General features: G+C 34.1%; 2 protein-coding genes and 4 pseudogenes across 2 annotated transcripts; 4 read left to right on the top strand and 2 right to left on the bottom strand.

Moving 5' to 3' along the window:
* Positions 1-22329: 22329 nt before the first annotated feature.
* LOC125829315 (uncharacterized) lies at positions 22330-23285 on the bottom strand. The gene is made up of 2 exons (XM_049508553.1): positions 23010-23285; positions 22330-22824 (listed from the first exon to the last, which is right to left on the bottom strand). The coding sequence occupies exons 1-2, from the start codon at positions 23283-23285 to the stop codon at positions 22330-22332; spliced, it is 771 nt and encodes a 256-aa protein (XP_049364510.1).
* Positions 23286-25002: 1717 nt separating this feature from the next.
* LOC125829314 (ninja-family protein AFP3-like) lies at positions 25003-25637 on the bottom strand. The gene is made up of 3 exons (XM_049508552.1): positions 25556-25637; positions 25411-25476; positions 25003-25322 (listed from the first exon to the last, which is right to left on the bottom strand). Exons 1-3 carry the CDS (start codon positions 25635-25637, stop codon positions 25003-25005), a joined length of 468 nt encoding a protein of 155 aa, XP_049364509.1.
* A 6987-nt stretch (positions 25638-32624) lies between these two features.
* LOC125829313 (putative F-box/LRR-repeat protein At3g28410) lies at positions 32625-34067 on the top strand (annotated as a pseudogene).
* Positions 34068-34413: 346 nt separating this feature from the next.
* On the top strand, positions 34414-34509 carry LOC125829370 (U6atac minor spliceosomal RNA; annotated as a pseudogene).
* Positions 34510-35830: 1321 nt separating this feature from the next.
* On the top strand, positions 35831-46371 carry LOC125829312 (putative F-box protein At1g49610; annotated as a pseudogene).
* Positions 46372-46617: 246 nt separating this feature from the next.
* LOC125829373 (U6atac minor spliceosomal RNA) lies at positions 46618-46763 on the top strand (annotated as a pseudogene).
* The last annotated feature ends 25326 nt before the right edge of the window (positions 46764-72089 follow it).

The raw sequence follows: 72089 nt of genomic DNA, 5'->3' as shown, positions 1-72089 counted from the left end.
ACCTAAATCATCCTGTGCTAGGAGTTTTGTCCGTTTGAAATTGACCAAAAACTCACTATTTCCTAACTTAAACAAATTTCCAGATTTTCATTATTTCCAAAAATGACTATTTCTAGTTCTTAGCTCCTTCCTAGCTATTTCAAATTGTGAGATGTTACAATGAAAAATGCTTGTTTACTTCAAAGTTTACCCAGGGGCGTGTGATTGTTAGACCTAGAAAGGTACTAAAGTGCTTCCTAGGGGTGAACGATGACATGAGGCATCTTTTGAGAGCATGGGGCTGGCTAATGCACTGGAATAAGAAGAATCAACTGCATGGCCTACCCTGATGATTAAGCATATGACAAAAAAAGATATGATTAATCGGTCGACCCTCGTTGAATGCTCTAGTCTCCTGATGACAATCCTGCTTCCGAACTTGCTCTCCGTGCTAATGGACCTGTTTCGCAGTTGCTTGCTGATCTCAATGTTGCAAGGAGTTAAAATGGGCTGCTTCATACTGAAATTGGGTATCTACATGCTACTTTGGTTTAGTCTTAAGGGGAAGTTGCCAAACTGAATGACCAGTTCCTCCATCAGCAGCAGGAAAGCAATGCTAATGTGGATACACTGGTGCAACTTCTCACTCCCTCAATGCCCCATCTGTTCCTCACCCTAGCACTGCCCTTAAATCCTTTTACCTTTAGCTCCTTTTGTTGCTTTTAGAGACAATGACTATATTTGTTGTGTTTTGTGTGCTCAAAATATTCTGTTGGTGCCCACTTTGGGCTTAATTGATCTGCTACTTGATTGATTGTGTATCTGTCTCATAAATGCTTGCTCTGTATGTATGATTGTTTGGATGACTAATATCATTGGATTGCAAGTTTCAGGTGTGTTGGGGGCATGTGTGTGTTTCCACTCTTGGCTCTGAGTTTGCTTTGATTCATTGCTTGTTATTCGTATTCTTACCTTCTTTTTGATATGTCAAAAGGGGGAAGTATTGCATTTCTTTGTTGTGGCTATGTTGACTCTATTACAGGAAATATGTATCTCATATGAAAGACATATTTTGTCATCATTAAAAAGGAGGAAATTGATGACCTGATAATACTCTGAGTAAAAGTTTTGGTAATGGCAAAGTGAACTAGGTTCACAATCTTGTACCAGAACTGAGATAAAAGAACGAGAAAGAAGTAAATACACACTAAAAGCAAAGACCTAAAAAATCAAAAGAAGTGCAGAAGACTCCTTATAAAAAAAAGGAAAAATGTTTAAAGTAAAGAACTACTTTCCTTGTAGGATTCAACTAGGATTTAATTCTCCCTTATAAGAGAATCATGATATGTCGTTATCACACATACCATTCTTAATTAAATAAATTCAATTGCTATGTGGCATCTTTTGATACGTCAAACAGTCAAATCTTTGTTTTGACCAACACAAAATAGTCCTCTCATTTTCTCAGTATTTGTTGAATTATGCCTGGAATGTGGGAAATCTATCTTTTTTGTAGGGAAAGGAGATGAAAGGTCTTCTCCCATTAATGAAGTAACATACACTTCCTTGTAATTTATGATCAAGGCATGTGGCGATCAGTGAGTGGGCCCTTTTTTACCTCCGGCTACCGAGGGAACGATTTACATTAACCTTTTGAAACCTATATATACTTTGCATCTTCGCCATTCATTACACTTCCATTTTCAGAAAAAAAATCAAGCTTTCCCTTTTCTAGTTTCTATCATTTTTTCTACGCTTTCTCAACATTTGTTTTACTTATATATGTGGAGAGTTTAAACCCTACGTCACCTAGTGAAAACTTATCTATCACCACCTGTGGCAATATTATTTTTACTATTATCATCTCCTCCCCTCTAATGGTCTTTATCATCAAAGAAAAGTGACTAGCATTTATTGACAGCGACTGATTTCATTTTGAGGACCTAGAACTCCATCCACAATCACACTCCTCATTTTTAGACTAAGAATCAAGATAAAGTCTGCATGTAAAATTAGGATTTTGGATTAATTCATACCCCAAAAGATATCTCAAAGGGAGGAGGATTGAACAAGCCTTCTAAGGAGGCAATACATCTCATTAATCATCAATGTGAGACTTTTTCATTCTCTAACACCCCACATCCCGCCTATGGATGGACAACTATTGCATGGATATATAATTTTAATTTGGAAGCCTGACATTAGTCTAAATTAGATGAACCCTGCTCTGATACAATGCAAAATTATAGGCTTTGGACCTAAGTCACACACCAAAAGCTAGCTTAAAGGGAGGAGGATTTTCCTAACCTTGTAAGGAGACCACTCATCTCATTAATGACCATGAAAATCTAATGAATGAGCATTTGGTTGTTATTTGTCCTGAACAAATACCAAAAGTACAGATTGATTACACTTTGGAGAAGAAGAGCATCCGAGTGGAGACCCTAGGTGACAACAATAGAACTTTTTATCAAACAGTTAAGAATACTTTGGTATCTCGTGCTAAATTAATAAAATTCCTTTCCATGAATGAAGCAGTGTGTGGAAGATTGATTTTGTGATCGCTTGAACAAAAAGGGCATCCAGTTCTTCCTCAAACGCCATTGATGGAACCACTAATAATCCTCAACCGAAGATGCGGAGGGTTAAGAAAGAAGAAAGAACAACCTAGGGATGGTGAGTGAAACAATTAATTTCCACAAGTGGCGGAGTCAGAATTTTCAATGAGTGTCAATGGTTGATAAATGAGTAAAGAGTGTCAATTATTGACATTAAGGAACTTTTGCAACACCTTAACCACCGCACTAAACCTTCATGGGCTTGTGTTAGGAGGTGTTATCACATGTTTATTAAATTATTAAATCAAAATTTGACCTATATATAAATTGTAATTTTCGGGCAAAGGGGTGGGCAAGGATAGCTCCGCCCCCTTGCTTCTAACATTCTCTCCTCAAGGAAGAAGCGGGAAGGAAAGGATTGCCATTTTTTAAAAAGTAGGTTTTTATCACGACCCAAAAATGAACGTGATGGGACCCGTCTAATCCCATTAAGACATATCAGCCTAAAATCCAACAATGCGAAAGAATTGCAAAAATAACTAATAATAATTTAAGTGTAACACCCCGAAAATTTCCAAGTTAAGACCCAAACTATTCTTTATTTACATGAAAAGTCTTATCGAGTGATTCTTAAATTTACCCATTTGTGTAAAGGTCAATTCTTTATTGTAAGAATGATGTTGGATATCTATGAAGGTCACTAGAATCTCCTAGCACAAAGTTGAGTTGAAAGTTTCCTTACCGATTAAGTTTTTATGTAAGATTCTACTTGGGTCAACTTCAAATGACCATATCTCTTAGAATATAAAGATTTACATGGCCTCGAACCTATCAAATTAAAGGTATTTAAATCTTCTTTCCAATGCCGCCAATTTCACAACAATCCGAGTTTTAAGTAAAAAATTATGACCATTATAGTAACATGATATGGTGCAGTGATAGATTAGCCGACCGAAAAACATTAAAAAGGTCATTTTTGTCTCTTTACCTCTAAGAAACCCCTAAACGAATTTCTTGACTAATTAAATGCCCAAAACAATCATATTTTCATCTCTTAATCCCTCATTCTCTTATCTCTCAAACCCTAAGGCAAAACCCTAAGGAAAAATCAAAGTAGAAGACTTTCCTTCCAGATTCTTTCAATCTTTTTCAAAATTCTTCTTCAAGGTAAGTCCTTCTCTAAGAATTTTATTCTTTCCAACTCAAATTCCTCCATACAATTACATATCACTAATGAAAATTATAATTCTTGTCCATTGAGATTTCAAGAAACCAATTCAAGAATATTAAGAAAGGTTTTCTTGATTGCTCTCCTTCAAGCTAGGGTTTCAAGACTTTTAATCAAGTTCTTCTTCAAGATTCTTCAAGAACCTTGTTCTTATAGGTATGTAAGGCTATCATAGTGTTGGAATAGTTCATCCTCACTCCCTACATCTACTTTCAAATTAGTAAAAGAGTAATCTAGGATTCTATCCCTGGATTTGAGTATCCTTGAGATGAGTTGATTTTGAGTTCTTGAGTTCCAAATTCTTTTGAAATTATATTCCTAATTATTGAATTGCTACATGTCATGCATTAAGATTCTTGATTTGATTTATTCATGTCTATATTTCAACATGAACCATATGAATTGAATAATTTGAGACGAGTAGTATCGTTGAGTTCTGAGTTCTTGAGTTCTTGCGTTCTGAGTACTGAGTATTGAGTACTGAGTTTCCATATTGCTATTAAGACCCATGGATTGAGTCGTTCATGTCCATAATTCTACATGAACCCTATGAATGGATTTATAAATTTTGAGAAACTTTTTAAAGCCAATATTTGAGTTCTAAACTGTGTTTTTGAGAAAGTAAAGATGAGTTTTGAGAAAGGGTTTTTAAAACTAGATTAGTATGACAGTCGAGTATGTCATCAATATTTAAGCAGTATGGTATCTATATATACCATCAATGTTTATGCAGTATGACTTCCTGAGTCATTAATGATCATATCACAATATGATTTTGATATATTTTTTAGAAAAAAATTTCAAGTATGAATTGAGTAAGAGTATAAGAGAACTAAGTATTCCCAAATGTATTAGTTTTTGCATTGATAAAAGAGAAACTTTAATTTCTAAATGAATTATGAGTTCATAGATATTTCAAGAGCAGCTACCTCTTTTAAGAGGATAGTTTGAGCAATCATCTCAAATTAGAGGAAGAGTATGTTTTTAAACATTGAGCAGGAGTATATATTATTGGGAGTAGTATTGAGCACCGATATGGGGATGAGTTCAGACAACTCACATTTCTCATGAACCATATATGCCAACATGGGTACAATATCATACTTTTTAGATGATCTTAAGTGCCTTCGGTCAGATCTTAGTGGAGCCACTTAGTTGAGGTGTTCTATACCCTGACAAGGTATAGAACAGTTCTGACAGCGTAGGCGAGACGCTGTATCATTACGTAACTCATAGTGATGGTTGTCGGTTAGAGAATTTTCCAAATAGAGTTAAAAAGTGTATTTTTAAGATATCACTTAATATGTTGAGTTTAGAGATAAGTAAGTACTTTTGTAAAGTTTTAATGATTTTACTTTTTTTATTTCTTTACATTCAGTTGAGTTTATATCTATATCTACTACAGTCCTTTGATTCAGTTATTTGTTATTAAGCTATATTACATACTCGTACATTCGACCTACATCTTTTAATGATGTAGATACAGGTTCTTAGGATCCTCAGCAAGAGTCCATTGAGATCATTTAGTCAGCTTTTGAGTAAGACCTCTTTGCTTCTGGAGGACTCCAGTTTTGTTACTAGTAGTTTGCTTGAGGATTCATGGGTCTTGTCCCGACACTCATCCTTGTATACAGTAGAGGCCTCATAGATAGACAATTCCGAAAAGTCTTTCAGTTTCAGATATTTTACTTGAAACTTATGTTCATACTCAGTATATCCAATTCATTTTTGAGATTTAGTAATCTGTTTTTAAATGTTTCTTTCAATTTAATGCATACATATGCTTGAGTTAGTCTTCCGTTTGTAGTTATCCAGGATGAGGGTTCACTTGGGGACCAACAAATATGGTTTTTGAGTGTCGGCCACGTCCAGGGTGTAGGCTCGGGTCATGACAATAAGCGCAGAAAAAACTTAGTCATTTTAAAAGATCCCCAAAACTTGGTTGTCACGTGTAAAAGCAACTAATGTAATAATACAAATTGAAACGAGGGAGTATATCTTTATTTACACTTCTTTCTCTTCTCATATATATATATATATATATATATATATAAGAGAACCCTAGGCTCGGCTACGTGGCACCACCACAAACCATGATTATCTTTTAATTTATTTATTTCCAATTACGTGGAGCCACCACAAATCAAGATTTCCCTTTAATTTATTTATTTCCAAAACTAGTCTTCCTCATTCATGAAAAGTTGTGACTTTTATGAAAAGTTGTGACTTTCATGAAAAATTGTGACTTTTATGAAGAGTTGTGACTTTTATAAAAAGTTGAGACTTTTATGAAAAGTTGTGATTTTTTATGAAAGGTTATGACCTTTCTGAAGGGTTGTAACTTTTCCAAAGAGTTGTGACTTTTCCGATAAGACACAATAAGCATTTGTTCACACTACCCTTTGTTGTCTATAAATAGAGGGATTTCCTCTCATTTTAAATTTTAAAACAACGAAAATTCTGAATTTTTTCGTCTTCTTCTTTTTTGCACAATTAAATATTCGTGTACTTTGCTCCTGTTGAGTGGATCACTGGCACCATTATTTTTTGTATTAATACACTGGTGAATAGAATCGCTCCATCCTGACAGGATCTATTCCTTTAAACCTCGGGTACTAGAGGGAAATAATTTCCTTAAAGGGACACTGTACATTTAGTGGGCTCGATTTTTTCCTTTATGTTTCATTCTATTGTTACTGATCTTGATATGTTTTTTACATTCATTAATTTATGCTTATGATATTTATTGTTGCTTTTGAGTACATGTTTTAAACTTTGTTGTTTATGTTTCTACAAAGTTATTGTCATAAGTATTTGTTAAACAGATTAAATAACACACAATAATTGAGTATTCATACAAGTTTTATCTACTGAAATTGTTAAAGGTACAATAAAATAATTCCTTAAAGATCTATATTACCATCTTTTGAAGTCAAATTTCAAATTTGGTATGTCATTGTAAGGACATAAAGACCTTAAAAACTTTATCGCACCCTGATGTGAGAAGTGAACCAGGAAAAGAAGACAAAAATTAATAAACTTTTGACATGGGTTCAGGGATGCGCCGGATGATCTATAAAGGGATATATGACTAGACTGGAGCCTCTTTTAATCCCAAAGACATAGATAACTACACAATGAATTAATTGCTCATATTCAATAAGAAATATGGATAGATTCTCAAATTTACTGCAAATTCTAAATACTTTTCTTGAATTAATAAATGTGTTTCTCGACACTGCGATTGGAATAGAACTGTATTCTAATTGAGCTCCATCACTCTGGTATGTTGATTTTTTTTTAAAAACACCCAAACAAGCTGAATAGATTTGTGTAATATTTTCTCTTTCAAGTATATAAAATAAATTGAATTGTTGTCCAATCTGATACATTCTCCCTTTAGTTTTCCATTTTAATAATTACATATGATACATTTAAATGGGGAACTTTAAAATGATATACCTAAATCAAAAGGTAGGGCTGAACTTTCTACACGTTAGAATTAGAATATTTGTTCACTTTTTTCAGCCCTTTAAAATTTATGAATCCTTTCACCAATGATTATTTATTTATTAGAAAATTTAATATCTCAGGTCAATGTACATTTGATTCCCCAAAAATATCAAATAGAAACACATCATCAAAGCAAAAGGATAAATTATAAAATCAAATTAAAGATGATTGATTGATTGAAAGATAAATGAAAAGATGTTGTAATTATCATTTTCCTTTACATTACTAATGTCCATTACTACGTAATCTTGTGTGCAAGATAATATAATGTTTTAGTTTTAATGACTAATAGGTTTTAAGTATTATTTAATAAAATTCCTTCATATTGACCTCCCGCATGAGGCGCGGATAATTTTACTAGTCAAAAAAAATTAAAGAAAATTAATCATAGTGGTAATTTAATGTGAGATCACACATTTGTGAAAGATCCTAGAATTAAGATATATTTGTTACGTTTATTTAATAGAGGAAATTAAATAAAAATAAATGTATAATATACTCTATTGACTTTATAAAAGAATAAAATGAAAACTTGATGAGTCGATTCACTTACACGTCTCTCATTTCTACTTTTTTAGGGCACAAGAATATAAAATTTAGATCACATTTTGAAAAATATTCAGAGCCAGTACATTCAGCTTTTAAATAAGTAATCAATAAATGAAATCTACGTCACAATAAAAATATTAATCTAGTACTCTCAGTCAGTTCATCTGTGCCCTAAATTGTCTACGTAAAATTCTATCCTTATACCATAAAATGTAAAATTCTATCCTTATAGCCTAAAATATAAATTTATTAGGACTCAAAACCCCATAAAAATCAGTCACATATGGGGAAAAAAGAGAGAGCGAGGGAGAGAGAGAGAGAGAGAGATAAAAACAACGCAACACAATATGCAATTAATGTATTAACACATAATTGTTAGATTTAACAAGAAATGAAAATTCTAATTTCTACGAATAAACTTAGAAAAATCTAAAATAGTTAACACCAAACCTAACACATAAATAAAACAACTAAATATAAGGTATTTTAACAAGTGTTTTCAAGATTTATCAACAAATGAAAATTCTAAGTAAAAAATAACTAAGAAACCCTTTAAAAAGTTATCCCCCAAATGTTAATTAACACATAAATATTGCAATTCTTACAAGAAGAACAAAAATACACATAATCAAAGAGGGATAACACTTATATTAACAAATAATTGTCAGATTTAGCAAGAAATAGAAATTCAAACTCGGGAAATAAACTTAGAAAACCTTAAAGTGTAACGACCGGTTCCCGTCGTTATATAAAAGCCAACGGGAAATTTTTTGGGCCGGAAAACTTTTTCGTAGTAACTTGGGATTTCCCAACCTAGTCCAGATTTGGACGAAATCGGAGTCAGTGAGGTCTAGGGAAATCTGGTAACAATTGGGTGATCTAATTATGATTCTGATCACATGAATAGATAGCTAAGACGTTAAAGAACCTGTACGACTTTACGGAATTGAATTCGGGCGAGTAGAACTCTCGATATTGATCTTAGCATGAATGGGTAGTTTCTAAGTGTCATCGGTTGAATGTGTGTTGTGAAATAAGGGTTTTGGAATTCTTAAAATTGCTCACTATTTCCGTGCAAGCCGCTGAGGCGAGATTTTCCTGCCAGGGCGGGGCTGCTGTAGGGGGGTGAGTGCAACTATAGCGGAACAGTCGCAACTTAAGTTGGAAATAAACTCCAAAAATATTTTATTCTGCACTTTTCGACTTTGAGAGCTAAGGAACGACCCCAGGTGTTTTCTTGACAGTTTTCCACCATTCTTGAGGCTAAAGGTACGATTTTCACTCCCCGAATCCATTTTTCGATCCATAGAACTTAGTTTCGTGGGTAATTATCGATGGGGGAGGGTTTTCATGTAGAAATTATGGTGGTAAAATCCCTAATCTGGGTATGGGGGATAAAGGGTTTTACATAAGATTGATATGATCGTTATAATCCGGGTAATTGGGTGTTGTTTGTTGATCCTCGAATTATTGTGATTGTTTGTAGACCAAGAGCAAGCGGAGAGAATTCAGAAAGGGAAGAATCAAGTTTCTTAGGGGATTCAACCTTGTTTCGAGGTAGGTGATGGTTGTGATTTCATGTTGTGTGATGTATGTTTGTTCTTGCTTCATTATAATACGTGTATGTATACGAATGTTGCATTATTGATCACACTAGTTGTAAATGAGGATAGTTGAATGATGAATGATGAATGATGAATGCCAATCATGACTTGATTGTATAATTTTGAGAATATACTTGTGATTGTGATTGTAGCTTTGTTAAATGGATCGAGTGTTGCGTTTCGATACACTAACTAGGATCGATTGCCACGTTCCGACATAAACATGGGATCAGTTGCCACGTTCCAACATAAACATTGGATCGGGTACCACGTACCGGTACGCTAACAGTTTGGGTTTGGGTTCGATGAAAGGACCATTGACTTGACATAACTGTGTATCTTGAGAAATGTGAAATTGTTCGTTGTTCGTAAATGATATTGATATTGTTTATGTTCTGTGTATGCATGTTATCATTATGTTGTAATGGCTTATTTACGTTGCACACAGTGGGATAGTCGCGTGATCCTACCAGTACACTGTGGTTGTGTACTGATATTGCACTTGCTCTTTCTTTGTTGAGTACAGGTCATCTTCAAGCGACTATTGACAGACCTCGTTTAGAAGATCAGTGATCGTTCAAATTAAAGGGTAAGCCAGTTCTTCCGGGCTGCCATGAGTTCTCTTCATTTATGTCCCCATTTCGGACTTAGACTAGTGCATTATGATTTCTTATGTTTAGTATGGGGTTGTACCCCTTTATGTTTAGACTTATGGTTCTTGTTAGAGTTTTGGTACATTGACTTTTAGGTTCTAGGTATTTATTTCGCATTTGTTTGGTTGTTAGACTTTTGTTTGGAGTTTATGGGAACTCCCTATTTCTTTCCTTAGCATTTAAACCTGCTTCCGTAACTTTAAATGCCTTAGTTTGATTAAGTTGTGTAGTTCTTTGTTTAGCTAATTAGTATTAATGGTTCTCCCTACGAATGGTTAGTGTGGGTACCACTCACGACGGTCTGGGTCGTAACCAAGTTGGTATCAGAGCCTAGGTTCGTTGATCTTGATGTACTAAAACGAGTTTAGTAGAGTCTTGCGGAATGGTACAGAGACGTCTGTACTTTTCTTGGAGAGGCTATAGGACTTTAGGAAATCTCTCTTTTTCTCTTGTCTCCTTTCGTGCTATAACTTGATTCCAATTGGTATCTACTGATTTGAATTGATATCTAACCTCCTTCCCTCTTTTGTCCACATATGATTAACACTAGGTTCAATGGCGTTAGGCTCGTAACTTTCGCCAATGCTCTAGCTGAGGAGTGTGCAGCAAGAGGTCAAGGTCGCGGTCGAGGTCGAGTCAGGGGTAGAAAAAGAGCTAGGGGTAGAGGTCGAAGAAAAGTGGGGCCTACTAGGGATGGAGCACCAGTTGAAAATGCTCCCAGAAATGAAGCCCCTCATGCGCATCATGAAGAGGTAGAAGAGAATATCGAGGTTGAGAATGAGGAGAATGTTGGACAAGAGGAAGAGGTGTAGGATGAGACTACATGTATTCCTCCCTTAGACCCAATTTTTTCTCAACAGATCATGTCGTTCTTGAAAGGATTGGTTAGTCTTGGAGTGCTTCCCTCTGTTCAAGAAACTCAAGCTCCCGTTAATCCCCGTATTGCTATCATTGTCCCCAAGGTGGGTGGAAATGTAGGTAACTATGCTTTCTTCCATCTTTTGTTGGGTCTTTTTATGACTGGTAACGAGCATGAGATATTGACTAAGTTCTTGAAGTTGAAACCGCCTGTGTTCAATGGTTCCGAGAGTGAGGATGCATATGAGTTCATTCTAGACTGCTATGAGAGGCTTCATAAGTTAGGAATTGTCCATCACCATGGGGTTGAGTTTGTGACTTTCCAGCTTCAAGGTGAGGCTAAGCAGTGGTGGAGAGCTTATGTGGAATGCATATCTTCGGTTTACTTTCCATCTTCAAGGTGAGGCTAAGCAGTGGTGGAGAGCTTATATGGAATGCATATCTTCGGTTTACCCCCACTCACTTGGACCCAATTTCATGCTCTTTTCTTGGAGAAGTATGTGCCCCAGACTTTGAGAAATCGTAAGAAGGATGAGTTCATGGCTTAGGTGCAAGGTGGTATGTCTGTGGCTGCTTATGAGGCTAAGTTCCATGCTTTGTCGAGATATGCTACGCAATTGGTGACTACTGAGGAAGAGAGGATTCACCTATTTGTCAAACGACTAAATTATGAATTGCAGGTATTGTCATTGTCTATTCATATGACCTCTGCAGGAAAAAGTGTCAATGAGGTAACAGATTTTGTGAAGAAAGTGGAGGGGGTGAGGCGAGACAGTCAGGCTAAGGCATTGGCTAAGAAAGCCAAAAATCCAAGCAACTTTCAGGGATCTTACTCCAGAGGTTCAGGAAGGTCAACACTTGCAGCCCGGCCAATTCAGTCCGCTATGCCCGCTTCTACAGGTAATTACTCCAGAATTACACCTTAGAATTTGATTCAGGATAGCCAGGAACCACACCTTTGATGGGCATCAGGCCATCTTTTGATCGTACTTGATATAACTGTAGAGAACCTGGGCATATGAAGAGAGATTGTCCCCACCAACGCGTGATAGATTCCACACAGCAGCAGACTAGAACAGTGGTACCCGTGGGAAATGGTAATAATGGTCGAGGGCGTCCCTAAGGTGGGCGATGAGGAAATCAACGAGGCCGCAGAGGTAAGGGGTAATGGTAATACAGGCAAAGGTATGGTGTAGCCAGGTAAAAAGGTTGCCCGTCATGATGATAGGGCTTAGTGTTACGCCTTTCTGGGCAAGAACGAGGCAGAGGCATCTGACGTAGTGATCACATGTACTATTCTTATCTGCGACCGAATAACTAATGTGTTATTTGATTCGGGTTCTACTTATCCTTATGTGTCCGAGCGCTTTGCCTTAGAATTTGCAATGATTTATGATATACCTGATATCCCTCATCCATGTTTCTACCCCAGTTGGAGAGTCTGTCATAGTCACCCATGTTTATCGTGCTTGTCCTATTTTGTTTATGGGTTTTCAGACTTTGGGCTGATTTAGTGATTTTGGACATGACTGATTTTGATATAATCTTAGGCATGACTTGGTTGTCCCTTATTATGATGTGCTTAATTGGAATACTAAGTCTGTGACACTAGAAATTACGGGAAGGGAAAAATTAAAGTAGGAAGGTGTGCACAAGCCTAAGCAAGCTAAGATCATATCCTCCATTCGGGCTAGAAAACTGGTAGGGCAGGGTTGTTTGGCTTACTTGGCTCACATTCGGGATGTTGAGGTTGAGTCTCCATCTATTGAGTCCATTCATGTGGTGTCAAAATTTAGAGAAGTGTTTCCTACTGATTTGCATGGTATGCCTCCGGATAGAGATTTAGATTTCTACATTGATTTGGAAGCTGGTACCCGCCCCATTTCTATCCCTCCATATCGCATGACTCCGACAGAATTAAGAGAGCTCAAGGCTCAAATCCAAGAAATTCTTGATAAATGATTCATTCATCCTAGTGTTTCCCCGTGTGGTGCTTCTGTATTGTTTGTTAAGAAAAAAGATGGTAGTATGAGGATGTGTATAGATTACCGGCAATTGAATAGGGTGACCATTCGAAACAAGTACCCATTGCCTCACATAGAAGATCTTTTTAACCAATTGCAAGGTGCATCAGTTTTCTCTAAGAGTGATCTAAGGTCTGGTTACCATCAGTTAAAGATTAGGCCTGAGGATGTGCCCAAGATGGCGTTTAGAACCCGCTATGAGCACTACGAGTTTCTAGTTATGTCATTTGGGTTGACTAATGCGCCTGCAACTTTTATGAGTTTGATGAATGGTGTGTTCAAACCATTTTTTTATTCTTTTGTTATAGTCTTTATTGATGACATTTTGGTCTATTCGAAAAGTGAGGAAGAGCATGCCGACCATCTTCGTATTGTTCTGGGTGTTCTTGGAAAACAAAGGTTGTATGCAAAATTTTCTAAGTGTGAATTTTGGTTGACTTTGGTTGTATTTTTAGGGCACGTAGTTTCAAAAGAAGGGGTAATGGTAGATCCCTAAAAGATTAAGGCGGTTAAGAATTGGGTTTGGCCTAGCTCGGTGCCGGAAGTTAGGAGTTTTATAGGGCTCGCTACCTACTATCGCCGATTTGTGAAGAACTTTGCTTCTATTGCCTTTCACTTGACAAATTTGACCAAAAAGGCGGTACCTTTTGAATGGTCTGAAAAATGTGAGAAGAGCTTTCAAAAGCTCAAGACTCTCTTGACCTCAACACATATTCTAGCACTACCGGTGGAAGGTAAAGATTTTATAGTTTATTGTGATGCTTCACATTCTGGTTTGGGTGCGGTATTGATGCAGGATAAGAATGTCATAGCCTATGCATCACGACAGTTGAAGGTGCATGAGAGGAATTATCCAACGCATGATTTGGAGTTGGCAGCGGTAGTATTTGATCTTAAGATCTGGCGGCATTATCTTTATGGTGTTAAGTGTGAGGTGTTTACTGATCATCATAGCTTGCAACATTCTTTTACCCAAAAAGATCTGAATATGAGACAATGAAGGTGGATGGAGCTACTTAAGGATTATGATGTCACCGTTCAATACCATCCGGGTAAGGCTAATGTAGTGGCAAACTCACTAAGTCAAAAATCGGTGAGTATGGGTAGTTTGGCTTGCTTGAGTGTAACCAAGTGACCTTTGGCTAAGGAAATTCATACCTTAGAGTCTAAGTTCATGCAGTTGGGCAACTCAGAAAGAGGTGGGGTGCTAGCTAGCATTGAAGTAAGGGCCACGTTCATTGAGGAGATCAAGGTCAAATAATTTGAGGATGGAAATTTGAACGATCTTAAGAAGAAGACTGCGATTAGTAAGGCACAAGAGACCATGATGCGGAGGGTGTGCTCAGTTTTAAGAAAAGGATTTATGTTCCTCAATTTGATGACTTGATTCATAATTTATTGACGGAATCCCATGGTTCGTGATATTCCATTCATCTGGGTGTGACCAAGATGTACCGAGATTTGAAGCGAATTTATTGGTGGCCGGGCATGAAGAAGGATATAGCGGAATTCATGGCTAAGTGTCAAAATTGCCAACAAGTAAAATATGAACACCAAAGGCCTGTATGTTTGCTTCAAAGAATGCCAATTCCGGAATGGAAGTAGGAAAGGATAGCCATGGATTTCGTGGTTGGTCTTCCCAAGACCTTCGAAAAGTTTGATTCTATTTGGGTAATGGTTGACAGATTGACTAAGTCAACCCATTTTATTCTGGTAAGAATCGATTACAATGCGGAACAATTGGCAAAGATGTATGTGAAAGAGATAGCGAGGTTGCATAGAGTGCCCCTCTCTATCATCTCAGACCGGGGTACGCAGTTTACCTCCAAGTTTTAGAGGAAGTTACATGATGAATTGGGCACACAACTCACTTTTAGTACCGTTTTCCATCCACAGACGGGCAGGCTCGGAGAGGACTATTCAAGTGTGAGAAGACATGTTAAGGGCATGTGTGATTGACTTTGGGGGACATAGGGATAAGTTATTACCTTTATACGAATTCTCTTATAATAATAGTTATCACTCCAGCATTGATATGGTACCTTTTGAGGCACTATATGGGAGCGGATGTAGATCACCCATAGGATGGTTCGAGGCAGGAGATGTGAAACCTTTGGGAGTTGATTTGGTGAAGGATGCTCAAGATAAGGTGAAGAGTATTCAAGCTAAACTTTTAGTAGCCCAAAGTAGACAGAAAAAGTATGCAGACCGTAAGGTAAGAGACATAGCATTTCAGACTGGTGAGAATGTTATTCTTAAGGTATCACCCATGCAAGGGGTGATGAGATTTGGCAAGAAGGGCAAGCTAAGTCTGCGATACATTGGTCCCTTTGAGGTTCTTGAATGTGTAGGGCCAATGGCCTATATATTAGGCTTACCTCTTAACCTATCGGGATCATCTGGTATTTCCTGTGTCCATATTGAAGAGATATCATGGTGACAAGGATTACATCATAAAATGAGACTCAGTTGTGTTAGACAAAGACCTCCAATATGAGGAGGAACCGATTGCAATTGTTGATCGTGATGTTCAGAAGCTAAGGACCAAGTAGAGTAAGTCTGTGAAAGTTCAATGGAAGCATCGTCCAGTTGAGGAAGATACTTGGGAAACCGAGAAGGACATGCGAGACAAGTATCCCCAGTTGTTCGTCAATTCAGGTAGTACTCCATTCTTTCTTTAGCCTATTTTTCCTAAGTTTGTCACTCGGGGACGAGTGATGGGTAAATTGGTATCTATTGTAACGATCGGTTCCCGTTGGTATATAAAAGCCAACGGGAAAATTTTTTGGGCCGAAAAACTTTTTCGTAGTAACTTGGGATTTCCCAACCTAGTCCAGATTTTGATGAAATCAGAGTCAATGAGGTCTAGGTAAATCTGGTAACAATTGGGTGATATAATTATGATTTTGATCACATGAATAGATAGCTAAGATGTTAAGGAACCTGTACGACTTTACCGAATTGAATTCGGGAGAGTAGAACCCCAGAAATTGATCTTAGAGTGAATGGGTAGTTTCTGAGTGTCATTAGTTGAAGGTGTATTGTGAAATGTGAGTTTTGGGATTCATAAAATTGCTCACTGTTTTCGTGAAAGCCGCTGAGGTGGGATTTTCCCGCCAGGGCGAGGCTGCTGTAGCGGGGTGAGTTCCGCCATAGCAGGACAATCGCGACTTCAGTTGAAAATGAACCCCAAAAACATTTTATTCTACACTTTTCGACTTTACGAGCTAAGGAACGACCCCATATGTTTTCTTGACAGTTTTCCACCATTCTTGAGGCTAAAGGTAAGATTTTCACTCCCCGAATCCATTTTTTGATCTATAGAACTTAGTTTCATAGGTAATTATCAATAGGGGAGGGTGTTGATTTGGAAATTATGGTGGAAAAATCCCTAATCTGGGTATGGGGGATGAAGGGTTTGACATAGGATTGATATTTTCGTTATAATCCGGGTAATTGGGTGTTGTTTGTTGATCCTCGCATTATTGTGATTGTTTGTAGACCAAGAACAAGCGGAGAGAATACGGAAAGGGAAGAATCAAGTTTCTTAGGGGATACAAGCTTGTTTCGAAGTAGGTGATGGTTATAATTTTATTTTATGTGATGTATGTTTGTTCTTGCTTCACTATAATACGTGTATGTATGCGAATGTTGCATTATTGATCACACTAGTTGTAAATGAGGATAGATGAATTATGAATGCCATGAATCATGACTTGATTGTATGATTTTAAGAATATACTTGTGATTGTGATTGTGGCTTTGTTGAATGGATTGGGCGTTGCGTTCCGACACACTAACTAGGATCGGTTGCCACGTTCCGGCATATACATGGGATCGGTTGCCACGTTCCAACATAAACATTGGATTTGGTACCACGTACCGATAATCTAACAGTTTGGGTTTGGGTTCCATTAGAGGACCATTGACTTGACATAATTATGTATCTTGAGAAATGTGAAACTGTTCGTTATTCGTAAATGATATTGATATTGTATATGTTCTGTGTATGCATGTTATTATTATGTTGTAATGACTTATGTATGTCAGACATAGTGGGATAGCCGTGTGATCCAACCAGTACATTGTGGTTGTGTATTCATACTGCACTTGCTCTTTCTTTGTTGAGTACAGGGCATCTTCAAGCGGCTATTGATAGACCTCGTTTAGAAGATCAGTGATCGTCCGAATTCAAGGGTGAGCCAATTCTTTCGGGCTGACATGAGTTCTCTTCGTTTATATCCCCATTTCGGACTTAGGCTAGTGCATTAAGATTTCTTATGTTTAGTATGGGGTTGTACCCCTTCTTGTTTAGACTTATGGTTCTTGTTAGAATTGTGGTACATTGACTTTCAGGTTCTAGGTATTTATTCCGTATTTATTTGGTTGTTAGACTTTTGTTTGGAGTTTATGGGAACTCCCTATTTCTTTCCTTAGCATTAAACCAACTTCCGTAACTTTAAATGCCTTAGTTTGATTAAGTTGTGTAGTTCTTTGGTTAGCTAATTAGTATTAATGGTTCTCCCACCCGAGGGTTAGTGTGGGTGCCACTCACGACGGTCTGGGTGGTGACATAAAGCTAGCAGTTGATAGCAAATCCTAACACTTAAAAGAAAAAGAATTATATTTAACAAGCAATGAAAAATTTTAGTGGAAAAATAACATAGAAATACTATAAAAAAGTTAAAACCCTAAACCCTAATAAACACATTAATATTTAAAAAGCTTACAAGCGAGGAACAAAACTACACATTATCAAATAGAAATAATTAAAAAATGACATATTTTACAACATTTAGATGAGTTAAGATAGATGATATTAGCCCGATGATATTCACTCGCATGTAACTATCTTTTCCTCTCTCATGTTGAGAACAAGCGTTATGTTTTTTTTAAAATAGGTTTTTAGTTTAGTGGCTTGAGATTGATTTTTTCTTAAAAAGAATAAGGGATCAATATTTATGTAGAATAGAAACTATTGTTGTGAAACTTAAGAACAAAAGAACAATATAAAAAGGAAGACAAGAAGAATATAAGACAAGAGAAACAATATAAGATCACTTTCTTTCTTTCAAGTGTATTCAACATTATTCTCAACACCACTATTTATAGGATTACATTGAGGAATACCAAAGGGTGTCATAAACATTACATTAAACCTTGAGAATTACTACCCATTAAGGAGGAAATGAACCTAGGAGTTATGCTCATCCATTTGACCACATTATCAACAACATTACTACCAATAAAGGATGAAATTAACCTAGGAGTTATGGTCATCCATTGGACCACATTATCAACAACATTACTACTCATAAAGAAGGGAATTAACCAAGGAGCTATGGTCATCCATTTAACCACCAAAATGATTTACAACACTCCCACTTGGATGACCATTGATAGATAATATGCCTCGTTAAAACCTTACTAAGAAAAAACCCTGTGGGAAAAAATCTTAGTGAAGGACAAAAGAGTACACATATCTTGTTATATGCTTTATTTGATGCCTCGTTAAAAACCTTGCCAGGAAAACCCATTGGGATAAAACCTAGGCCAAGGGAAAAAGAGTGCAACGCATAGTTTACTCCCTTGTTGCAAACATCATTTAATTTCTTGGAGACGACGCATTCCAATCTTGGATACCAACTTTTCAAATGTTGAGGTTGGTAATGCTTTAGTGAACAGATTCGCCAAATTATCAATTGAGTGAATTTGTTGAACATTTATTTCACATTTCTTCTCAAGATCATGAGTGAATTTTTTTTTTTGGTGGAATGTGTTTTGTTCTATCTCCTTTAATGTATCCTCCCTTCGGCTGAGCTATACATGCAGCATTGTCTTCGTACAATGTAGTTGGAATATCCCTTTTCATAGGAAAATCACACATTTCTTGAATATGTTGAGTCATTGAGCTCTGTCAAACACACTCCCGACTTGCTTTATGGATGGCTATTATTTCTGCAAGATTTGAAGAAGAAGCAGCTAATGTTTGCTTCATTGAACGCCTAGATATAGTTGTGCCTCCATATGTAAATAAATAGCCTGTCTGAGATCAAGCTTTATGTGGATCAGACAAATATCCAACAGCTGCAAAACCAATCATTTCTGACTTGGATTTATTAGAATTGGTTCCCTGAAGATATTTGAATATATGTTTGACTCCATTCCAATGTCTCTTTGTTGGGGACGAGCTGAATCTTGCTATTAAACTTACTGCAAAACAGATATCTGATCGAGTATTATTGGCAAGATACATTAGAGCCCCAACAGCACTAAGATATGGAGTGTCATCGCCAAGAAGCTCTTCATCATTTTCTTGAGGTCGAAAAGGATCTTTATGTATGTCAAGCGATCTCACAACCATCGGGGTACTCAATGGATGTGATTTATCCATGTATAATCGCTTTAAAACCTTTTCTGTGTATGTTGATTGATGGACAAATATTACATTTTTCAAATGCTCAATTTGTAGGCCAAGACAAAATTTTGTCTTACCAAGATCTTTCATTTCAAATTCTTTCGTTAAACACTCAACAACTTTTGAAAGCTCTTTAGGAGTGCCAATGATATTTAAATCATCAACATACACAACTATTATAACAAAATCAGATCCAAACCTTTTTATAAAAACACAAGGACAAATAGGGTCATTTTTGTAGTCTTCCTTTAGCAAAAATTGGCTAAGACGATTGTACCACATCCGTCCTGATTGTTTTAATCCATATAAGGATTTCTGAAGCCTTATCGAACAATTTTCTTGCGAATTTTTATATGTTTCAGGCACATTGAATGCTTTAGGAACTTTCATGAAAATATCATGGTCCAATGAGCCATATAAATAGGCTGTGACAACATCCATTAGACGCATTTCAAGCTTTTCATGAACTACCAGATTTATTAGATACTTGAAGGTAATTGTATCCACCACAGGAGAATATGTCTCCATATAATAAATCCTAGGCCTTTGCGAAAAACCTTGTGTCACAAGTCGTGTTTTATATCTTACGACTTCACCTTTTTCATTTCGTTTTCGCACAAAAACCCATTTGTACCCCACTGGCTTGACACCTTCAGGTGTTCGGACTATTGGTCCAAAATCTTCATGTTTTTCAAGTGAAGTCAATTCCTCTTGAATTGCCTCCCATTTTGGCCAATCATTTCTTTGTATGCATCCATTCACATATTTTGGTTCAAAATCCTCACCTTGTTGCATTATTTCAACAGCAACATTATAAGCAAAAATATTGTCCACCACAATATTATTTCGATTCCACTTTTTTCTCATCGAGACATAACTTATTGAGATTTCTTCATTCTCATTATTTTAAGTTATTTGGACCTTCTTTGTGGTCTTTTCATTTGTTATGTCTTGGAGCTCTTCTTAAGCAATTTCCTCCATGATATGATCTTCATGATCATTTGTTCCTTTTAATTTTCGAGGACTTTTATCCTTTGAACCAATTGTGCTACCACGTTTTAAACGTGGTTTAGATTCATTTGCTTTAACAATTTGTCCTACCGGGACATCAACTCGAACTGGAGCATTTGCAGCTGGAATATAAGATTTAGTAACCCTTGGAAGGTTAGTAAATGCAGCTGGCAGTTGATTTGCAATATTTTGCAAATAAATCATCTTTTTAACCTCTTGCTCACATTGATTTGTTCGAGGATCTAAATGAGATAGGGATAATGAAATGCAATCTATCTCTTTATCCAATTGCTTATGTTCTCCCCCTAATGTTGGGTATACTGATTCATCAAAATGACAATCAACAAATCTTGCCATAAATATATCTCTTGTCATAGGTTCCAAATATTTGATAATAGAAAGAGATTCATACCTAACATACACCCCAACCTTCTTTGGGGACCTATCTTTGTCCGTAGCGGTGGGGCAATTGGAACGTACACCGCGCACCAAAAAATTTTAAGATGGGAAATATTTGACTCATGACCAAAAATCAACTGTAATGGAGAGAATTCATGATAACTAGTAGGCCTTATGCACACCAATGTTGCCGCATGCAAAATAACATGCCCCCATATTGAAATAGGCAACTTTGTCCTTATTAACAATGGTCCAGCTATCAATTGGAGGCGCTTAATCAAAGATTCCGCTAGACCATTTTGAGTGTAAACATGAGCAACTGGATGTTCAATTGTTATCCCAGTGGACAAACAATAATCATTAAAGGCATGCGATATAAACTCACCAGCATTATCAAGACGAATTGTCTTTATTGCAGAATCTAGAAATTGTGCTCTTAATATTTTTATTTGAGCCAACAACCTCGCAAAAGCCATATTGCGAGTTTATAATAAGCACACATGTGACCATCTTGTAAATGAATCTATCAAGACCATATAATATTTAAATGTCCCACATGGAGGGTGAATTGGCCCACATATATCACCCTGTATACATTCTAGAAATGCAGGGGATTCAATCCCAAACCTTAGTTGTTGATGGATTAACAACCAACTTTCCTTGAGAACAAGCCGCACAAGAGAATTTCTTTGATTGAAGAATTTTCTGATTCTTCAAAGTATGCTCATGTGAATTCTCAATAATTTTGAGCATCATATTATAACCGGGGTGGCCCAACCGGTCATGCCAAATGATAGATTCATTAGGATTAGTAAACCCTTTGTTTACTATGGCATGTGATTCAACCATACTAATACTTGTATGGTACAATCTAGAAGAAAATGCGGGTAATTTTTCATGCATATATTTTTACCCCAATTTTACTGTAGTAATATAAAGGTACTCAACCTTTGCTTCATTGGCAGTCTCAACATGATAGCCATTTTGGCGAATAACCTTGAAACTTAATAAGTTTCTTTGAGACTTACTACAGTACAATGCATTTTCAATAGTTAATATCATTCCCCCCATGTAGTAATAAGGCCGCTCTTCCAGAGCCCTCAATTAATTTTGCACTACCAGATATTGTATTAACATAAGCCTTTTTCATAATCAAATTAGAGAAATATTTCCTTTCTCTTAAAATAGTGTGAGTTGTAGCACTATCAAGAAGACACATATCTCCATTACTCATCTTGAACCAATTGAAGATTGGGGAATTTTATTTATCTTCATAAAACAAAAGTACATCATAAGAAATATGAAAAATCAATAACTTTGAAAGAAAATAAAATTACTTTTTTTTCTGAATATAAAAACAGCATAAGAAATAACAATTAAAAACACATAAATAAAACAACATAATTATTTTCCCCAATCAAATGATCAAACATTAGTTTTGATCTCCAAAGAAGTCTTCAACTTCCAAATGAGTAATATCATCAAGGTCATCAAAATCATCATCTTTTAAAGCCAAATTTGCTTCAATATTGTCATCATATCTTTTGTGAAGGCCCTGCCTCGGCATCATTTTTATAAGTCAAGTGTGACTCCACCCAAGCATTAGAAGAAGATGCACCATTTTTATTTCCTTTTCTTTTCAAGGAATCTTTATAAAGCCTAACAAAATGCTCAACTACTCGGCATTCATTCTTCCAATGCCCTTTCATGCCACAACGATGGCAATTGCCTCTTGAAGGATTGCTTTGAGAACCCATATTGTTCTCCCTTTTGTGGAGATCACCACCACGATGATTCTTATATCGCCCTCTGCCATTGCCACGTCCACACACATTATTTTGGCCCTGATTTTTATTTTGTCTTCTTTCAGACTGACCATGTGTTTCAACCTCATTTGCTTCTGGTAACAGAGTCGTTCCCGTGGGACAGGCCTCATGGTTTTTCAATAAAAGAATATTATGTTGCTCAGCCACAAGAAGGTATGAGATCAACTCAGAATACTTTTTGAATCCCCTTTCACGGTATTGCTGCTGTAATACCAAATTTGAGGCATGAAAAGTTGTGAGAGTCTTTTCCAACATGTCCTCATGTTTTATATCTTCCCCACATAATTTCAATTGGGAAGTAATTTTGTATACATCAGAATATATTCACATATAGTTTTAAAATCTTGTAACCGCAAGTGAATCCATTCATAATGAGCCCTTGGCAATACCGTTGCCTTAAGGTGGTCATACCTTTCCTTCAAACCAGTCCACAATTCAAGTGGATCTTTCACCGTAAGGTACTCAACCTTCAATCCTTCATCCAGATGACGACGAAGGAAAATCATTGCCTTTTCTTTGTCCTGACTCGATGATGTATTACCATTGGTAATAGTGGCACCAAGACCTTTAGCGTCAAGGTGAATTTTAGCATTGAGTACCCATGACAAGTAATTATTTCCAGAAATGTCAAGTGCCACGAACTCAAGCTTTGATAAATTCGACATAATAAAACTATCATAGAAAATAAATAAATTAGAGTAAAATAGACAATGAGTAAATAATTAAGTAGAATTTGTTTTTTCATCAAAGTAAAATTAGCATACAATCTAAATTAATATTATGCCTCACAAATAACAAAAATAACTTTTAGCAAAATTGTTAGATAAATATTTTCATTAAAACTTAATCAATAGTATAGATAATTCACTTTTTTCATTGAGAACAGAAAACACTATAATTTGTAGTCCATTTATTTATTTTTTTCACAAAACAATGACCTTCATCTTCTCTTCGCAAAATAGATAAATGGTTAGCCTTTTTTCATTCAATTATAAATAAAATGTAAAGTAGAAAAAGTATAGCCACAATTTAATAATTTTAACATTAGATTATAAATGGATACCTCACAAGAAATGTTGTTCAACCTTGAGACTACATGTTGATAACGTGTTGTGAAACTTAAGAGCAAAAGAACAATATAAAAAGGAAGACAAGAAGAATATAAGACAAGAGAAACAATATAAGATCACTTTCTTTCTTTCAAGTGTATTCAACATTATTCTCAACACCACTATTTATAGGATTACATTGAGGAATACCAAAGGGTGTCATAAACATTACATTAAACCTTGAGAATTACAACCCATTAAGGAGGAAATGAACCTAGGAGTTATGCTCATCCATTTGACCACATTATCAACAACATTACTACCAATAAAGGATGAAATTAACCTAGGAGTTATGGTCATCCATTGGACCACATTATCAACAACATTACTACTCATAAAGAAGGGAATTAACCAAGGAGTTATGGTCATCCATTTAACCACCAAAATGATTTACAACACTCCCACTTGGATGACCATTGATAGATAATATGCCTCGTTAAAACCTTACTAAGAAAAAACCCTGTGGGAAAAAATCTTAGTGAAGGACAAAAGAGTACACATATCTTGTTATATGCTTTATTTGATGCCTCGTTAAAAACCTTGCCAGGAAAACCCATTGGGATAAAACCTAGGCCAAGGGAAAAAGAGTGCAACGCATAGTTTACTCCCTTGTTGCAAACATCATTTAATTTCTTGGAGACGACGCATTCCAATCTTGGATACCAACTTTTCAAATGTTGAGGTTGGTAATGCTTTAGTGAACAGATCCGCCAAATTATCAATTGAGTGAATTTATTGAACATTTATTTCACATTTCTTCTCAAGATCATGAGTGAATTTTTTTTTTTGGTGGAATGTGTTTTGTTCTATCTCCTTTAATGTATCCTCCCTTTGGCTGAGCTATACATGCATCATTGTCTTCGTCGGAGTTATGCTCATCCATTTGACCACATTATCAACAACATTACTACCCATAAAGGATGAATTAACCTAGGAGTTATGTTCATCCATTTGACCACATTATCAACAACATTACTACTCATGAAGAAGGGAATTAACCAAGGAGTTATGGTCATCCATTTAACCGCCAAAATGATTTACAACAACTATCACTTGCTTCTGATTAATTAAGCTTAAAAAAATAAGCATCACATAGAAAAAAATAAACCAAATAATTGTAAAATAACCTTAATATAACATTGACGGGAGGAGCTTTAGTCGGTACAACAACAAAAGGAACGATGAAATAACAACGATACAAAAGCTAATGCCTTTTTGGGCAATAGCCATTGAATTTATTCGGTACAAAATCAAAAGGAAATATCAAATAACATCAATAACAATGTTGCTTAATTTGTTCTCCATCAATAAATATATGGTTCAAAGGGTGTTCTACATAACCTCCACTAGCGTGTTCGACAAATTCAACTGCATTTAGAAGATCACCATGACAAAGACAAACTATCTCCATTTCATCTTTCTTGTTACACGTGTATAACAGTCCTTCAGTCTTCTTTCCATTTGGTCTTTTACCTCTTGTGGAAACAAAAGTCATACGGTTGAGCATGAAGTTTTTTATCTTCCCTTTAGCAATATAATTTCCTGAATACACAGGTGATTTCTGTTCAACGAAAGATGATTTCACATCGAGAACTAAAGGAAAAAATAATAATTCCTACTTTAATTTTGATACAAATTCAAATTGACTTGCTATATAAATCAATTCGCAAAATTTTAATACCTTGAGTAGGTGGTTGTTGGGTTTCAACCTCAGCTACACTTGAAGCAACACTTCCTTGCAATCCACCTAAAAACATCAAAGAATATTTTTCATTAGTTATTCACAAAAAGCAATTCATTTTTTTTTGAGTAAACATCAAAATTACTATTCAATGAAAGCCCTAAATTCAGTTCCACATTTTCATTCTCTACATCTGAAGTTCTTATGTTTTCTTCAGCTTTCTCCATGTTAGCAAAATCTAAAAACCGAGAAAGCTATTGAATTTCAAACTAAAAAATTATAAAATGGGAAAAGAAAAACTCAATGAAAGTTTCAATGCAGAGAAACCATTAGGCCATTTGGGAGCTTATAAAGGAGAAAATTTCTAGGTGGGAAGGTAGAAAAAACATGAAGAGATATTTCATTTCCATGGGTTTAGTTAACAAAGTAGCCCTTGGAAAGTAACACATGGTTGTTCTAGGAATAGCCTTACCACTTAGTTTAATAAGGACTTTGGAAATTGAACCCAAGAGGTAACTGTTTAATAGTGACACATGTCACTTATAAATTCACTTTATAACTTTTTTTGACCACTTTAAAAAGAGGAAAAGGTTGAATGTATTTTTCTATTGTATTTTATTAGTCAAATTTATTAAATGTTAATTATCCCATGATTTTTACTTTCAACATTATTGAATTTAATAGGGTAAACAATACAAATTTTATTTGTTTAGGGCCTAATACGTGCATTTTCATGAGTTTTCAAAATTATCATCATGCCAAATTTGGTAATCAGATGCATGTATCTAACATATCTAGTTTTCAAATATATAAAAAGAAAAATAATAAATATATTTTAGATGGGTTTAAAAGGAAAGTATGTGTGACAAAATGGAAACGAGGGTGTATATCTTTTCCAATATTTAAGAAGTAAATTATTAGGTCAATGATGATTTTAGTATAACATCAACAACTTATTTAGGATAAATAATCAACTAATAACCATTAATGTCATAATTATCTTGAATGTCTAGGTCTCATTAATATATATATATATATATATATATATATATATATATATATATATACACTACCTTAAAAGCATGAACTCCCAAAATTGAATGTTGAATTACTATAATATCCCCAATTAAAAATACTCAATTTATTTTATTTATTAATTTTATTATATTGAAAGTAGATACCTTTTCAAATTAAAGGATTGTACTTTTTCAATGAGTTCTGACTTTTTCAAAGGGTTGTGACTTTTTTTGATGGGTTGTGATTTTTTCAATGAGTTATGACTTTTCCGAAGGGTTCTAATTTTTTCGAAGGGTTGTAACTTTTCTAAAGGATTGTGTCTTTTCTGATAAGTTGTGTCTTTTTCAAAGGGTTGTGACTTTTCTGATAAGTAGTGACTTTTTCGAAAGGTTGTGACTTTTCGGATAAGGCACAATTAACATCTATTCATACTACTATTTGGTAGCTATAAAAAGAGGGATTTCCTCACACTTTTAAACTATAATAATTTCTTTAAGTTCTCTAATCTTCTTCTTCTTAAAATATCTCAAGTGTTATTTGCAAAAATTGATCAAGTTTGAAATTCAACGAAATTCGAGGTACCTCATAAGAAAAAGTTGGTGAAAAAATTGTAGCAAATCATTCATCAATTCACACTCGGATTTTTTCTTACCATTTTCATGAGTTAACAATGACAAAAAGTTATGGAAGAGACAATTATATTAAACATATATGAAAAAAGGCATATGATTTGGGTAAGATATTTCTTCTTTGTTTTTTTATTTTTTATTCTTTTCCCTCAAAAGAAGGAATTTCTTCCAAATTTTTCTAAAACAATGAGTATCAACGTAGTGCATTGAATTATTAGTTTTGATGTTAAATTCACTATTTCAAAAATAGATTTTCACTTTTACTTATAATATGATAACGTAGCCATGATAATAATTAATTTTAATAGATATGTACGTAAAAATGAAAGGAGAAAGTAAAGTGTTGGTGGCAAGAGATTTAAATCAAATGGAACACTAGAATGAATATAGCATGAACATATATTTTCGTCTCTTTGTATTGTTCCATATAATTTTTCTTTATGTCACAAGATACACTCCTTCCTAGCTTTATAAAAATAGATAAGAAAATAGTGATTTATCATAAAATGATCTTAAATCAAATTATTGATTCTATAAATAATACTTTACATTTTATTTATCTATTAATTTATTATTGAATATATTTTATATCATGATAAAACTTCTATAAGATACTAGATACTTTCATTAGACAACAACTATATGAAATGTATGCGGCAGAAAAAAAGGAGAAGACTACAGTTCCACAAAGATAAGGTAGAAACTTAATGAAATGAAAAAAATTTCACCATAGGTGATGTTATTCATATATTAAAATTAAATTATTCTACTGAAGTATATATAACCATCATTCATGATAACAACCAAGTACACATTTTAGTAAAATTACTTCTCTATAATAGCCTTACTCAAATATTAATAGAGTAATAATATTTTGTAAAAAATATGTTACATATTAAGATAAAATATTGAAATACTTATGGTAAACTTTATTAGTGCCATGTGCATACTAAATTTCAAGTATGAATATTTAAGACAAAAACTATACTTAAATGGTGTACATCATTTATGTTCATAACCTCAACAGGAAAGGCTATTGGTGACATCTTTTGAATGTATATTTTTTTTCTATTTTTTTGGTTAGATATGTTTATAAAATTGAGTGAAGTAAGAAATAATATTATTAAAGAAATGTCACTTTCTCCCATATTTAAACTTTGGATGTATTTTGAAATATTTTAATGATATCTGGTCATTTTGTTCTCAAAATACAAGTAATTTTATGACAATATGTATTAAAAATTTAAAAACACTTGTCCTATGTTTGTTCAATTATAATTATTTACTAAAAAGCTTTAATTTATTAATATTAATTCTATTTTATAACATCATATACTGTATATATGATACACACGTGCAACGCACGTGCCGTAAAACTAGTATATATATATATATATATATATATTCTTTCTATGAACATAAAAGTCTGACCAAAAATAGAAAAAAATTAAATGATCAACTCCATGGCCACTATATAAGTACTGTGGCATTAGCCCTTTCATGAAAATATAGATACAACAAAAAAAATCAAGATTTTGCAATGGCAACCAAAGTCTAGCTACCTTGTGTATGTATTCTTTATCCTTTCATTTCTTAAGTTTTGTGTTTAGATTTTGATGAATAATTATGTTTACATAAAATACCTTATTGCTCTTTTTTATGGTTTCAATATAGGTTAAAACCACCGCAAATTGTAATCATATACTAATACATGGGATAATCTTAGTAGCATTGACTACTAAATTTTTACTTTATTGGTGAGATCGTTTGATTCCTCACCTTAATTGTAATCTCCTCCTTCATTTTTCCCTTTCGCAACCTTTTTAAAAAAAACAAAAATATATTTAAAAATATCATATATTATCACATTAAAAAAAATAGTGTCATGTGATATAACTTTGTTAGTTGGACATTAAAGAAAGAATAAATAAATAAAGAAACATATATTATAATTACAAGTAAACTTATTAAACGTCTTGAGATGCAGAGAGATAAACCAGGAGGTTGAAATCAGAGTGCAGTAGCACTTACATAAGCACTTCAATTGCAACAGAGTTTTAACTGGTAATCTTGAAAAAATACCCTCAAGAATATCATCAGCAAGATACGGATTACCAGTAATTCGTCTTGCATGCTTCATCTTCTTCAAATTATAAGGAAAGTGGAGATTCTATTTCTGGTTGAGACAATCAATCAAATAGTCTTGTATGCAAAAAGTAGAGTACTAACCCAAATTTAACTAAAAATCTTCAAGAAATTGCTCTGATTTAAGCACTCACCTAAGAATCATTTGATGAGAGGAAAAAACCCAACCTAGATGAAGAAGAAACACGAAACACTGTTTAACATATTGTGTTTTAGTAAGTTTAAGAGTTCAGTTGACAAAGTCGTGAGTAAAAGGATTCAACTGACAAACGGAGCCAAGTACAAGGTCTCACAGGTCATTCTTTATTTATAGTGGTGGAAAAAGTTGAGCAACTTTGATGTGGGGGCTGACATGGTAAGTCAACTAAGCATATTTAACGACATAAAATGCACTTTCACTTGACCTCATTTCATATTTATATCCTCTAACATTGAATGTGCATAAATAGACTCTTAAACTAGTAGAAAGTTGAATAAGTAGACACATGAGTTATGTGGCATAATACACTTAGGACACTAGTGAGACTCAAACTGTCAGGTAAGATGCCACGCAAGATGTGTGTGTCTATTTATTTAACTTTATTCATGTTTAATTGTCTAATCGTGTACACCCAATGTTAGAGGGCATAAATTTGAGTTGAGGGCAAGTTAAATGACACATTTATGTATTATGTCAAACTTTTATTGTGAAATGCAACAAATATCTAAGAATGTATATAATACAACTAAATGTCACAAATGGTCCCTAAACTATCGGAGTAGGTCTAAAATAGTCTCTTAACTATACACTTACCTGATTTAGTCCTTTAACTATCTCAAATTTTATCAGGTTTGGTCCACTAACTATAAATTTACCGATTTTAGTCTCTTAACTATAAATTGTTTCTTCTTCTTAGGCTTAAAGGAGAATGGTAAATCAATCTTTGTAATGGGTTCTTCTAATTGGATTTGGGTTATGGAACATTGGAATGAATTGGGAGGGAATAAAAGAAAATTAAATGGGTTGGGATTTAATTTTATCCAATAAAAAAATGCCACGTAATATATAATAATAATTTTATTTTTTAAAAAAAATGGTGTTAGATTCAAGGGTAGAAATGAACCATAAAGGAGGATTGCGGGGTATTTTTAGCCCAATAGGTGAGTGAGTGATATATTTAAATCTTTTCAAATAATCCAATGATATTTTTGACTGTTTTCCGTACTATATATTATAAATGTGAATGTTGAATAGCTTATGGTCAGCAGATCAATAGACCGGTTTTCCCTTCTCCTCAACTTCCTCTAGTTATATTTCTTATTTTATCCATTTTAATTTTATTTTAAAAAAAAAAAATTAAAAAATTATTTTAATATGTTTCTTTTTATATGTTATGTATTTACAAAAAAAAGTACTAAAAATAAACTTAAAATATTATAAATTTGGTTAGCTCTCAAAATTTCACCTGTACTGCATAATTCAAATTGAGGGAGTAACATATATTATTTGAAAATTACATTAAGAGTATGATAGATCACAATAATTAACAACTTAAAATATTTGAATAACATATTAAAATGTGATTAGCTCTCAAAATTTCACATGTGCCCCACACACACACGAAAATTACGTTAAGAGTACTATTAATCACTACTTAAAGTATTTAAAAATATATTAAAAATTTGATCAACTCTCAAAATTTAACACGTGCCACATAAATTTGGACAAGGTAAAATAACATATATTATTTTAAAAATACGTACTTAATTTTTTTTTAAAAATTATTAAAAATTTGATTAACTATCAAAATTTCACATGTGACACACAAAATCACAATAATTTAACAACTTAAAATATTTTTAAAAATATATTAATAATTAATTACTCTCAAAATATCACATGTGCCATAAATATAATAAAAATAATGAACAAAAAAATATTTAAAATTTTGATCAACTCTTCTAGTTTTATTTGCATCACATAAATTAAAATAAGTAAACTAATATATATTGGGCCTGGGCTCGCCCGCGGTTTTGTATCTAGTATATACAGTACTCATTATGTATATTATTGTCAGAAGTTTTTTTATATATATGTAATGAATGATGACTATATATACGACAAAACAAAAAATCCCATAAAATAAATATTTCATATTAATAAGTCATGATAAAAATGATCATAATTTAAAAATATTAAATCATGCTAAAATAAGTCTAATAAATATTATTTACATCACTAAATATCATCAAAATAAAAAATCTCATAAAAAAAATATTTCATATTAATAGTCATAATAAAAATACTCATAATTTGAAAGTATTTAGTCATATTAAAATAAGTCTAATCGTCATATCATCATATCATATCATATCTCATTAAAAATGGAAAGCACTAAAGTGAAAAGTTGAATTACCACTTTATCCCTACACTAAATAAATTTATTATACAATATAATTAATTAAATATTTTATCAGTAATTAAGAAAATCATCTAATTCAATACTACTCCAAAATGACTGATTCATATTTTATTTAGATTCTGATATGTGATTTGTATGAGTTAACGTCTATATATTAACATTCTTCCATAAGTTCGAATATTGTGGACTTCATAGTTTCTTATTTAACCATTTTTCATATTTTATAACTTAACTTTAAAAAAATATAAAAAAAATTACAATTATGATAAAGGACAAACGTGCAAAACACGTTTCTAGAAACTAGTATACATGGGAGAATCTTAGTAGTATTTACTACTAAATTTTCATTTTATTGGTGAGAGTTGGATTCCCTCACCTTAATTGTAATCTCCTCCTTCATTTTCGCTTTCCCGATGCCTATTTTTCTTTAAGAAAATATAACATTAAAAAATAGCGTCATGTGATATTGTGATATAATTAACTTTGATAGTTGGACATTAAAGAAAGAAACAAAAATTGTCTATATCAATTCTAATTACAAGTAAACTTATTCTCAGTACTGATGTCTGATAATAACCCCCCCCCCCTTCTTAGCCTTGTGTTGTTTCTCAACAAAGGAAAAGTAGCATGACAATCATGAGTTGTTGGATTTTAAAATGTGTGAATGGAAACCGATCAAAGAGTTATAACTTTTATGATGATTTGTGAGTTTTCTAAACAGTTGTGATTTTTCTGAAGAGTTGCGACTTTTCCAAAAGGTAGTGACTATTTCGAATGGTTGTGACTATTCCATAGGATTGTGACTTTTCCAAGGAGTTGTGACCTCTCCGATAAGACACAAGCACATGTTTACACTACCTGTTGTTGTCCATAAATAGAGGGGTTTCCTCTCATTTTTCAACAAAAAATTTTATGTAATTCTTTTTATTCTGCACAACCAAATTCTAGTGTACTTTAGTGTCGTTGAGTCGTTCGCTGACACTACAATTTTAGGCAGCAATAGTAATACAGTTTGAACAACATGAGCAACCAAGACCAATTCTTTGGCAACTCTGAAGGTCTGTTTGTCGAAAACTTACCTAAAAAAAACGCAAAGATTGAGACAGCATGTGAAGAAACTGATAGGATTAGTAAGCTACCTTATGCTATTATTGTCCAAATTCTTTCTTTCTTTGTTGTCCATAACAGATGCATTCAGAACAACTGTTCTCTCTAAAGATTGGCAATATTTCTGGACTTGTATCAATAAGATTTCTTATGACAACGAGGAGTATGGTCGTTTAGATAGCTCGACATTGCACAAATTCATTTCCTTAACGGATAATGTACTATCTCTCCTTATTAGCTGCTCTACCATTAAAAAGTTGAGTCTAAACTTTGTGTTCAGATATGATGATGGTCTATCTTATTTTCTCGTAATTGACAAGTGGATTGAATTTGCTGTGAATACGAAAGTTGAGGATTTACGCTTGAATATACGTCATAGAACTGTTTATCCGATTAGGCGAGACCAACCCTATAGCTTGCCAGAAGTTCTCTGTAGTAGTTCATTGATTATAAAACTCAACTGCGAGAAATGCAGAATATTAGAAGATTGTGTACTAAATTGGACATCTCTGAAGAGTTTAACACTGGAAAGTTTGTTTCTCCGGGATGAACATATTAAACAAATAATATCAAATTGTCCTCAATTGGAATCTTTGAAGATACATAAATTTTGTGGTTTTACTCGTTTGCACATGACTTCTCCAAAATGTAGACGACTGCAATTGATCCATCATAGTCATCCTCGTGGGGATTGGTATCCATTCGAAGATGATACTGATACATGTTGCTTTGAAATTATTGCCCCATATGTTGAACATTTAACAATTTCTGGGGGTTTTAATTATACGAAAATTAAGCTTAGGGACTTGTCATCTTTGAACCATGCCAATCTTAATCTCTACTGTGATGAATTTGCTGAAAGGGATGAAAACATAGTGAAAGATTTTTTTGGTAAGTGTTCATTGTGCTAATGAGCTAATATTGTCATCCTGGTTGATCAAGGTCAGTTATCAGTCCCAAATGTCTCCAGTCTTTTTATGTTGATTGTGAATAGAGCTCTTGTTTTATATTCTGCAGCATTCTTTTGTTTAGGTGATTTGCATTTTAATGTTGGAATAGGTTGTTGAAAGACAAGAAGCACCTCTCCCTTGAAGAAAACATATTCAAAGTTTCATTACAGAATTTGAAGAATGTCAAGGTTATGCCATTATGTAGTCATACGGATACATCTGACGTAACGAAGCTTGATCAATTCTTGAAGCTCTTACTTGAGCATGCAATAAATCTGGAGAAACTGGCTATAGTGTCAGAGCATAAGGAATGCAACATTTGTTCTACTGATACCTCAAATCTGAAGAAGAATTTGTTAGCTTTTCCAACAACTTCTATTAGTGCAATTATTTCCTTAGGAAGTTAGGAAAATTTGAACTTGCACTTATCGGAGTCTATAATTTCGAGCTTGCACCTATTTCACAATAGTTCTTAATATTATTTCATTCATTGAGTATTTCGAGATAATCATTACAATTATATGCATCAATTTTGGGTTTGCACAATGTTGTAATCATATTCAGGAGGTGAACTTGAGTGTGTAAATATTTCTAGATGATGTACAAGTCATAGATTTAAGATTGTCTCCAAATAAAGCGGTTAAAAACATAACTAATGCAACTTGCATTAATTAAATTGAGTTATAACTTAATTTTTTGAAGCCAGCCATTAATTAGCACAAAAAAAATTGCTCATCCAGTAACCTAAGGTTTGTGTTCGTAAACAGGGGAGTTGATTGGCATCTCCCCCGATAGGGATGGATGGGGAAACAACCTTAAGAATGGGGTGCACTATATGGTACAATTTCTCCCTTAGCAAAACGTCCTAGTTTCGAGCCCTGGGTATAGAAAAATCCTTAGTAAGAGTGTTACTCATGAATCTGGTAGCTACTTGAGGCAAGTAATTAATTAGGCTCCAATGTGGATACCAAACAACTTTTTAAAAAATAGTGGTTTTACGTAGCCTGCATTCTTGCATAACTTGTTCCATAATCCGCCATGGTGGTGGGACGCTTTCTCCCATAGGGAAGAGTTACGTGCTTTCCATATCTGGTAGACCACTACTGCTAATGTTGCCGCCTGCCAGTACCAGGTCTTTGCAGCCTCTTTCTCTTGTGGATCTATCCAGCCTTGTTCATATTCCTCTATAATCCAGTTGTCTCATACCTTTTCCAAGCCATTGAAGTATTGCGAGTATGCATCTTTTTTAGAATGGACACTCAAAATAACTATGATTCATTGTTTCTGGTACATCCCCACATAGCTGGCATTTATCATTGTGGCAGATCCCATTCTATACAACCTTTCTTAGGTAAGATCTGTTGGGTTTTAGAAGGTGTGAATGGAAAATGAAGATTTGTAACTTTTATGAAGAATTGTGACTTTCATGAAAAGTTGCGACTTTCATGAAAAGTTGCGACTTTCATGAAAAGTTGCGACTTTTATCAAGAGTTGCGACTTTTATGAAAAGTTGTGACTTTTATGAAAGGTTGGGACCTTTTCGAAAGATTGTGACTTTTCCAAAGGGTTGTGACCTTTCTAGTAAGGCACAATAAGAACCTATTCCCACTACCCTTTGTTGTCTATAAATAGAGGGATTTCCTCTAATTTTAAAAGAACCAAATTTCTGCACTTCTCTACTATTACTAAATCTAGTATTCTAACTGTACTTTACTGTCATTGAGTGGTTCGCTGACACCGTGGTTTTAGGTACCGATACACCGGTGAGTAAGATCGTTCTATCCTGGGAGGATATATTTCATTAACCTCGGGTACTTGAGGGGAATAATTTCCTTAAGGGGACACTATGCATTCAGTGAGCTCAATTATCTTCTTTGAGAAAAATATTTTGTATATTATTTCTAATATGTTTCTGATTCTATTTTCTCTACTTGTTTAAATTTTCTAGTTTTGAAAACACTCTTTAAACTTTGTTGTTTCTTATCAAGTTCTTCAAAGTTTTTGTTCTAAGTATCTTAGGAATACAGGATGAACAACAATCTTAAGGAAATTATTATAATATTGGTATTTCTTGTATTCTACTTATTGAGGGAAACATATCATAGAAGTAGAAGATTAATGCACTACTTCTTTAGAATTCGGTGTCTTGGTTAGCAAGGTGGAAGTGAGAATGTACCAGAAAATTGGTGGTATTCCGGTTAAAGATTACACCAGGTAACCTTCTTATTATTTATCCAAAGAGAAAAATAGTTTCTAAAAGTTAACTCTTTTGATATTTATCATGTGTGTCTTTGAAAAAAAGATTTGCAAACTATATGTTTTTGAATGAATTTTTCTTGGCAAATGTTGCCTTTAAAATTCCTCCGTTTGTAGAATGAGATATGCAGATTTTAGTTTGATAAGATAGTATCTCAAAATGTTATAGTTGGAAGGCTACTTGAAAAGAAAAGCATGTCTATGTGATAATCTAAGAATATGTTTTATTTTGTTTGGGAAAAAAACTTTTGTAGTCCTGTAGTCCGTGTGAAATTTGATTGTGTCTGATTATAGTAGACAAAAAACTTTTGTAGTTTTCTACTCTGGATAAATTAAACTATGCAATTGGTTTGAAGAATATGAAATAAGTCAGTGTTGTACTTTTGGTTTTCTACAAACATCATTGTTAAATAGAAACAAATTGTACAAAAAAAAATTCTTTATTGTTGGTATTTTAAATACTAAGTGGTATGTCTAATTGTGATAGAAAAAGTGATAGAAAAAAAAAAGACCAGTGACTTAAAGTGTGTGATTTTTTGCCTGCAATAGGTGTCTCTATGGAATGAACTTTGACATTATGTAAAGATTATCAAAGAGAATTGAAGCACTGAAATTCTTTTGTAGAATAATAATATTTCCAAATGAGGTTCATTTGATAGTAAGAAAAAAAAATGTGGAAAAAACTATTTTCAAATACTTGAAAAATATTTTTGAGATCATATTTAAAATGAGGGGGTTCTTTGCTTATGATAAAGATAAAATTAGACTCAGTGTCTAATTTAAATTTGGAGCACAAGATATGAAATTCAATGATACTTTTGTATTGTGTTAGACCCACAAAATTCTTGGAGTATATTTGATGTTGTGGTCGTTGATTTTTTTTTTACTAGTATATGGTATGACTAGTATGAAAATACCAAATTATATATATACTTGTTCAAAATAATTGTGTTCTTTTATGAAAAAGTGTCACTTAAAATGTTGTGATTTTTCATGAAAAGATATGTCTATTAAAATAAAACTATTTGTATAGACATGAATATTGGTGAATAGTCATTTGTCATGTTTTGTAAAAGAAGCATTTGTACTATATTGTTTTTATTGGACCCGTATCATATCTCGCATCCCGTCACGTCTTGTCAAACATTTTACCATCCCATTGATATAGTGGGACAGGACGGGACGGGACTTCAAATTGTCCCGCGAATCCCGACCAAGTTAATCCTGGGACCTTTTGAATCCCGATCAACCATTGGCCTGTCCCGTCCCCCTCTGTCTCGTCCCGCCGTCCCCATCCCCTTGCATGCCCTAGCTTGTAGGCATTCCCCAGCTAAGATTCATTGATGGGATAAGGGGTATTTTGGTGATTTATATTGAAATTTACCTAATTAAGAGTGTTGTAACGTTTACACATGCTATCCTTTTATTATTGACTTCACCGCATTTTTATTAAACCTACCTACCCTTCCGGTCACTTAATTCATCTCTTTGGCTTTTTTCTCGCTCCTGCCGCTTAGTTTATGTTCAGTAACAAGGTTGGTTCTATTTTCTTGTTTTTCTCTTTGTTTATCCAATGTGGGTATTATTCTTCTCGATTTTGTTGAATTTCATTAAATCTAGAAATGATACATTGAATTAGGTCTTCCATTATCAATAGATTGATTGTTTCATTCTTGTAGCTTTTCAAAAGAAAAGAGATCTCAGGAAGAGTCCTAAATTAGTATGACGTTGATTGTTTTCCTTGTTCTATTGTATGTGCGAATTATCTTAACGAAAGCCTTCTTTTTTCCTCGTGTGAGGGTTATCATAACTTGTATCAATTTATCTGACGTTAAATAATTTCACTTAATAGAGTGTTAAGGGCTCTTTGAGAAAGGGTCGTATTAATTTTATTAGTTATCCCTAGATAAAGAGTCAGTATTGGCACGTAGCCCGTAGGCATGCCTGAGCTGAGATTGATTGATGGGGTAAAGGGCATTTTGGTGATTTCTATTGAACTTTATCTAGTTAAGAGTGTTGTAACGTTTGCACGCGCTATCCTCTCATTCTTGACTTCACCACATTTATATAAAACCTACCTACTCTTCTCACTTTATTCATCTCTTCGGCACCTTTCTCGCTCTCGCCACTTAGTTTATGTAGTTCTATTTCCTGCTTTCTCTTTGTTTATCCAATGTGGGTATTATTCTTCTCCATTTGTTGAATTTTTATGGATCTATAAATCAATTTTTTTGTGGGCTCATCCTCTAGATACTCCTGGTAATTGATTTTTGTTAAGCTGTTAACTTTGTTATCAACTTTATTATGATATGAATATATCTAAGAAATTTAAGAGAAAAAAAACTTTGAAGGTTGGCCATTAATTCATGTTTATTTATATATGTTAATTAAAAATTTGACTTCTTTGTCCATTAGATAAACAAAGGTTCAATTGGCAAATTAATGATTGTTTGAATTACTTTTATTTTATTCTAATTCAATTGAAATCAGTAGGACCCACTTGAACTTTCAATCCTCGCCTTTGCTTAAGACACACCCTTTTAAAAAAAAACAAATTTCAAGACTAATTTTAGAAAAACATAAAAATAGGAGCGAACAAGACATTATTTACGTTGTTTCATTTAATCATAATTTTAATTAATTCTTAAATTAAATATGGTTCATTTTAACAAAACAAAACAAAAGTTTACCATAAGTACACTTTTTTTTACAAAAGGCTCAGAGTTTTACTTTGCTTATGTGATCAACATTATTCTAAATATGAAAAATTTAATTTAAGCAATAATAATTCTTAGTATTAATATCTTATAATTTCCCCCTTTTCAGTATTAGCCCTTTGTTGTTTCTCAACAAAAGAAAAGTAGCATGGCAACCATGAGTTAGAAAGACCAATTCCCTAGCAGTCGTGGTGATGATGGAAACTCTAAAAGTTGGCTTATTGAAAACTCACCTCAGATAAAAGCGAAGATTGAGACAGAATGTGATGAAACTGGCCTCATTGATAGAATTAGTCAACTACCTGACGCTCTTATTGTTCAAATTCTTTCTCAATTGTCCATAACAGATGCCTTCAGAACAACTATTCTCTGTAAACATTGGCAATACATCTGGACTTCTATCGACGTCGTTTATGAAAATGAGGAGTTTAGTCATTCAGATAGCTCGATGGTACACAAATTCATTTCCTTAACGGATAATGTACTACCTCTCCTTAGCAGCTCTAGCATTAAAAAGTGTAGTCTAAACTTTGTGTTCAAACATGAGGATGATGTGTCTTATTTTCCCGTAATTGACAAGTGGCTTGAATTTGCTGTGAACAAGAAAATGGAGGGTCTATACCTGAATATAGGTTATGATATTGATGCAATTGAGCATGACCAACCCTATAGTTTGCTAGAAGTTTTTTTGTAGTAGCTCGTCGATTCTAAAACTCAAATGCCAGAATTGCAGAATATTAGACGATTGTGTACTAAATTGGACATCTCTGAAGAGTTTAACGTTGGGGAGTTTGTTAATCCGGGATGAACACATTAAACAAATAATGTCAAATTGTCCTCAATTGGAATCATTCAATCTATATGGATTTTGTGATTTTAATCGTTAGCACATGACTTCTCCAAAATGTAAGAAATTGAAATTGATTGATCACTATCATCCTATCGGAGATTGGTATTCATTCGAAGGTGATTGTTGCTTTGAATTGTTGCTCCATATGTTGAACATTTAACGATTTTTGGGGATTTTGATTATACGGAAATTTAGCTTAAGGACTTGTCATCTTTGGACCATTCCAAACTTGATCTCTGTAGTGATGAATTTGATTCAATGGATGAGGACAAACTGAAAGATCTTTTGGTAAGCGTTCGTTGTGCTAATGAGCTAATACTTTCATCCTAGTTTATCAAGGTCAGTTATTAGTTTCAAATGTCTCTTGTCTTTAATTTTTATGTTAATTGTGAATAGAGCTCCTTATTTCTATCTCTTATATTGATACTGATAATCTATTGAATCCTCTATTTTTCGACTTGGTTGTAGCATTGGGGCAATGATTATGTCAATTAAAGGTCGCGAACCTGATTAATTATCTCCTGATTTACTTCCTTTTAATTAACTCATATAGTTTTGATCTAGTACGTGAGGTTAAATATTGGTTCCTTCTATTGGTTTAATATGGCAGCTACAAGTTCTTACAAGAATAAAATCAATAGATCTCCTAAGTTTACACTGAGTTTGTTACACTTCAGATTCGAAAGAGAAATTGAGATATCTTGCCATGGAGTTGGTAGAGTGGAGAGAGAAAAAGAACCTTTTTTTTCATCTATAAAACAAAATAATTAGAATAAGTTGGTGGCGGAGGAGGAAACATAGAAGGGAAAGAAAGAGAAGAGTAAGGAAAAACGGTCTCATTAAACATGACATCTCTTGATAAAAAAACCTGCCTGCTTGTCCAAATCAACGAGCTTATGTGTCCTTTTTTGGTCATGTTATAACCATAGAAAGCACAAGTGATGGATCTGGATTTGAGGTGTTAGGTATTGCAGCAAAACTAAGGAAACCAAAAGGTTAGAGGTGTGAGTAGGATGGAGCAGTTTTATATAGGAGACCATAAGGGGTGTGATTTTGTAACAAAAGTGAAGGAAGTTTGTTAATAAGATAATTAGTAGTAAGGACTCACTCACCCCAATATTTGACCGAAAGTTTGGATTAAAATAGTATAGGTCAAGGAGTCTCCAATAAGTGTTTTTGTTTCCTTTCCATAACATCATTATGTTGTGGGGTATGAAGAGTAGATGTTTGATATACAATTGTTTACAACAAATGTTAAACATATGGAAAATAAATAAATCACACAAATAAAATCTGAAGAAACATAACTTTATTGATAATTATGCGGGTACAATTATGTTCCTCCCTTGATTTATCCATGATTCGAGGGCCGTTAGTAGCGTATTTCTCGAACTAGGATGATTTAGATTTGACCTCTATATGAATACTCCATCAATTTGCGGAATATTTGAGATCTTGATCTTTAAAATTACCCAAGAGTTTTATGGGATATTTTTTTATGCCTTTTAAGGGAATTTAGTACCCTTTATATAGGCGTGAACTAGTGTTTAGGGTTGAGTAGCCTCCAAGAATCATAATTGAGTTGAACACAATTTTTAGAGTCCCAACTCGAATTGAACGCATCTTGTAGAGTCTCACAAAATTTCAATGTCTACAAATGCCCCCTGCTTAAAGGCTTGTCGGAGTGTAGACTTGATGAAACTCAAAGATGAGGCTTGAAGTACTCTCTAAGATTTATCCAAGATTCGAGGGCCAGTAGTGGCGTAGTTTTCGAAGTAGGATGATTTAGATTTGACCTCTATATGAATATTCCATGACTTTTATGGAATATTCGAGATCTTGATCTTTAAAAATACCCAAGAGTTTATGGGATATTTTGAGATGTCTTTTAAGGGAATTTAGTACCCTTTATATACGCATAAACTAGGGTTTAAAGTTGAGTAGCCTCCAAGAATTCTAATTGAAACTGAACACACCTTCCAGAGTCCCAATTCGAATTGAACACGTCTTGTACAGTCCGCAAAATTTCAATGTCTACAAATGCCCTCTATTTCAAGGCTTGTCAGAGTGTAGACTCGATGAAACTCAAAGACGAGGCTTGAAGTACTCATTCTTCCACCTTTGCAGCTTCAGATTTTCAGATTTGATTTAAGAGAGAAGAGATGAAGGGCAGATTTGGTCCCACTGAGCGTGCCAATTTGTTTGCAACAAATTTTAAACATATGGAAAATAAATAAACCACACAAATAAAATCTGAAGAAACTTAACTTTATTGATAATTATGCGGGTACAATTCTGTTCCTCCCTTAATTCTACTCTCCCTTGATTTATCCATGATTCAAGGGCCGTTAGTAGCGTATTTCTCGAACTAGGATGATTTAGATTTGACCTCTATATGAATACTCCATCAATTTGCTGAATATTTGAGATCTTGATCTTTAAAATTACCCAAGAGTTTTATGGGATATTTTTTGATGCCTTTTAAAGGAATTTAATTAATACCCTTTATATAGGCGTGGACTAGAGTTTAGGGTTGAGTAGCCTCCAAGAATCATAATTGAGTTGAACACAATTTTTAGAGTCCCAATTCGAATTGAACGAATCTTGTAGAGTCCCACAAAATTTCAATGTCTACAACAATGTCAAGAGAAGAAAAGAAAGAAGATGCTTTAGTGCTAGAACCCAACTCAAAAGTATTATCAGATCTTAGAGTATGAATTATGGTATGAAATTGAGTCTAAATCCTGAAGATAAATGATTTAATAAGGGAAAAAGCATTAGACTTGGTAGACAGTAAGTGTGTCTGAGTGGCTTTGGAAATATCATCCAACTGGTTAGATAATGTTTATTGCCATTGTAAGTTTGGGTGTGGTAGGGTCCCCAAAGATCAATATGAATGAGTTGAAAAGGGCATGAGGTTTTGATGGAACGGAAATGCTAGTCTCTGTTGTCTAGCCAGAGGATACACTTTCCTTTACAGAGGAAGTCTTGTTTCTTAGATAATTGAGCATTTTTATTAACAATGGATTTCATCTTATAGTAAAGCATGTGTCCTAATCTCAAATGTCAAAGTAAAGCAAGATCATTCTGAAACAAACAAAAGAAGGCATACATGTGGATATTGGAACAGAATTAGAAACAATAAGTTTATTGTAAGAAACAATTGTGTTATTGTCAATAGAAGTAGTAAAAGTAACCAACAACTTTATTATCAACACAAGTAGTAGCCACAATGGAATTTACATAATGGAAAGTCAAAAGAGACTACGTATGAAGAATGTAAAGCCGTTGATACATTTTACCAAGCTCCAATGGCCTCTTCAGAGAAGGGCACTGTAGAACACAATAGTAGAGGTAGTGAACTAAGTTCCACAGTTGAATTGGACTACTAACTTGTGTACATAAATCAAGTTATATTGAAAAGAAGACACATAAAGAACTTTTGTTAACACTAACTCAGGTGACAGAGTACGTGTTCCAGTACAAGTAACTTTTACAATATAACTATTAGGCAAAGTAATGAGATAAGGAATAGAATGATGAGTGATGTTAGTTAGGAAAGATTAATTAATTGGGGTCATGTTATTACTAGCACCTGAGTCTATGATCCAAGGATTATCAACTATCGTAGACATGTGACAAGTAAATTCATAAATGAGAAGGTCTTACTAAACCTGCATAGATGGCAGAGCCAATTCCATTCTGGTCAAGGTACGTATTTGTTATCTACTGATTTGATGAAAGTGGAGGCATATTAGAAGCATCAACCTGATTAGATTTCCTGAAACTTCAGACTTCACATCGAGTGTGAATCAACACCCTGAACATAAGCAACAGACCTCCTATATGAAGTGGAAGTTGCAGGAGTGTTGTTGTAAGACCTATGTTGATTAGGTTGAGAACCATTCTAATATTGAAGCTTCCTACAATTTCCAATAACATGAGCAGGTTTCTTGCAATAGTGACAAAACAAATTATTTATTTTGTTGTCAAAAATCACCTTCTGTGGATATTGAGACCTAGGAGGATAAAGAGGCACGTGTACCATCAAAAAAAAGTAGTAGTTGTGTTAAAGGGACAGTCACAGTATGCGCTTCAAGCTGACTCTCATTATTACAATCACTATAGAATATGCAGTATCCATATCAGGAAGTGCTTTAAGCATCAAAATGTTTATCTTGACTTTAGTAAATCTCATTTAAACCCATCAACAACTGATAAAATATTTATTCCTCTTCCATATTTTGAAAAGCTTCTTTGCAACCACATGTGCAATCATGTTAGGTAAGTGAATATGCAAGTTCATCCCATAATTTCTTGATTTTGAAAAAATAGGATGCAGTATATATTTGAAGACTCTTGGGTAATGGAAGCAATCTCTTTCCTAATTTTATGGACTTTAGTCCCATTTGCCTGCCTATATCTTCTCTCAATATCTAACCGCAACTTATCTACAAAATCAGTGTACTTGACACTCTCCTTGATCTCAAGTTCAAGAAGATTCAACAACCAAGAAAGACCATATCATTTTCCCTTGTTCATGCTCGAAAAGAGTAGTATTAGAAGCTGGTCTACGTAAGGTTTCAAGTAGTATTAGGAGCTGGTCTACGTAAGGTTTCATTGATAAGTCCTAATTTATTCCTACAATAGAGTCATATCAACATACTCCTCCTTCAACTCCCATACCCAGTGCCATTGAACTTAGTAATGACTAAGACTGTGCCTGGGTTATGAGAAGGATGCAAAAAATAATGATGTGAAGACTCAACCATGAAAGGCGTAAAGCTTCTTGTCGACGCACTATCAGGCATAGACGAAGAATTCGGAATATCTCTAGCAAGGAACGAAAACAAGTAGAATAGACAAAACTAGGGTAAAAAGGAAAAACAAACAATGAAGAATAACACAACATCAAAACACTTCAGTGGCTGAAGATGAGATTCTACACCATATCAGAACACCTTCATCGTCAGCTAAAAATAATAGTTGTCTGAAACCCTAACTTCTCATCTGTGAGTCATGAAGACTCCAAAAAGTTTGAAGAAAAAAAATCATAGCAAGGGTAGCATCACTCGGAAACTGAGGTGAAGAGCTACACAATCACCGGCTCAGATATCATGTTACTCTTCAGATTCGGAAGAGAAATCGAGATATCTTGTCATGGAGTTGGTGGAGTGGAGAGAGAAAAAGAACCTTTTATTTTATCTGTAAAGACTCATGTTATCTTATAATATGCTAAGCTCTCTCTCTATATATATATACCCAAACAGTTAATAAACTGAAACTAAGTATACTAGAATTGATATTTTCCAATAGCTTCTAAGTATCAACAGAGTTAGAGTATACGTAAAAGAAACAAACAAAAAATCAAAAAAATGGTACACACATTGCTAATTCTTTTAATTAGCACTAACCAATTGGGAGGCAATAAGACGGGGTGGGCTTAAGGCTATGCGGAGTAGGTTTAAGGTTGTACGAGACGGGTGTGGGATGCGGGGCGGGTTAAAGTGGGTTTTTTTAAAATAATGTTGGGCGGGGCGGATTGCGGGTATATGTGATTCTATGTGGGTTCAAACTTAATTTTAACTTTTTACATATTATAAGAGTGATAGAGCATTATTTATTAAGATAATTTCTTTAAAGCTACTAAAATATTCAAAATAGTAAATGAAAATGTTTCAATAAAAACAATACAATATCTTACATATTTCCAATTGACCTATAAGAAATAATTTTTTAAGTCACTATCCTATTAAATTAATACAACTTAATGAAACATTGAATTTTATTTTTAGTATTCAACTTAGCTAGAAAAAAGAAAATATTAAAAAATTATGTGGGGCGGGTTCATGTGGGATGGGTCTATGTTGGGCGGGGTGGAGCCGGTTGAAAATGAAAAATATTATTATGTGGGGCGGGCGGGACGGATTAAATTTTTTGTGGATTAAGCCAACCTTCCCCGGACCGCCCCATTGCCATCCCTACTAACCGGTAACAGTAGTAATTTTACTAAAGTTATGGAGAATCTAAAATTATTTTGTATCTACTTCACGAAGTATGTTTGTTTTCTATACAACTTATGAAGGCTTGTCAAAGATAAAAGAAACAGAACAATTTTAACAGTTCAATGTACTTACGTACCTTCTATTTTGTTTCATTCTTCTGTTTAGGTGTTTTCTATTTGGATGATGGATCAGCAATTAAACGTCTCCTTACCGTTGCTAGAATGCAGATGGTTGACAATAAGTTCTTATATTTCAAAAGTTTTCTTCCCCATGCTAGACAAACTCTTAAGGTCGACTCCTAATTTGGAAAATTTGATGATATTTCATGATATTGAGGTATGTTATTCTTCTCATTATTTTCTGCCAATTTGTATTTTCATTTACGTGTCAAATGTTGATTACAATGTCACTTAAAGAGTGTGTAATTCAATTTCAGGACCACTCATTTCTTCAGGACGAAGAATACACTAAGACGTTGGAATTATATGACCTCCTCTCATTTGAAGAAAACATATTCAAAGTTTTCTTACAAAATTTGAAGAATGTCAAGGTTATGCCATTTTGTAGTGGTACGCGTACATCTGAAGCAGCAGAGCTCGATCAATTCTTGAAGTTCTTACTTGAGCACGCAATAAATCTGGAGAAACTGGTTATAGTGCCAAAGCATAAGGGATGCAATAGTTGTTTTACTAATATCTCACAGCTGATGAAGTGTTTGTTACTTTCTCCTAGAACTTCTATTAGTACAGTTATTTCCTCAGGACCAGTTACCCAAAATGTTTTTGATACTCTTCAGTTATGTTTGAAACTCTCTTGTGATTATAAAGACACAAGACTCGGATCTGATTATAATTCAGGTATTGCTTGTAATTTGTTTGACTGACATTATAATTTCATGATTAGTTTTATTTTCAATTCGTCGGTGTGTAATTATTTCTAGAAGATGTACAAGTCATAAACTTGAGTCCATAGCCAAAAGGGTCACTTTTTTCTTTCAAAATGCATAAAGGGCCACTGAAATATTTTTAAAACCAGAACGAGCAACTTGATGCCCTAGCAGCGAGATCCTTTTTTATTTTAACACTGTTAACGGCGTCCAAAATTCACCTTTTCCCTTAACTTGAGGTTTGTGTTTATAAAAAAGAGAGATGATTTGCATCTTCCAACACAAGGATGGAAACAACCTTTGGGTTTTACCTGTTACCACACATTCATTCAAGGCATTCCACCTCTCTGGGATTAGCAAAGGATGTGGTGTTGTGAATGGTGGTTCTTATCCCTTTATAGAAAAGTTTTTGGTAGAAGTGCTATTCTTGAATGGGCCCTACCCGGATAAGAAAATTAGTCAGGTTCAATGCGGATACCTAACACCTTAAAAAAAACAAAAACAAAAAAATGTGAAAGCCATTTTACCTCCAAGTAAGTTTAAAAAAATTTACCATTGTGATTTTTGAATACAATGGTTAGTGTCTTATGATTTTCATGAGATAAAAAAATTCTGATTTTGGTTTAAGGAAATTTACTTTATGGACCATTTATAAAATTTAGCAAAGTTTTATGATAGAATATATATATATATATATATATATATATAGAAACACATGTAAATTACAGTGAAATTGTCAATTACATAAGTAAACTATGTGGGAGTCCAATTACCACCCAATTTTTTCCTTCAAATTATTTACCTTTTTAACTAATTACCTAGTAACAAAACAAGTTAGAAGATATCAGATATATAAACGTGTCTATACTTGACAAAAAAAGATGAGTTTTAATGTCTTATATGTATATCCTTTGATTATTCTGACCAAATCGATTAGCTAACTATTAAACTAGTAGTGCAATCTAATAAACTGAAGGACATTGTTTGTACAAATCCATTTGAAGCACTCGAGGTGGAGAAAGAATTAGAGTTAGTTGATTCTAATCCCACGAATGAGCAAACTTTGGTTCGAGCGGATTTTGATAATAATATACAATCAGTTAGCACGCCAATTGGAGTAAGTAACATGCAGATTGAAAAAAAATGATAGTGTTATGAGTCCTACATATATCTCTAATCCTGAAGTAGCTAAAATTATTCAAGAAAGTGTGGCTGCCATGTTGCTCAAACCCAATTTAGCGATCAAGTCACCCATGGTCACATCAAACACCTCAGCTCATGAGGTCTCGAAAGAAAAGCAAAGGGAGATGAGTACTCCTAGATGGGATGATTTGGTTGATGAAGAAGATCATGTTTCACCTCCTCTTTTGAATAGAAAATTAAGTCCACAAGATTTGAAATTTGTACCTAAAAGTATAATTGCAAATAAGAAGGAACAAGAGGCCTTAGCATTAGAATTTAGTCCAACTAGGGGTTATGAAAGTGATTTGGGCGATGATTCTTTTGATGAGGATGAGGAAGAAAATATGTTGGACATATGCTTTGATAAAGTGGCTAGGGATGGGGATATATCACCTCGACATCAAAGAAGTGGAAGCAACAAAAACAAAAAGAAGAGACATGGAAGGCAGCACCGTTGGAATGGTAAAGTGACAAGAGAGTTTGTTCCAAGGCACCTACCGATGCGACTGGCAAAGCAGAACCATATGACAGTGTCAATAGTTTCAACAAAATCCAATACATCCAAGAAGTGATGAACAATCAAGTTTTGTTGGACAGATTTGAAGAAGAAGACAAGATGGAAATACTTCAGGTAGATGGGCTATCTATCATTTTTAATTCACGCATTTGTAAAAGTAAGTTTGAGGTTGATAACTCAATTTTCTTCTTGGATTTTATATTTGTGCATTTTTCAAGTATTCTCATTTGTAATATCATCATAGAGTGTATTACAAATTCTTTGATGATCATAGAATACCTAGTTCTCTCTAGCTCTTATTTTTTTCATGCTTGTTAATTAGTAGAGGTTCGTTGCCTCATTAGGATTGACAAGGTAAGGCCTAGCCCCCCCTGCTTGTACTTATTTCTATTGAGGATTTTTATTTAGAAAAAAAAAAATTAGACCTCATTGTCTCTCCAGATCTGCTTCTTTATCCGTCTCTAATGCATATACACTTTAATCAAGCATGATTTTTATTTTTGTTTTTATTTTTATAAAATTAGAAATAGGAAAAGAAGATTACAAGGCAGGGAATGGAACTTTCACTAATAAGGTGAAAGTTTTGATAGTCTGACATCCCAAAAAATCTCCATCCCAAATTTGCCTCAATCTGCTATATATTGTTTGTAATATAAAACTATATTTGATAAATATTAAAAGGTAATTATATATTTTGTATGTAAGATCGAATTTTATTCATTTATTCATGATGTGTGATTTTCTCATAAACAATATAGTTAGGTTAGCTAGAATTTATTAACTAGATAATTATCCCTGATAAATTAGTAGAAAAACTTGCACTATTTACTATAGTTGAGTTTTAAATTAGTATTATAGTAATATAAAGAACTTATACTATCAATGTTTTATTTTTGATGGTGTATGATCCCTTTAAATATTGGAGGGGGGATGCATATATAAGATTTGTTCAAGAAAAGTGGGGGAAAAATACAAGTCCAATAAATATGAGTCATCAAATTAGATGGGTTGTTGGAAAAGGAGGCATAGGTGGTTGATGAGAGATCACTTCATTGGTATATGTAAACCATTTTATGGCTTTTAGGTGTGATAAATAACAAGGACCACCCTTGCTTGTTGCAACCTATTACCTCTTCATGACACTTTTTTTTCCAACTATTTTTGGCATCATATATAGTTGTGTCAAACATTAATGATGGTTGCCCATTTTGGATCTCCCTTTCCTGTACTCCCTTCATTTCTTTTTATTTGTCCTTCATATTAAAAAATAAATAAATAAATTAAAAATATATATAAAAAAAATATATATAGCCTTATTATTTCAACAAACAAGAGAGAAGTGTGTTTTTCTAAAAAGAAAAAAAAAATCAAATCAACAAGCATGAATCAAGTAATTAAAAAGAAAATGAGGCGTTTGGTCATGCCTCATTATAAAAATAGATCGAAAAAAGTATTTTTTGTTTTCTGATATATTATGAAGTGAAGAGATTGTTTGCAAAGGTGGAGCTAGGTGGGGGTTCGTGGGTTCGGATGAACCTACTAGCTTTTTCGTAAGTCTTGTATTTGCATTAAAAATTGAATATATATATATATATATATATATACACCCTTAACAAAATTGATTGACAATTTAGTGGTAAAAAATGACGATGAAAAATGTTTTTCACACTAGTGTTGTGAGTTTTGAATCCCACTATCAACGAATGAAGCATGTTTTGTAATATTTTTTTGTTCTGTTCTAGAATTTAGAACCCCTAAACTCCTAATCTTGCTCCGCCTCTGGTTGTTTGATATTCAAGGAAATGCATATAAGAGTTATAGATTTTTATGTTTTTTCATTCAGCTTTTTAAAAACTATATGTTTCAAGTTGTATAAAACCAACCGTTATTTGACGTATCCACTGAAAGTTTCTATAAAGATATAACCAAAGACAAATGCATTTTATCGAATTTTGTAGTGCTCTAACTCCGCACTCTTATTATTAGATGTTTATTTTGTGGAAGTAGATATTTGCAACAACAAAAAAAAGTGTGCCTCCACCATCCTCAAACCTCTATTATGACGAGCTTGTTGACAATGCATTATATCAAAAATTATTTTTAGCAGCAATTAATTAACGGTAATAGCTCAATTGACGCTAAATATGTATTTTTAGCGGCAATAACACTTTTTGTGTATGTCCCTAAAGTCTTTAGTGACATTGGATCTAATAACATAATGTCGGTAAAGACTTTAGCACTTTTTATTAATATGTATTTATTGTCGCTAAAAATTATTTTTGTTATAGAGATAGAAGCATCGAGTCCAAAGATGAATCCATATTTTTACTTTTATTGCTAGTGTTTGGACTTTTGGAATGATCAAACTCTGATACCATCTTGGAAAAGAAGAGAAAACAATATATTCTAGTAGAAGTGATTTTCTATATTCACAAACTGATATATATACGTATACTTGATACAAATCAATCTAGCCTAGCTTTAGAAAAGAAATCGCGATCCCCAATTAATGGAATTTGATGTACAAATATTTAACCTAAATATACAAAAATATATGTACAAGATATTTATTTCTCAACATTTAATTTAACGTATAGTTTAATCTTTGAGATTTTTTTCCATTGAGCTATATATGTTGTTCTTTCTGTACTCACACACTCATAATTAAATACGTATTAAAGCTTTTTATAAATATTTATATCAAAAATATTAAGTTCAGTAAATTCATTTAACTAGCATGCATAACTATGATAAAATAAGGTAGCGATAAACACAATGTTGTGGCTAAATAACAAAAATATCATGCTAATTTCACTTAACGATGAATTATATGAAAATTCAATTTGCTAGAAATTATTTAGCGATGAATTAGCTAAGAACTACCGACAAATTCTGTAAGGTCGTGAGAATTGACATCGACAGGTTCAAACATTATATATTTTGGCATGCTTATCCAATACATGCACATCCCTTTCAATTGTTGTCATGAAAAAAATCAGAAGCTTAGCTTCACCTTTCCAGAGCATAAACCTGTAACGACCTGATTTTCGTCGTTATGGAAAAGCCAATGGGGAAAGAATTGGGGCTAGAAACTTTTTTTGTAGTATTTGGATTTTTCCCAACCTTGTCCAGGTTTGGATGAAATCAGAGTCCTTGAGGTGTGGGGAAATCTGGTAACAATCGGGTGAGTTGTTTTTGAGTTTGATTGCATGAGTAGTTAGATAACTTGTTAAGGAAATCGTACGACTTTACGGAATTGAATTCGGGCGAGTAGAACTCCCGGAATCGATCTTAGCGTGAAGGGTATTTTCTAATCATCGTGGGTTAGAGGTGTGTTATGAAATGAGAATTTTGGAGTTCTTGAAATAGCTCTCTGTTTCATTTTGGCCGCTTTGACGGGAATGTTTGCCACTCTGGCGGGCCCGACGCGAATTAAAGTCATTAATAAACCCATAAACGACCTCATTATGCACTTTTTTACTTTTAGAGCTAAGGAATGACCCCCAGGCGACTCCTACTCGTTTTTCACCATTGTTGAGGCTAAAGGTAAGCTTTTCACTCTCCGAATCCATTTTTCGATCCGTAGAACGTAATAGAATGGGTGAATATTGATGGGAGAGGGTTTTATTATAGATTCTATGGTGGAGACAACTCTAATTTGGATGATTGGGATCATGGGTTTGATATAGGGTTCATAGAATTGTTAGTAATCCGGGTAATTAATGATTGTTTATTGATTCTCGTATTATATTGATTGTTTGTAGACCAAGAATAAATGGAACGAATTCGAAAAGGGAATGATCAAGTTTCTTAGGGTTTCAAGCTTGTTTCGAGGTAGGTGATGGTTGTGATTCTATGATTGTGTGATGTATGTTTGTTCTTGCTTCATTATGATACATATATGTACGTGAATGTTGCATTATTGATCACACTTGTTGTAAATGAGGATAATTGAATAAGTGTATGCCATGAATCACCTCTTGTTGTATGAGTGTGAGAATATACATTGTGATTGTGATTGTGATTATCGTTTGTTGAATAGGCGGGTGTCATGATCCGACACAACTGGAATCGATTGCCACGTTCTGGCATAAATATGCGATCGGTTGCCATATTCCGGCATAAATATGGGATCGGTTGCCACGTTCCGGCATAAATATGGGATCGATTGCCAAGTTTCAGCATAAATATGGGATTGGCTGCCACGTTCTGGCATAAATATGGGATTGGCTGCCACATTCCGGCACACTAACTTGGATCGGATACCACGTTTCGGTATGCTAACTGTTTGGGTTTGGGTTCCATGAGAGGACCATTGAATTGGGTTCCGTGAGAGAACCATTGAATTGTGTTGTGTATCTACTTGTGATGAGTTTGTTCATATCTAATGATGATTGATATTGGAAGACGGTATGATGCTCTAAATTGATATAACTATGATATGTGAGAATCGTGAAGTTGTTCATTGTTCGTATATGTTGATGATATTATATATGTACGATATGTGCATATGATTATATTGTTGTATTAACTAATGTATGTTACACTTAGTGGGATAGCCGCGTGATCCTACGAGTATACGGTGGTTGTGTACTGATACTGCACTTGCTCTTATTTTTTTTGAGTACAGGGCATCTTCCGATGGCTATTGACAGACCTCGTTTAAAAGATCAGTGATCGCCGATTCGAATTCAAGGGTGAGCCAGTTCTTTCGGGCTGCCTTGAGTTCTCTTTTTGTCTAGTCCATCATATTCAGTCTTAGACTAGTTCTTTAGATGATTTTCTCGCTTAGACTTATGAATCTTGTTAGAGTTTTGGTACATTGACTTTCAGGTTCTGGGGGCTGAATTTCCGCATTGTTAGTTATTTTTGTTAGACTTCTGTTAGAATTTATGGAAACTCTATTTCTTTCCTTAGTCTTTTCTTGCTTCCGTAACTTAATTGCCTTAGTTTTGGTTTAGTTGCTTAGTTTGGTTTGTAGTAGTGGTTCTCCCACCGGATGGTTAGTGTGGATACCAATCACGATGGTCTGGATCGTGACAAAGTTGGTATCAGATCCTAGGTTCGTTGATCTCGATGTACCAAAATTAGTCTAATAGAGTCTTGCAGAACGGTACAAAGACGTCTGTACTTTTCTTCAAGAGGCTATAGGACTTTAGTAAAAACTCACTTTTTTCTACTCCTTCGTGCTATGACTTGAATCCAATTGATATCTGGGTGATACAAATTGGTATCTTTCCTCCTTCACTCTATGATCCGAACTAGAGCAACAAAGTGGTAACACCATCGCTAGGATGAGAAAATGTGTATAGACTATCGACTATTGAATAGGGTCACCTTTCAGAACAAGTATCCATTGCCTCGGATAGATGACCTTTTTGATCAATTGCAACGTGCATCATTTTTCTCTAAGATTGATTTAAGGTCTGGTTACCATCAGCTAAAGATTGAGGCTGTTAAGAATTGGGTTCGACCAAGTTCTAGGATTGAAATTAGCAGTTTTGTGCGGTTCGCTAACTACTATTGTCGCGTGTGGTATGAGTTGAGTCCAAAAACGTCGTGGACACGACTGAGGGGCCACAAGCAAAGCAAATTGGAAACCGAGAAGGTTCCAATTGGTATCTCGCCTTAGGGACCATATAAGGCATGGCTGATGGTCGTTTATGGAATGAACTAATTAAGAATTTGAACTTATATGTGAATTGTAACTTGCAAACTTTGAATGTGTGCTTCTGGTTGTCTGAATTAACTGTGAATGTGAAGTTGTAATTGCTTGAATATGATGAGGTGATTATTTGCACAATAAATATGTGTCTGAATTTTGATATGTACAATATGTTGGCCTAGTCATTGAAGTTATGCAAGTTGTAAATACTTGAGTATCGTGAAATTCGTTGTGAAAGGAAGATCTTGACTAAGGGTCGTGTGAGTGCCTGGGTGTATCCTGGGGATGTGTGGGTTGTGGTGCTGAATTGACAAGAATGAATTGTTTCATGTATCGTGGACTTGACTGGGGGGTAGACAATGATTATCCTAGTTATGAGGATTATTCTAAAATTGCTAAGTAAAGCTGGGAACCTTTGTGGAATTTAGAAAAGAAAAGAACCTTAGAAAAATTATTGGCAGGGGTTTTGTTTCCGTTATGGCCGTTGGGGTGGGATTCTTCCCGCCAAGACGAGGCCGCCACTGCGGAAATTTTCCCGTCAGAGCAGGATGAGGCGAGGCAGAACCTCAACCTGTCTCCCCTATTTTCCCCTAGTCACAATTATGGACCCCGAATAGTACCCGAACTAACCCCCGCGATCTAATTCATTGTTCAGCAATCGAATATAAGTTGTAAAGTGTGTTAATTGTGGAGAACCTAGGCATATGAGGAGGAAATCAGTGAGGCCGTGGAGGCCGGGGAAATGGTAACGCAGGTAGAGGAGTAGTGCAGCCAGGCGAGGAGATTGCCCGTCAAGACAACAGGGCTCAGTTATATGCTTTTTCGGGCAAGACCAAGTTTGAGGTGTGTGATGCAGTGGTCACTAGTGTTGCTCTTGTCTGTGCCCGGATGGCTATTGTTTTGCGTGATCTGGGTTCTACTTATTCGTACGTGTTAGTTCAATTGCCTTAGGATTTGATGTGGTTTGTTGATATACGTGATGCCCCCATCCATGTTTCTACCCCAATTGAAGAGTCATTCATAGTCACCCATGTGTATCGTGTTGTCCTGTTGTGGTTATGGATTTTCAGATTTGGGTTGATTTGGTTATGCTAGATATGACTGTCTTGATATAATCTTAGGCATGACTTAGCTGTCCCCCAATTATACCGGGCTTGATTGTAATATTAAGTTGGTAACTCTAGAGATCCCCGGTAGGGAAAGATTAGAGTGGGAAGGGGTGTACAAGCCTAAGCTAGCTAAGATAATATTCTCCATTCAAGCTAGGAAACTGGTGGGGCATGATTGTTGGATTATTAGCTCATGTTCGGGATGTTGAGGTTGAATCCCCCTCTATTGAGTCTATTACGGTGGTGTGAGAATTGAGAGAGCTTAAAGCTCAAATCCAAGGGCTTCTTGATAAAGGTTTCATATATCCTAGTGTTTCCCCGTGGGGTGCTCATGTCGTGTTTGTTAAGAAGAAGGATGGTAGTATGAGGACTGGTGATATTATCTTAAACCATAAAGGAGTGGATTGATACCAAAATGACAAAGATTACGGATAAAGAAAGTTCTATTGAGTATTCTAGGGTGAAGGAAATTGAAGATTTTAGTAAGAAAGTGTGTACCAAGATTGGGTTAGTCCTTTAAATTTGATGAGTATACCTGAGTTTTAGGTGCCATGTTGATGAAAAGGTTGACTTCATAGTGATAGTCAGAGCTAACTGAGCGTAATGGTAATAAGAGTTCGCGATGGATTGTGATGGGATACAACTATATAATGAGATTGTTGATTAAGCGAATTTTGTATAGTAATTACGACTTGCGAGTACCTAGGGTTGTGGTTTCCTAATTTTTGGTGATTAACGTGGTTGTATGAAAGATGGTGGGGCACCACTCAAATAGAATTTAAAAGATCTAGGGTCATGATGAAGAAATATAGTGGGATGTAGTACAACCTTTAGAAAGAGGCAAGAGGATGAATATTTTATTTGATTGCAAAGGACAAAGAGTTATCTTTAGAGGAGTAGATAATTGGGTTCAGAGGCGTGTGATTTCATTTGTTTTGTTGTGGCTATGGTAATAGTGTCACAAGTGTGTCGAATTGGTTAAAAACTATCGAAAAAGACTTGAAAAAGGAGTGTGCGGACATTAGCTTGAGTGTGATGACAAGTATTTGGTTTTGTTTTGAGTCTAGTAATGAGTATGATTGGATTGTTAGCGAAAGATATTGTAAGATCGATGAAGATGCAATCGATGATAAGCGAAGATCCATGATTTCATAAAAATCTTCAAGGTACAAGCTAATGTTGATAGAGAAAGGGATTGTGTTTTATGGTGGAAATTACAATTCAGATTTTTTATTGTGAGTCTACATTCGTGGTGATGTATTTTGTCAAGGTATGAATTGGCAAGGTGAGAAATGATCAATTGTATCCGGTATTGAGCATTTGAAAGGACTTACACCTGGGTTGAGTCGTAAGTTTACTACTATTGATTGTTATGTACCTAAGAAAGGTTTTCATGTACAAGTGTTGGTTTAGAGTGAGATTAATGGTCATAGTATTTATGATGGTTGTTAGTGTTGTGAGTATGATTCACTAGCTATGCTCTAGTGTGTTTTCACTTTTGTGGTGGATCAGTGGTACCAAATCATGCAATGTTCTCTTGGTTGAGTGGGAAGATTGGGAGGTTTTGGTTATTTCGAATGACATAATTGGTGTTGTCTTGGAGTTGTTAAAGTATTTTAGTGGTTCTACACGTACCACCTTGCTTATGAGAATTCATAGAAGCGCTACCATGTGTATTTGTGGTTGTTCGGCAATCTTAATATTCCTCTAGTTGTCGAGGTCATGTTCCGTTTATGTGTGGTTGAATGTGGGGATCATTGGGTCCAATTATACTATTCTTAAGAGGTAATCTACAATTACTAAATCTAGCATTTCGATAGTGTTGTTGGAGGGGTTGTATGCTTGGACATATCCCTCAATGAGTAAGGTTAAAATTATACCGTATATATAAGGTTAAAATTATTATTTATGAGTATAAATATTAAAATGAACCCCCTCAATACAACTGTGATGCGTAGCCCAGTGGTCAAGGGGGTTCAGAATGACTCCAAGGTTCCAAGTTCCATTCTTGCCAGTTGCACTTATATTTAATTTTGGGAAAATTTTCAAAATGTCAATATTTTAGCATTTAATAGGATTCCTTAGCCACACATTTTCAATATTTATTAAAAGTGTCAATAATTTAGTTTGTTATATATCTTATTTATGTTTTTCTTAATTTGTTTAATTTGAAAGAATACAATTATTTAATAACAAAAGGGAGAAAATCAAGGGAGAGAATATTTCAAAAAAAAGGTAAATATCACTTAATTTTTTCATCAGTTACATTGTTTAAAGAAAATTCAAACGTGTGCCTTTTTCACAATGTATTTTTATTTTTTCTTCCAGAATTTTGTAACCTTTTTTAAATCGTATTCATTCCAATATGTATATTATTTGTATTCATTATAATTTTCATGTTGTATTTTGTATAATGAAACTTGTATGTTTTTTTATTAGTTTGTATCCATTCCAATAGTTATGCCAAATGAATCTATAGTTATTTGAGAAAAGTATTTGTATTCATGTATTTTTTTCTTCAAAATCTTGTATCCTTTCTTAAGTCATATTCATTCCAATATGTATTTTATTTGTGTTTGTATCCATTCTAGTTTTTATGTAGTATTTTGTATAATAATATATAAATTACAAAAAACAATATGATGAAAAAGTGAGAATGCAATATAAAACTGAAAAGGAATAAGTGAATATTTGTTGCAATCATTCTTAAATAAATTACATAACTAGTTGACATATCTTTAGAATGAATACAAATTAGGAACAATACCAGATTCATAAACTATGCAACATTATTTTTGAATGAATACAAATATTAATATCATACATACGATTTTGAATACAAATTGAGAAAGGATACAAAATTCTAAAAAAAATTATCAAAACAAACCAATAGGAAGTTGTTCTTCCTATAAATAAAAACATATCTAGTTGACATACCGTTGGGATGAATTCAAATTAGGAGCAACTACAAGATTCATATCTATGCAACATGAGATTTTGAATGAATACAAATATTAATAGCATACATATGGATTTGAATTTTAATTGAGAAAGGATACAAAATTCAAAAAAAAAAACTATAAATACAAAACAAACTAATAGGAAACTGTTCTTCCTCAACTTGGTCTTCAACAAGCTTTTCGAAATCTTCAGCACCCAATTTTGGAAATCAAAAGATACTTGGTGACAATGTATTTACCTTTATCAGTAGGTGGGTTTTTTTTGAAGAAATTGTGAGATTTCTTGAACAAATTGGAGTAAAGTAGAAGAGACGATTTTCTTAAAAGGAGAGAACAAAGGTGAAAAACTCAAGAGAGAGACAAGAAAAGGAGAGAACAATGGTGAAAAACTCAAGAGAGAGAAAGGAAGAATTTGGGGTAAAAACCTAGAAAGAGAGAAAAGTGGGTAGTGAGAATTTTTTTTCTTCTTTTTCACGTATAAGGAGTAAAATTAGTTGCATGTGGGCCTGATTTGAGAAATAAAAGGAAAGAAAATCAATTATATTAGGATACATTTTATTTACCAAAAATATTGACATACTGACATTTTTAATAATTATTTCAAACTGTAGATGTTTTTAATAATTATGTTAGGGAGTTTGACTAGTTTGCTAATTTTCCCTTTAATAAATATTGACATTAGCTTAAATTTTGTCTTTCCCCACATCCCAAGCTTTTAGCTATAAGTTTTAGTTTTGTCTTTTTCCAAAGCCCAGCCCACAAGTTAACTTTCAAATGGTTGTTTGATTTGGATTTTACAAAGGTTGATATCCATACTAAAATCACTAAAGCTTATACGAAATTGTGTTGAAGTTTGATGACATTTTTTGAATTTCAAAATTTAAACAAGTCTATCTTTGACCGTGAATTTTTCGTATATCTTTTAAATATTTTTATTTTTTTAATTATTTTAACTTATAGTACTTTTTACGTAGCTTATAAATATATAAATTTCATTTTTAAAAAATTGAAAATTCTATGCGCAAATATTCTATCAAACTTAAACTATTTGACTCTCAAAAAATGAAAAGTGTTACATAAATTGGGACAGGGAGTATTAATTAATATAACATTTGATTTTTTTCATAAATAATATTTACATAAATTTTATAAAAACTCTATATCATTTTACGAAGGATATAGAATAAGAATAGGCTCCTAGTAATAAATACATTTAAAACGTTAAAACAACAAAATTAATAGGGGATTGGCCAAATTTATATAATTTGTTATTATGAGGAGTACCTTTTATCAAAAAAATTATTTTGTAGATTAACATTTCATGTTTGACTAATAAATTCAATTTTTTTCTCGTTAATATTAGAGATCAAATTTGTGCTTGGCCAAAATTTTCAAAAGTGCTTTTGGAGAAAGTTATGTTTTCAGCTTTTGAAAAGAGTTTTGCCACAACTCAAAAATAACTACTGTATTTATTTTCCTAAAAGCACAATAGAATTTTAAAAGGCTCAATGAAGCAAGACATAGGTAGGAAGGAATGTTAAATGAAACATGACCAAACGAGTTAAAATTTGGTGAGTTAAAATGATATTGTCTTTCACCACTACGCTCCTTTTAATCAACCATTTCACAAATTTACTTCTTATATTCGAACCCCCTGAATGAAAATCTTGCGTCTGCCACTGATAACAACTATGCATAAAGGGTGAACTTTATACAAAATCGTTTTCCTCAACTTATTCTTCTTCTGCTTCAAAAGCTTTGTTCAGTCTTGATTAACAAGATTTCATGACTTATTATATCATAAATTCCCATAAAATTTTATTTATTTTTGGGTTAATTTTAGACTAAAAATATATATATTAGCTTATGTTACGTCCATGAGTGATATATATTTAAGATGTACGTACCACGAGTGAAAAACTAAGTCTAAGTCAAACTTCACTCATTGAAGACACCATGAGTGAAACTCCAACTTCTGAAGTTTGGTCTTGCCAAGTCTTAAGTCACCTTCAGTCAAATATGTCTGAAGTTGGCCTTGGCAAATCATGGCAAACTTCAGACAAAAATATCTGATAATTAATCTTTACAAGGCCAAAATTCAAATAAAAATGTCTGAAGGTAGATGCAAATTAGTTTTCAACTTCAATGTAATTTTGCAAGATAATTTTTTTAATAAAAATTAACTAATGACCCCAAAAGAAAAGCGAATATTTGTGGACTTTGCGGCACTAAAGTAATGAATTTTGGTGGACTTAGACTTAGGATTGTAATAATTGGGCTAAAATTTAAGTGTTGGCTTGAGAAAAGGGTAAAGTTAATTAAAATTGGAAAAATCACACCTTATACACATTTAAGAGACAGTATGGGTTTAAACCTACTTTTTAAAAATTCTTGCTTATAAGAGTTTAATTACGGGTTATAACATATCAATTAAATTTAACTTTATTAAATAATTAATCTTTTTATAATTAATATTATTAATAATTTATTTAATTAAAGATTACACCATAATTATCTATTACACAATTATAGGGATTTACATTGATTATCGTTCCTTTTTTGCAGTTACACGCCACACCATCCACACCATGTAAATTTCACGCCCACGTCAATCTCATACCCCTAAGCATCACACCTAATGTATACAACATGCCACCATCCCACTGCCCCACCTTCAAAAATCACAAATTGATCTTACATCTCTCTCAAACGTACTTCATTCCGTTTCTCATCTTCTACTGTCGAAGAAACCTATTTGAACGCCTCAAAAAAGCTCTAGATTAGTAGAAGCAACTTCTACTGACGAAATAGATGCTCCAACATTCAACATATTGACTCAAACCTCGCCGCCAAAAAAGAATGAAATTCCGACAAAGGGTGGTTCTTCTAAATCGAAGAAATAGGTTACACAAATGGAGAATAATAGTCAAGCAAAGAAAATTGAAAGTCCTGCAAATCAAAAGGGACAAAAGAGGAGGGGGGAAATGGTAGAAACTCCTTCTAATTTGGATTTGAATTTTGTAAGAGAGAAAAAGAAGAAAAAATAGAAAAAAAATAACAAACGTCGATATGGGTCAGTCTTCAAAACCATAAAAAGAAGAACAACAACGAAGGAGGACTCAGAAATCCCAATATCCAAAAAAGGCAAAATAGTGGTTAGGGTAAATATTATACTTAATTTATTTTCCAATTATTCAAATTAATAGGTTTTTGGTTTAAAATATTATATTATGCATATTGTTGGTATGAAACTTGTATTGGTGTGAAACTTGTACGAACTCTGAATAATATTGGTATGAAACTGACTTAACATATGATTTATGAATATGGTATGAAATGTGATTTATCATTGGTATGAAACTGGTATGAAATGTGTTTTAACATTGGTATGAAATCGGTATGATATCAGTAGTCCAATTAGTTGAATTTAGTGTAGTTTATTAAATGACTCATTTTTTGTATGAATTATGACTAGTATTGGTATAAAATTAGTATTTTTCCTAATAAGATTCTTTTTCAGTTTCTCCAATTATGTATTTCAATTTTTAACATTGGTATGAAATTGACATAAATTGGTATTAAATGTTCTTTTGAAAATTATTTTGATTGTAGTTGGATAAATTTATGAAAGTAGCTTGTTAAATGTCACACCTCTTAGTAAGAAAAATAATTTTCAAATCTCATTTATATGTGCGCATGAATCTGGTATGATGTATCAATAATATTGGTGTGAAATGTTTTTAAATCTGGTATGATGTATTACTAAAATTTATGTATATGAATGTGGAATGAAACATGAATAAATTGGTATGAATTGACTTTATATATGGTTTATGAATGTGGTATGAAGTATGTTTTAATTTGGTATGAAACTAATTTAATTTTGGTATGAATTCTGTGATATAATTTAATGGCATAAGGGTCTAAAAAATACCCTAACTTTTATCGAATTTGTTGTTGCGAAACTAAACTTTCATGAGGACCTATTACCTCCCTAGACTATTTAATACCGTATTATAAACATATATATATATATATGTCCACGTGGACATAAAAAATAATGCAAAATTATAAATAGTAATGTGTCCACGTGGGCACATATATGCCTTTAAAATATACTATTAAATAGTTCAGGGGGTAAAAAATACAGTATTAAATAGTCTAGGGAGGTAATAGGTCCTTATGAAAGTTTAGTATCGCAACAACAAATCCAACCAAAGTTAGGGTATTTTTTAGACCCTTATCCCTAATTTAATTATAACTAATTATAAACAATATTATTTTACAGGCAAGGAATCTATACACTATCCATACACACACTGGGATTCATGCACAAACATAAATATTTTAAAAGACCTGCTGACATTCCTTGGGCAAGTTTCAACACTTTTTGGAAAGACCATTTGGTGTATTCAACAAGCTACCCCCCCCCCCCCCGCCATAAAGATTCAATGTCAGTTATTGCGTCATTTGCTACTTATTGAAACTAAAAACGTCAGTGACGACATGTTCATCGTCAAAATAAACAGTACAGTACTACGTTTTGAGGTTAAGAAATTTGCAGCAGTTACGGGTCTCAAATGTAGACTCCTTAGCGACTTTGTTTCAGATCCGTCTATTCCAAATAGGCTAATTCAAAAGTATTTTGGTGAAATGAACAAAGTCCCTAAGTTAGACTTCTTGAATAATTTTAAAGAGGCTAAATTCTTTGAGCCTGAAGACCGTTTTAAAATTGGTGTTTTGTACTTCATTAGTACATTTTGATCGGTTCTGAGCCCTCCAAACAACTATACCTACATTGTATTTTGATTTGGTTGAGATCGGTCAGTATGTCAACTACCCATGGGGTACTGAATGTTTCAGATTGACGCTAAAAGCTTGCAGTCATAAGTTGAGAAATAATCCTACATCATTCAAATTTAGCGGATTCCACTTAGCCTTGCAGGTCTGGTTTTATGAGTGTTGTCATTCATTTGACAACACAGTTGCTATCCCTGTTGCAAATGGTACACCTCGTATTTTCAATTGGAAGAGATCGAATGAAATTATTTTCTTCAAGGACTTAATGAATATCATTTTCAGAACATATGACAACCAGGTTATTTATTATTTATTATCTTTTAATAATTATCATTTATTATCTTTTTGTTTAAAATTTTTAATTCTCCCATCGTATTTTTTTAGTACAGCGTAAATTTAAAAACATAGTCCTTACGGCTGAAGAGACGAATGCCGTTGATCAAAACAATTTACATGAATCTTCTAGTCACCATGAGACAGAAAATCAAGCAACATCATAAAGGAACGATGCTGACTTAGAAAACAAGTATGTTGAGTTGAAGAATGAAATTGCAAAGGTTAGTATACAAAAAATATTATCATTTAACATATTTTTTTACAATTTTTTAAAAAATTATTCACTCTTTAATGTTTCATGACAGGTTCGACAGGAGTTGAAAGAACTAAAGGATAATGTTTATTTACTCAAACCCTTTTCCATTACTTAATATTACATCTTATTTTGTAAAATTTTAATTTTTTAATATATATGTTTATATATGTCGAGAAGGTTTACAAGCACATGACTTTATTCTGCACTTTTTTATTTTTAGAGCTAAGGAACGAACCTCAGGCAACTCTTGACATTTTTCCACCATTCTTCATGCTAAAGGTAAGTTTTTCACTCCACAAATCCATTTTTCGATCAGTAGAACATAATCGAATCGGTAATTATCGATAGGGGAGGGTTTTCATCTGTGAATTATGGTGGGAAAAGCCCTAATCTGGGTATGGGGATCAAGGGTTTGACCTAGGGTTGATATTATTGATTGTGATCCGGGTAATTGGGTCTTGATTGTTGATTCTTGCATATCAATTGTTGTTTGTAGACCTAGAACAAGCGGAAAGAATTCGAAAAGGGAAGATTCAAGTGCCTTAGGAGATTAAAGATTAGATTCGAGGTAGGTGATGGTTGTGATTTCATGTTGGTGTGATATATGTTTGTAATTGCTTCATTATAATGCATGTATGTATGCGAATGTTGCATTATTGATCACCCTAATCGTAAATGAGGATAATTGAATAATTGTATTCCATGAATCACCTCTTGTTGTATGATTGTGAGAGTATACATTGTGATTGTGATTGTGGTTTATTGAATAGGCGGGTGTCACGATCCGACACACTAACTGGGATCGGTTGCCACGTTTCGGCATAAATATGGGATCGGTTGCCACATTCCAGCATAAACATTGGATCGGGTACCACGTTCTGGTATGCTAACAATTTGGGTGTGGGTTCCATGAGAGGACCATTGAAATGGGCTCCCTAAAAGGACCATTGAATTGTGTTGTGTATATACTTGTGATGATTAAGTTCATATCTAAATATGATTGATATTGAAAGACTGTATGTTGCTCTAAAAGGATAATTGTATCTCTTGAGACTTGTGAAAGTGTGCGTTATTTGTAAGTGATGACTAATATTGTATATGTGTGTTTTACTTTGTTGTGACTGGTTATGTATATTTCACCTTTGGGATAGTCGTGTGATCCTACCAGTACACTGTGGTTATGTACTGATACTGCACTTGCGCTTATTTTTGTTGAGTACAGGGAATCTTCCGGCGGCAATTGACATACCTCACTTAAAAGATCAATGATCGTCGAGTCGAATTCAAGGGTGAACCAGTTCTTCCGGGCTGCCTTGAGTTCTCTCTTTGTTTAGTCCATCCTATTCGGACTTATACTAGTTCTTTAGATGATTTTCTTGTTTAGACTTATGAATCTTGTTAGAGTTTTGGTACATTGACTTTCAGGTTCTAAAGGTTTTTCTTCCGCATTAGTTTGGTTAGTTGTTTGTTAAAACCTTGGAGTTTATGGGGACTCTATTTTTATAGTCATTAAAACCTGCTTCGTACATTTAAATGCCTTAGTTTTCATAAAATTTGTTTATTTGGGTTATAGTAATGGTTCTCCCACCGGAGGGTTTGTGTGGGTGCAAATCACGACGGTCTGGTCGTGACAAAGTTTGTATTCGAGTAGACAGAGCTTAAGGCTCAAATCCAAGAGCTTCTTGATAAAGGTTTCATCCGTCCTAGTGTTTCCAAGTGTGGTGCTCATGTCTTGTTTGATAAGAAGAAGGAGGGTAGTATGAGAACCGATGAATTTATCTTAATCCATAAGAGAGTGGATTTATACCAGAATGACATGGTTATGGATAAAGAAAGTTCCATTGAGTATACTTGGGTGAAGGAAATTGAAGATTTTAGTAAGAAAGTGCGTACCAAGATTGGGTTGGTCCTTTGAATTAGATGAGTTTACCTGAGTTTGAAGTGTCGTGTTGATAAAATGTTGGCTTCGTCGTGATAGTTAAGGCTGACTGAGCGTAATGGTAATAAGAATTCGTGATGGATTGTAACGGGATGCAACTATATAATAAAATTATTGTTAAGTGATTTTTTTATAGTATTTAACACTTGTGAGTATCTAAGGTTATGGTTTTCTAATATTTGGCGAGTAACGTGGTTGTATGGAAAGTTTTAAGGGACGGTGGGACACAATTCAAATATAAATTAAAGAGCTAGAGTCATGATGAAGAAAAATAGTGGGATGTAGTACAACCTATAGAGTGAGGTGCGAGCAAGAACATTTTATTTTATTGCAAAGGCTAAAGAAATATCTTCAGAGGGGTAGATAATTGGGTTCAGAGATGCGTGATTTCATTTGTTTGTGATGATTATGGTAATAGTGTCACAAATTCTTCAGATTGGTTAAAAACTATTGGGAAGGACATAAGGAAGGAGTGGATAGACATTAGCTCGAGTGTGATGATAAGTGCTTTGTCTCTGTTTTGAGTTTAGTAAAGACTACGGTTGAATTTTTAGCGAAAGGTAGTGAAAGATCGATAGAGAGACCATCGACGATAAGCGAAGATCCATGAATTCATAAAAATCTTCAAGATATAAGCGAATGTTGAGAGATAAGGAGATTTTGTGGTACGGTTGAATTTACAATTCATGTTTTTCATTGTAAGTCTACATTCGTGGTGAGATATGTTATCAAGGTATGAATTGACAAGGTGAGAAATGATCAATTGTACCCGGTATTGAGCATTTGAAAGGACTTACACCTGGTTTGAGTTATAAAGTTTACTACTATTGATTGTTAAGTACCTAAGAAAGGCTTCATTTTTAAAAGTGTTGGTTTATAATAAGGTAAAAGGTCGGAGTGTTTATGATGGTTGTTATTGTTGTGAGTATGATTCACTAGCTATGCTCTATTGTGGTTTCACTTTTGTGGGTGGATCCCTAGTGGGGGATCAGGGGTACCAAATCTTACGATGTTCTCTTGGTTGAGTGGGAAGATTGGGAAGATTTGGTTATTTCGAATGACATAACTAGTGTTGTCTTAGAGTAGTTAAAGTATTTCAGTGGTTTTACATGTACTACCTTGCTTATGTGCATTTATAGAAGAGCTACCTTGCGTATTTGTGGTTGTTCGATAATCTTAATATTCCTCTAGTCGTCAAGGTCATGCATCGATTATGTGTAGCTGAATATGGGAATCATTGGGTTCAATTCTACTGTTCTTAAGAGGTAATCTACAATAACTAAATCTAACATTTCGATAGTGTAGTTGGAGTGTTTGTATGCTTGGACATATCCCTCGATGAGTATCTGATTTCTAAAGATCAAATTTGTTATAACTTAAGCTCATGGGAATTTATATTGTGGGATGGAGATATCGTTAAGAACTATGATTGTTTGGGTATTATGAGTGTGTGTTGGTTAATTCAGGTTCACTTCTATTTGTAGCGAGTATTGACTTCGAATTTTATCATGCTTAAGTGCTAAAGGATTCGCATGGATGATTGTGTCAAGGTCCTTGATAACATGTTGTAGACGTGTGTACGATCAACTTTGGTAGTTGTTGGGAATTGCTTTTGTTGTAATTAAGTTTGCATACAATAATATTTATCACTCGAGTATTAAGATGACTTCATTGAGGCATTGTATGGGAGGATGTGTAGGTGTTCAATTGGTTGGTTTGAGATTGAAGATGTGAAACCTTTGAGAGTTGATTTGGTAAAATATGTTCAGGGTAAGATGATAAGTATCCAATCTAAGCTTCTAGCAACCCAGAGTCTACAGAAAAAGTATGTGGGACAAGTATCCTCAATTATTCGACGATTCAGATACTACTATATTCTTGTTTTATCCCTTTTTTCCTAGTTTGTCACTCGGGGAAGAGTGATGGATAAATTAATATCTATTGTAACAACATGTTCCCGTCATTATAGAAAAGCCAATGGGCCAGAAAACTTTTTTGTAGTGACTTGGCATTTCCCAACCTAGTCCAGATTTGGACTAAATCGGAATCATTAAGGTGTAGGGAAATCTGGTAACAATAGGATGATTTATTTATGATTTTGATTACATGAGTAGTTAGATAAGTCATTAAGGAATCTGTACGACTTTACGGAATGGAATTCGTGTAAGTAAAACTCTCGGAATTGATCTTAGCATGAACGGTATTTTTTTAGCGTCGTTGGTTAAAGGTGTGTTTTGAAATAGGGATCTTAAAATTATTAAAGTAGCTCGTTTCGTGCAAGCCTCTTTGGCGGAGGTTTTGGTCGCTCTGGCGGTGCCGTTGTAGTGGGGTGAGGGCAGTTATGGCATGCCAGACGCGACTTAAAGTCGTAAATAAACCCCAAAATGACTTTATTCTGCAGTTTTTTATTTTTAGAGCTAAGGAACGAACCCCAGGTGACTCTTGACAGTTTTCCACCATTCTTGAGGCTAAAGGTAAGCTTTTCACTCCCTGAATACGTTTTTCGATCCGTAGAACGTACTAGAATGGGTAATTATCGATAGGGGAGTGTTTTGATCTGTGAATTATAGTGGGAAAATCCCTAATCTATGTATAGGGATCAAGGTTTGACCTAGGGTTGATATTATTGATTGTGATCCGGGTAATTGGGTCTTGATTGTAGATTCTTGCGTATCAATTGTTGTTTGTAGACATAGAACAAGCGGAAAGAATTCGGAAAGGGAAGATTCAAGTGCCTTAGGGGATTCAAGCTTGGATTCGAAGTAGGTGATTGTTGTGATTTCATGTTGGTGTGATATATGTTTGTAATTACAACATTATAATGCTTGTATGTATGCGAATGTTGCATTATTGATCACCCTAATCGTAAATGAGGATATTTGAATAATTGTATGTCATGAATCACCTCTTGTTATATGATTGTGAGAGTATACATTGTGATTGTGATTGTGGTTTGTTGAATGGGCTGGTGTCACGATCTGACACACTAACTGGGATCGATTGCCACGTTCCGGCATAAATATGGGATCGGTTGCCACGTTCCGGCATAAACATTGGATCGGGTACCACATTTCGGTATGCTAACAGTTTGGGTGTGGGTTCCATAAGAGGACCATTGAATTGGGTTCCCTGAGAGGACCATTGAATTAAGTTGTGTATATACTTGTGATGATTACGTTCATATCTAAAGATGATTGATATTGAGAGAGTGTATGTTGCTCTAAAAGGATAATTGTATCTCTTGAGACTTGTGAAAGTGTGCGTTATTTGTAAGTGATAACTAATATTGTATATGTGTGTTTTACTTTGTTGTGACTGCTTATGTATATTTCACCTTTGGGATAGTCGTGTGATCCTACCAGTATACTATGATTGTGTACTGATACTGCGCTTGCTCTTATTTTTATTGAGTAGATGGCATCTTTCGGCGGCTATTGACAGACCTCACTTAAAAGATCAGTGATCGCCAATTCGAATTCAAGGGTAAGCCAGTTCTCTTTTTGTTTAGTCCATCCTATTCGGACTTAGACTAGTTCTTTAGATGATTTTCTTGTTTAGACTTATAAATGTTGTTTGAGTTTTGGTACATTGACTTTTAGTTTCTAGGGGTTTTTCTTCCGCATTAGTTTGGTTAGTTGGTTGTTAAAACCTTGGAGTTCATGGGGTCTCTATTTTATAGTCATTAAAACTTACTTCCGTACATTTATATGCCTTAGTTTTCATAAAATTTTGTTTGTTTGGGTTGGAGTAATGGTTCTCCCACCGGAGGGTTTGTGTGGTTGCCAATCACGACGGTCTGGGTCGTGACAAAGTTGGTATCAAAGTTGAGAGAGGTTAAGGCTCAAATCCAAGAGCTTCTTGATAAAGGTTTCTTCCGTCCTAGGTTTTCCTAGTAGGGTGCGCCTGTCTTGTTTGATAATAAGAAGGAGGGTAGTATAAGGACTGATGATTGTACCTTAATCCATAAGGGAGTGGATTAATACCAGAATGACATGCTTATGGATAAACAAAGTTCCATTGAGTATACTTGGGTAAAGGAAATTAAAGATTTTAGTAAGAAAGTGTTTACCAAGATTGGGTTAGTCCTTTGATTTGATGAGTTTACCTGAGTTTGAGGTGTCGTGTTGATGAAATATTGGCTTCGTAGTGATAGTCAATGCTGACTGAGCGTAATGGTAATAAGAATTCGTGATGGATTGTGACGGGATGCAACTATATAATAAAATTTTTGGTTAAGCAAATTTTTGTATAGTGATAACAACTTGCGAGTATCTAAGGTTATGGTTTTCTAATATTTGGCGAGTAACGTGGTTGTATGGAAAGTTTTAAGGGATGGTGGGACACCATTCAAATAGAAATTAAAGAGCTAGAGTCATGATGAAGAAAAATAGTGGATGTAGTACATCTTTTAGAGTGAGGCGAGAGCAAGAACATTTTATTTGATTGCAAAGGCTAAAGAAATATCTTCAGATGGGTAGATAATTGGGTTCAGAGATGTGTGATTTCATTTGTTTGTTCAGACTATGGTAATAGTGTCATAAGTTCTTCAGATTGGTTAAAAACTATTAAAAAGGACATGAGGAAGGAGTGGATAGACATTAGCTCGAGTGTGATGATAAGTGCTTTGTCTCTGCTTTGAGTTTAGTAAAGAGTAAGATTGCATTTTCAGCGAAATGTAGTGTAAGATCGATGAGGAGACAATCAACGATAAGCGAAGATCCATAAATTCATAAAAATCTTCAAGATATAAGCTAATGTTGAGAGATAAGGATATTGTGTGGTACGGTTGAATTTACAATTCATGTTTTTCATTGTAAGTCTACATTCGTGGTGAAATATGTTGTCGAGGTATGAATTGACAAGGTGAGAAATGATCAATTGTACCCGGTATTGAGGATTTGAAAGGACTTACACCTGGTTTGAGTCGTAAAGTTTACTACTATTGATTGTTAAGTACCTAAGAAAGGTTTCATTTTTAAAAGTGTTGGTTTATAATAAGGTAAAAGGTCAGAGTGTGTATAATGGTTGTTAGTGTTGTGAGTATGATTCACTTACTATGCTCTAATGTGGTTTCACTTTTGTGGGTGGATCCCTAGTGGGGGATCAGGGGTACCAAATCTTGCGATGTTCTCTTGGTTGATTGGAAATATTTGGTTATTTCGAATGACATAATTGGTGTTGTCTTAGAGTTGTTAAAGTATTTCAGTGGTTTTACATGTACCACCTTGCTAATGAGAATTTATAGAAGAGCTACCCTGTGTATTTGTGGTTTTCTGGCAATCTTAATATTCCTCTAGTCATCAAGGTCATGCATCGATTATGTATAGTTGAATGTGGGGATCATTTGGTCTAATTCTACTGTTCTTAAGAGGTAATCTATAATTAATAAATCTAACATTTCGATAGTGTTGTTGGAGGGTATGTATGCTCGGACATATCGCTCGATGAGTATTTGATTTCTAAAGATCAAATCTGTTATAACTTAAGCTCATGGGAATTTATGTTGTGGGATGGAGATATCATTAAGAACTATGATTTTTTGGGTATTATAAGTGTGTGTTGGTTGATTCAGGTTCACTTCTATTTGTAGCGAGTATTGACTTGGAATTTTTTCATGCTTAAGTGCTAAAGGATCTGTCCGGATGATTGTGTCAAGGTCCTTTATAGCATGTTGTAGACGTGTGTACGATCAACTTTGGTGGTTGCTGGGAATTGCTTTTGTTGTAGTTAAGTTAACATACAACAGTATTTATCACTCGAGTATTAAGATGACTTCATTGAGGCATTGCATGGGAGGATGTGTAGGTGTTCAATTGGTTGGTTTGAGGTTGAAAATGTGAAACCTTTGAGAGTTGATTTAGTAAAATATGTTCAGGGTATGGTCAGAAGTATCCAATCTAAGCTTTTAGCAGCCCAGAGTTGCCAGAAAAAGTATGTGGGACAAGTATCCCCAGTTATTCGATGATTCAGATACTACTCTATTCTTGTTTTAGCCCTCTTCTCCTAGTTTGTCACTCAGGGACGAGTGATGGGTAAATTGGTATCTATTGTAATGACATGTTCCTATCGTTATAGAAAAGCCAATAGGGAAAGAATTGGGGCCAGAAAACTTTTTTGTAGTGACTTGGAATTTCCCAACCTAGTCCAGATTTGGACGAAATCAGAGTAATTAAGGTGTAAGGAAATATGGTAACAATCAGGTGATTTATTTATGATTTAGAATACATGAGTAGTTAGATAAGTCGTTAAGAAATTCGTACGACTTTACGGAATGGAATTCGGGTAAGTAGAACTCCCGAAATCAATCTTAGCGTGAACAATATTTTCTGAGCGTCGTTGGTTAAAGGTGTGTTGTGAAATGGGGGTCTTGGAATTATTAAAATAGCTCATTGTTTCGTGCAAGCCGCTTTGCGGAGGTTTTGGTCGCTTTGGCAGTGCCGTTGTAGCGGGGTGAGGGTCGTTGTGGTAGGCCAAACGCAACTTAAAATCGTAAATAAACCCCAAAATGACTTTATTCTGCACTTTTCGATTTTTAGAGCTAAGGAAAGAACCACAGGCGACTCTTGACAGTTTTCCACCATTCTTGAGGCTATAGGTAAGTTTTTCACTCCCCGAATCCATTTTTTGATCCGTAGAACGTAATAGAATGGGTAATTATCGATAGGGGCGGGTTTTGATATGAGAATTATGGTGGAAAAAGCCCTAATATGGGTATGGGGATCAAGGGTTTGACCTAGGGTTGATATTATTGACTATGATCTGGGTAATTGGGTCTTTGATTGTTGATCCTTGCGTATAAATTGTTGTTTGTAGACCTAGAACAAGCGGAAAGAATCCGTAAAGGGAAAATTTAAGTGTCTTTGGGGATTCAAGCTTGGATTCGAGGTAGGTGATGGTTGTGATTTCATGTTGGTGTGATATATGTTTGTAATTGCTTCATTATTATGCATG

The sequence above is a fragment of the Solanum verrucosum genome, unplaced genomic scaffold (genome assembly GCF_900185275.1).
Source record: "Solanum verrucosum unplaced genomic scaffold, falcon-dt-bn FXZP01000157.1, whole genome shotgun sequence".
In the NCBI taxonomy this organism is placed as follows: Eukaryota; Viridiplantae; Streptophyta; class Magnoliopsida; order Solanales; family Solanaceae; genus Solanum; species Solanum verrucosum.
The sequence above is the reverse complement of the archived record's forward strand: the minus strand, read 5'-3'. Positions and strand labels throughout refer to the sequence as shown.

What these genes read in the sequence shown, in the direction of transcription:
- LOC125829315 (XM_049508553.1), bottom strand. Translation starts at nt 23,285, where the DNA reads ATGTCGAATTTATCAAAGCTTGAGTTCGTGGCACTTGACATTTCTGGA. An exon ending in ATGACCACCTTAAGGCAACG is followed by an intron (nt 22,825 to 23,009) that starts GTATTGCCAAGG and finishes TTGGTATTACAG; the next exon opens with CAGCAATACCGTGAAAGGGG.
- LOC125829314 (XM_049508552.1), bottom strand. Translation starts at nt 25,637, where the DNA reads ATGGAGAAAGCTGAAGAAAACATAAGAACTTCAGATGTAGAGAATGAA. An exon ending in TTTAGGGCTTTCATTGAATA is followed by an intron (nt 25,477 to 25,555) that starts GTAATTTTGATG and finishes TGATGTTTTTAG; the next exon opens with GTGGATTGCAAGGAAGTGTT. An exon ending in CCAACAACCACCTACTCAAG is followed by an intron (nt 25,323 to 25,410) that starts GTATTAAAATTT and finishes TTTTTCCTTTAG; the next exon opens with TTCTCGATGTGAAATCATCT.